Consider the following 72,089-nt stretch of genomic DNA (forward strand, 5'->3'; position numbering starts at 1 on the left):
GTGAAGTGATACCAAGTGAACTCCTGGTTAACCACATCCTGGTAAAGGTCCACAGTGTTTCTTCGAGGTAAAGGAAGCAAACAGCAAAGGAGGTGAAATAATTGGTAATCAATTCCTTTTAAAGATTAAGGGGAAGGTGGGTGGAGAACCACGTGGTGGTTCTGCCACCACATTTTTTAACAACAACCAGAAAGTTGATGGGTCAATAATGTGCCATCCTCTGATTCTGAAAGTTGGAATCTGGAAAGCACAAATTACGTAAGTCCGTATTACTAAATGCAGATGAGAGCTGTGACTATGCAATCTCCGATGAGGAGGTAAAAGTTGTCACATCAGAAGGGTGCATATAAAGCGAGTCACATTTGAGAGGATTGAACTCACAGCGGTACTTGTCACTGAAGTTAACCATGTGACGGAAAAGAGAGAATGTAAAGTGGGAGGGGTTGAAGAGTGTTTATTGGTTAAACATGAACCCAATACTTCTCTCAGCATTAACAATACTACAGTTTAGCTACAGGAGATCCTCGAAATTTGGTTGAACATTCATTGGACAAACAGGAAAGACTGATTGCATTACACGAGAAACAGTATCGATAGAGTTGGGAAAAACCAGGGGGCACTCTGTTAGCTAGTCATGGTGTGGTCATAAGACACTCTGAACCAAACAAAGCCATATCTGCCTCGACTGAAACCGCAGAGACTGACTCAGTTAGAGACTGAAATACAATGCATGTTGGACATGTTGTAGAAGCATGCAAACCTATTGTGGTCCACAGAACAGCAAGAAGAGTTTGGGAGATTGATGGTCCTGGTGGAGGATGAACCGGTGCTGGCCGCCCCAGACATTTCTCGAATATGATCTGCTTGTGTTTATAGAGAAGTTCAAAACCCAGAACACAAGATTATTTGGAGATTGTTGTTACAATTCAATTTTTAAATTGTGCACATTCACTGAAAGGTTAACATGATCGTGGATGCTCTTGCACTTGTTTAAAGACTGTAAAGATTGACTAGTTACCAATGTGGAGACTGGGAGGAGGACCTGTATGAGGGGAAGGTTTAGATAGGTATGTGAAATGTCCGTGCCATGAAGTTTAATTCTTTTTTTTGGGTGGGGGGGGGGGGGGGGGCGGGGGGGGTGGTATGTAAGAGCCCTTCCTGTTTGATCCAGGTTATTCTGTTTATTCCCTTATTTCGTCTTTTTTAAAATTTCTGCTGTTACATTTCTGATCGGTGGATGTTTAATGGAGCTGTGACTTTAAGGCAAAGCAGCCTGTAAGCAGCCTTTAATTCAAACAGGAAGATCAAGACGGCTGTGCTGTTGTAGACTCACATCAGTGATGACCTGGATTGATTGATGTGGCTGTTGTCAGGTAGTGATTGGATCTCATCCCTCGAGAATGTTTCTATAAGCCGCGAGGTTCCATTTCAGTTTCACTTTTGGTTCCTCAGTCGAGGATTCCAACAATTTCTCTCCCAAAAGATCCATCTAAACTCTCTCCATAAGGCTACTGTGAGGACTGTCCCCTTTTCCAGTAGGTCTGGGAACCATCCGCTGGCACTGCAAATACTTGAGGTCAAACCACGAGCTGAAGGCAAGGTTTGATATGAGATTAAGTGTCTCAAGAAATAAAGAGGCATAGGAATAAACCACAAACTAAAGGCAGAGTCTGATGTGAAGCCAGGGACCTCTCCTGAAAAGCAGTGAGTAAGATATTGCTAGCTGCAAGGAAGATCATTAAGGGCTGTAAACCAAAGACTTCAAAACATGCTCATGCTGTGATGAAAATGCACTGAAGAAGCAACAACTCTTATCTTTTGACTTTAATCCTTTTTTTTTTACCCCTTTTGACCCCTCAGTGTTTGTTTGCCTTGTGTGTGTGGGTAGAGGGAGGAGCAGTTAAAGTGGGAGTCAGATATTAGCTTGCCATTAAGCAGCTGTATTCACTACATATTTCATATTTGTTCTAGCTATCAATAAACAGTAATTGTGTTTAAGCTTACAGACCTGGTGACTACAACTATTGTACTGCCAAGGGCCAAAGATTTCAGGTATTTTTATAAGAATTATTGGTTAACCACTTGTATTGTAACTTTGGTATAAGTGGGGCCTGGTCTGCATGATTGTCTGGTGGGCACCCTGTTCCTTTCTGCCTAGAAACCCATAACATACTATCCACATAGTTCTCAGCCTCACAAATGCTCTGCACTAGTACTACTGCTGCTCAAGCTCTGAAGCCCGGAACTGGAAAGTAATGAAGGATTTGGGGCAGCATGGTAGCATAGTGGTTAGCACAATTGCTTCACAGCTTCAGGGTCCCAGGATCGATTCCCGGCTTGGGTCACTGTCTGTGTGAAGTCTGCACATCCTCCACGTGTGTGCGTGGGTTTTCTCCGGGTGCTCCAGTTTCCTCCCACAGTCCAAAGATGTGCAGGTTAGGTGGTTTGGCCAAGAAAAATTGCCCTTAGTGTCCAAAATTACCCTTAGTGTTGGGTGGGGTTACTGGGTTCTGGGGATAGGGTGGAGGTATGGGCTTGGGTAGGGTGCTCTTTCAAAGAGCCGGTGCAGACTCAATGGGTCGAATGGCCTCCTTCTCCACTGTAAATTCTATGAATAGAATTGTATTTGAAACTTAAGGCAAAAATACATAGATTTCTCTAAATTTCTCAAGTTATAAGGGTGTAGTTCTTAAAAATTGTCATGTACAATACAAGTAGGATATATTAATATTGTAAGCAGCTGAAAGCTATCTCTGGCATTTATAACTTAAACAAAAACGCTACAATTTTTTATGTGTCATCATAATTACCCACAGGAGCAATTCCTCCTGTGGACTTGCACGCACCAGCATTATGACCAGGCAGTGGCTACAACGGTTTGGCGACTGACACCAATGCTGAGAACAACAGCCCACAAAGACAATTGGCAGCTTCATGCATGGTACTTGTGGTAGAACCTGTCTCTCGAGGATTGGCCTTTTCAGCCATCAGCAAAGGTGTGCCACTTTGAAGACACCCCATCTGAAATAGATTAGTTTGTTGCATGTCAATTGTCTCTCATAGATGCAAGGATGCTGGCCAGCCGACAGTTACAATTGTATTGCTGTTAGTGTGTAAAAAGTCAATTAAAAATCTGAGCCCCATGTGGTGAGTGGCAAATGGAAAAAGATAAATCTGACACAGTGTCTTACATATGGTATGAATACTGGAAGTTGAACTGTTTCCTTTCTGCCAACTCTGACTGAACATTTTCCATTGATTTTTTTCTTCAGTACATATTGTTTTATTCAAATCTATTGGGTTTTAACCTTTCAAAGTCATTGGGCAGGATTCTCCAACCCTGGGGCTAAGTGTTGATGCCGTCGTTAACGACGTCATTTTTACGACGGCGTCATCTGGCCCCTAGGAGCAGCAATCCTGCACCGCACAGGGGGCCAGCATGTCACTGGAGCACTTCACGCAGCTCCAGCTGCTGATATGGCCACCAGCATGACCGGCGTCAGTTCGCACATGCGCGCCATGACCAGCGCGAGCTCGCGCATGACCGTGGTTTGCCTTCTCTGTACCGGCCCCTGGGCAACATGGCAGAGCCCTGCAGGGGCCCTGCACGGAGGAATATAGGCCCCCCCGGGATAAATCCGCCCGCCGATCGGTAGGCCCGGATTGCGGGCCTGGCTACCATGGAGGCCGCCCTCCCCCCACCCCGGAGTCGGATCCCCCCTCCCCCATACCAGGACGGTCCCCGCAGCATGAACGCCGAGGTCCCGCCGGGTAGGGCTACAGGTAACCCACACCGGCGGGACTCGACTGAACTCGGCCCGTCGAGGGCAGAGAATCGGGGGGGGGGGGGCGTGTTAAGCGGCCCCCGACCGGCAGAGCAGCGACTGCACCAGCACCATTGGAGCCGATTCTCCGGTCACTGGACCGGCGTCATGTGATTCGTGCCCCCACCCCCACCCCCCCCCCCCCCCCACCCCCCGCCGATTCTCCAACCCGGCGCGGGGTCAGAGAATCCCGCCTATTATGTCAGTTCTCGAAGTGGCCTCTTTGATATTGGTCCATAACTTCCTGGTTCCCCAACATGGCATTTAGGTGGTACCCCAATGATGTGTGGCGAATCCTTTTAGGAGGTTCCCATTTAAGGATTTACCCTGCAATTGTCCAGAAATGCTAACTTGCTCTGTACAATTCTGCTGGGCTGGGAGACATCCGAGAGAAGCAATTTAATTGCTAACTTCCTATGATTCTGCCTGTTTTACCCGGTTGGTTACCCTGAAAGAGTTAGAGAAAATCACTTTGAACTCCCACGTAATGATTTAAATAAATCTAGACCCAGAGATCCCACACCCCCTGCCCCTACTCTGATGCCCCAACCCCCAGACTGACACAGCCGCCCTCCTAACTGCTGGTACAACACCTCTCCACCCTCCCATCCTACATCCCTGCCTCCAATCGGACACCCCCATGTTCCTCTCTCCGGTCCGACACCACCACATCTGGTGCAACATCGCCCCTCACTGAAATCCAGTCCGATAGCCAACCACTGCTCCCCCCCCCCCCCCCCCCCCCCCCCCACCACCCCAAACCTACGGTCTGCCACCACCCAAACTCTCCGGCCTGACAGCGCCCCTTCCCTTGCAACCCGACACCCCCCTCTGGTCTGACATGCCGGTCTGACACACCCCTCTCTGGTTTGACACCCAGCCCCCCTTCCCCGAACTGACACCCCCCTCAAGTCCGACATCGCCCCTCCCCTCTCCAGTGTAATACCACCTGACTAATGCCGTAAAAAGGGGGTGTTTCTTACCTCTCTGCGCCCCAGTTAATTTGTGGTGATGCAGCCGGGGGCATGCTTCACTGCTCCTGTCTCACCTAGCCTGAGTGGAATTCACCCCATTTCTGACACTAAGCGTTGACACCGGCGCAGAATTTGTCGAGTTCTACAACAGTGAAACTGGCGGCGCACCTGGACCGATTTTGCTACTGCTAAGGGGCTAACACTGGCACCACATGGAACACAATCGATTCCAATGAGAAACGGTGCGGCATTTGCTCGTTTCACAAGTGACACTAAGGATGCTGACAAGCTGCAGCCACATATAAACACTGCATTCCCCAACACATCACCCCAGCCAACAAATGGCAGAAAACAGAGCAGCTCCACACTTCACCAACATCCAGCTGGAGACCCTCCTGGACACGGTTGAGGAGAGGTGGATGATCCTATACCCCGACCCAGGATGGATGCTGCCAGCTGCCGCCATTTGCCGTGCCTGGGCACAGGTGGCAGAGCTGTAGGGCACTGAGGGTAATACTGCACAACCTGCACAGGCTCCTCCGGGCAGCCGGGGTGAGCAGGCAACACTGTGCCCCTCACACCAGTCTTGTCCCACACACCTGTAACCCCACCCCCTCCGCAACCTGGAGGGTGACCAAACCTGCACCTGCATCATAGGCAGGTAATCCTACTGGCCGCCATGGATGGGTGTCCTGGCTACTGAGCCCATCAACTACCACCCCCTGGGCTGCCTGCATCGGACTGTCTAACACTGCTGTTTTCTGTTTGCTCCCTCCCTCCAAGGCGAAAGCAAGCCATAACATCCGGGAGCGGGGGAAGACTTGCGGCCCTTAACCATGGCAGGGCAGGGCACCCTGGAGGTGATTGGCAGCCCGGAGGACAGGGAAGTCCCGTGGTGGAGTTTGGCTGTGGAAGAGAAAGTGGGACACCGCTGAGTTGAAGTTCTCCATGACAAGTGTTTCAACCCCTCACCCAAAACCAACCCTACACCAACCTCACCCCCCCACCACCCTCACCCCCACACCACCCTCACCCCCACACCACCCTCACCCACACACCACCCTCACCCCCATGCCACTCTCAACCCCACACCACTCTCAGCCCCACCCGTAGCCTGCCCCACCCCCATTTCACTACCCCCTCACCCCACACACACACCCTCCACCCCCACTCCCCTCCAGCCCACAGTCCAATCATGTGTCTTGCCTTGTGTCTTGCACGACCTGCTGGTGATTGGGTGCGTCTATCTGGTGTCCCCTGCCCCCAGCCAGTGTCACAGTCAGAGCCCCCTCCATGAGCCAAGCAGCGATGAGGATAGCAGCTCGAATGGCAGCCCTCTTCCTGAGACTCAGGAGACCTTAGAGCTCGGGCTGGAGGATGACAGTGATTTTCCATCACTGCTGTTTCCAACACCCTCCACCACCCCAGAGACACTCACCTTGGTTGGGCACTTTAGTGCAGAGGCTCCTGGGACACACTCTAGTGCACACCACACACCTGAGGGTGTGAACGGTCGGAGAACAGGCCGACCCCAGGAACTGGCTGCCATCCAGATGGGTTTTGGGCTTCTGGAACGGATAGTGGCATCGATTATGGAGGTACAGTCACAGAGCCAGGGGCCACAAGAGGGATTGTCAGCAAGCATCCAGCACCTTCAAGTGCAGATGGAGGAGTCCAACCCTGTGCAGAAGCAGGAGTTGGTGGCAACCATGCCTGCCACCCAGACCATGGACACATGGGTGGCATCCGCAGTGGAAGCTTTGGAGGTGACGGTTTTGGCTAAGGATCAGCATGTCCAAGGACTAGCGCATTCTGTGCAGGCGCTAGCCGAGGCCCAGGACATGGTTGCCGCCTCACAGGCGCAACTAGGAAGTTGCACCTGGAAATTGCAGTGGTGCTCCTGAGCATGGCCCAGTCACAACAGGCCATGGCTGTGAATATCGGCGGCATTGCCCAGGCGCTGGTTCACGTGGCACAGACAAAGAATGAGGTGGCCCAGTTCCAGAGAGAGATGGCTGATGTCACTGGCTTATGTGACTGTGATGATCCACCACTGTGTAATTGTGTGTGTGCCTGTATTAGGGGATGTACAGCAGTACCTGTATTACAGGTTCGTCGGTAGCCCCTGCCGGCTAGCTCCGTCCACAGGGAGCCGTATAAATATGAATGAGTTCTCCTGAGCTGCCATTCTACCAGCTGCAGTCGGAGGATAAACATCTCACTGTAATAAAGCCTCTCTTGTACCGATTCGAGTCTTTAAGTGCAATTGATAGCGCATCAGTGACATAAACCCAGAAGCTGGTGGCACAGTCAATGTATGAAGTGGCGCAGTTCCAGACGGAGATGAATCACTCCCTGTGCTCCATGGCCGCCAGAATGCAGACTCTGATCGAGACCAGAGATGGCCTCCAGTTGGTGAGGGGGCCTCAGGGAAAAGCTCCGCTCACACCCCCTTCCCAGTAAGTAGCACAGAAGCCATTGGGCACCCTGAGGGAGGAAGAGGTGATGTGTCTGTGTCGGTGATTTCCACACAGAAGTCATTTGGACTTCCCCCTCCTGACCCTGTTGCATCTGGTGGGCAGTGGGCATCCGAGAAGCAGCCGGGCCCATCTAGGCGCGGTCTCCCCAGAACACGCTGAACAGTCCCGTCCCCCTGCCCAGTTAGTGAACCTGGAGGCGATCAGAGCTCCCAGTGCCCGTTGGCTCTGGTGCACATGTCATGCGCCTGATGCCTGGGCCCCATGTCCTGCCCATCCTCCCCCTCCCCCGCATCCTCCTTGTCAGAGGAGGCCTGGTGTTCATCCTCCTCCTCCAGCACGTCGCCCTCTGCTGCGCGATGTTGTGGAGGACGCAGCAGGCCACCACAATGCGGGCCACCCTCCCAGCATCATACTGGAGGGCACCTTCAGAGCGGTCCAGGCACCTGAACTGCATCTTCAGGATGTCGAAGCACTGCTCGATCACGCTCCTGGTCACTACGTCGGTGTCGTTGTGGCGGGTCTCTGCGATAGTCTGTGGCCTCTGGATAGGTGTCATCAACCACGACCGCAGTGGATAACCCCTGACACCCAGAAACCAAAGCCCCAGCATGTCAGGAATCGTCAAATGCGCCAAGATGAAGGCGTCATGCACACTGCCCGGGTATGCTGGTGGGCTCAGACTTGATGCTTGATGCGCATCTGACAATCACATATCAGCTTCATGTTCATCGAGTCGAACCCCTTTCGTTTTGTGTGGAGCAGCCTGTCACTTGCAGGTGCTCATAGGGGGACCTGCATCCTGTCGATCACCCCATGGACTCGGGACATGGCGGCAGCTGCCCGGGCATGCTGGTGGGCTCGGTCCACATTGAAGTAGATTTATTGAGCCACCTGGGCATATATATCGTCCGTGACAGTGTGGGTGCACCTGTGCACCGAGGTCTGTGAGATCCTTGACAGGGCCCCATTCAGCGCCTGGAAGGACCCCGTGGTGTAAAGGTTCAGGGCAACAGCTACTTGTTAGCCAGCGGGAGCAGGTGTCCTACCCCATACCTCCACGGTGCTAGGTGTGTCATGATCTGGCAGCTATGTTGCACTATCTCTCTGCTCACCTGGAGTCTTCAACGGCATGCCCGGTCCAGCAGGTCCTTGAATGACAGGCGCTTTCAGTACATACAAGGCCTCAATCGGCGCTTCCTTGGCACCTCCTTCTCCTCGGCCGATTGGGCAGCCAGATCTAATCCTGGGCGGCTGTCATCTGCTCCTCTGGGACAGACGTCGCTGCTGCAGCTTCCTCCTCCTCAATCAGCGCCAGCTCATATATCCGTAGGGAATTCTCCCAGGGCCACAGCGACCAGCAGGAAGGCTACTATTGCTGGTTGAATTCCAATATCCATTGTCTGCAGGGGGTGAAAGGCCAATATGTTAGTATGGTGCGTATCCCTGTGCCCAACCAGATCCAACAAACTGCTTGGTGGTCCTGGTTGGCACTGCAGACTCTGCACCCGCATGCCCCCCCCCCCCCCCCCCCCCCCCCCCCCGTACATCTCCACATTCCTGGCCCCGTCGGTGCCCAGCACCACGGGGGCCTCTGGCCTGGCACGTGTCCCTGCTGCCAGGGATACCATTGCTTGCGCTGCCCTTGCCAGCGGTATGATCCACCGCCCCCTCCTGGAGCCTCCATAGGGAGTTCAGTGGCCATTGCTCTTGGGTGAGCTGCCTGATACCCCACTTGCCAGTGGTGGCCGGTGGGGGGGGGGGGGGGGGGGTGTATGGCAGAGGGTCGGGTGTGTGGTACGGGGGTTGGGGGTGCCCATATGGCTGGTGTTAGACCAGGGGCCAAGGTGGGCAGTCAGTGGGGTGCGCAGCAAGATGGCTGCCTTGCAGGGCACAGTAATGGCCATTGCCCCAGTCACATGGGACTTCACCACGGCCATTTGGCCCTATCCCCTCCCTGGCATGGTCCACCTCATCCCAGCCAGCCCGGCCAGTGACAGACCCAACAGCCTACAATTGTGCTTCTCTGTGTCCTGCCTCCTTTCTCTCATCAGCCATGACACCGGTTTCACGGTTTTTAAATGCACAAGTGAACTGCGCCGTAGGGAATTCGGCCCATCGGAGGCTGAGAATCTGGGAGGCCCCAGAGAAATCCGGGTCAGGCCCGCTAAAGATATGCAAACGGTGTTTTCAGTACGAGCGTTCTAGACCGCATTGCCACCACGTTCGAGGTGATGGAGAATTGTGATTTGCCATCAAATCAGCGCCCGCGAGATTTTGGCATTTGAGCCGATTCTCTGCCCAATCGCATTTCACAATTTCTGCATCATCCAACGGAGAATCCCACCCAACACCATCCTCACCCCCGCCCCCACCTCCACCTCACCACCACCCAGACCCTCACCCCCACACCACCCTCACCTCCACCAACACCACCTGCACCCCCATCACCTCCAATCCCCCTCGGCCAGCAGTCTTGTCTTGTGTCTTGCTGGACCAGCTGAAGATAGGCAGTTGTATCCGGTTCCCCGTCCCCAGCCACTGCTACAGCCGGAGCCCCCCTGTGAGCTGAACACTGACAACGAGAGCAGCCCGGAAGGCAGCCTTTGATCCAAGACTCAGGGCACCCCAGAGATCAATTCTGAGGATGACACTGATTTCCCATCACAGTTGTCTCTAACACTCTCCACCACCCTAGAGACACTCACTTCAGTTGGCACTTTAGTGAAAGAGGTTCCTGGGACACTCTCTGGTGCGCACTACGCAGGAGATCCGGTACAGCAGGTGAAGGTAGGAACTCCCAATGGGTCAGCGGTCGGAGGGCAGGCCGAACACAGGGACTAGCTGCCGTTGAGACGGATTTCAGGCTTCTGGAATGGAGAGTCCCGTCAATTGTGGAGATGTAGTCGTCGAGACAGGGACTACATGAAGTAGTCTGGCCCTGGGTCACAGTCCATGTGGAGTTTGCACATTCTCCCCGTGACTGCGTGGGTCTCACCCCACAACCCAAAGATGTGCAAGGTAGGTGGATTAGCCTCACTAAATTGCCTCTTAATTGGAAAAAAAAAAATTGGGTACTCTAAATATCTAAACAAAAATGCGTGTGTGTTGACTGGGAGTGAGAGATGAGGGAGGGTTTAAAAGCAGTTTCCCCTTCTTAGCGGCGAGACGTTGAGGTGCAAGTCTAGTGAATCAGACGGCGAGACAGCCAGTAATGGCGAGAATCTCGTGGGGACTTGCCAACAGGGCTATTGAGAAACATCCCACTAATCACACCCAAAACGACACTTAGAAATTTTTATGTTAAACGGCTCCCAATATCAGTGATAGCAAGCTTGCTTTGAGTAATATTTGAACTTATGACCAGACAACATTATAACATCACCCAAAGTATTTATAATGAAGAATATTAGTAGGTTGGGGTAAAGTTATTGAAATCCTACTTTTTAAAAACTATAACTGAGACAATGAAATGTGCTCCAACATTTAGTCAAGCTTCATTCTAGAAATGCATTTTAATTAAATGATTCTTGAAATGGATATTTCACTGTTAAATCTGATCTGACATTTTCATTTATATTTCAATTTCCTCAAAATAAATGGTTGCACCTAGCGAAGGTTTTAACCAACTGAAACGAAAGGAGCCATTTGTACCTCTGAATTAATCCAAATGGGAAGATGGACTGTGCAAAATTAATTTTAAGACTTTTTTTTAACATTTTATATTGATTATCTATCTATTTTTTTTATTACAGCTGTAAATACCCTATAAAAATGCCAGCAGTAAGCAACGGTTCATTACCTGCAGAAAATGATCAGAGATGGAAGTGCTCCCTCGTCACTCACAGATAATGCGATTTTTCTGTTCTACATAACTGGATTATCAACAAAAAATGTCGAAAATTCCAAACTTTCTGACATAGAATCACAGAATCATAGGATTTACAGTGCAGAAGGAGGCCTTTCGGCCCATCGAGTTTACACCGGCCCCTAAAGAGCACCCTACCTAAGCCCATGCTCTACCCTATTCCCGTAAACCAGCAACCCAACCTAAACTTTTAAACACTACGGGGCAATTTTGGCGTGACCAATCCACCTAACCCACACATGTTGAAATGAAAATGAAAATCGCTTATTGTCACAAGTAGGCTTCAAATGAGGTTACTGTGAAAAGCCCCTAGTCGCCACATTCCAGCGCCTGTTCAGGGAGGAAATCCACTTATTTGGCGTGTGGGAGAAAACCAGAGCACCTGGAGGAAACCCACGCAGACATGGGGAGAATGTGCAGACTCCACACAGACAGTGACCCAAGCCGGGAATCGAACCCAGGTCCCTGGCGCTGTGAAGCAACAGTGCTAGCCACTGTGCGACCGTGCCACCCCATCTTTAAAAAATCTGGGTGAGAGGGCAAATTAATCAAGGTGTGTTTTGCTGATAGATCCAAGTACATCAAGTGAAAATTAAGTGCTCTTTTTCATATAAATATGTACTTACTTCTTTCACATGTACAAGAACATTTCACAGTATGCAGCTCATTTTGAGCAAGTTGTTGTTTCTCAATGCTTTTGACTTGCCATGGTATTTTAATATCTCCTTCATTGGCTTCCATCTCCAATTAAAGAAAAATACTGTAGATGCTGGAATAAAAATAGAAATTGCTTGAAGTGCTCAGCAGGTCAGGCAGCATATGTGGAGAGAGAAACCGAATTGATGCCTGTTCTTTAGGATTTTTCTTTACCTGATACTTATCCTTTAAATTCAAGGGGTGAAAATGGTCTGCCAGCGGCGTAAATTGGGGAGGAATTTCCCAGCCCCTCATGCCGGTGGAATATTCCGGTCCTGCCGAGGTGAACGGAGAGTTCAATGGCGCACCAAACTTCAGTCTGTCAAAATCAAGATCAGAGATGAGGAAACATTTCTCCAGAATTAATTTGAACTCAGTGTAAAATTGACCACCAATTTTCTATGATTTAACTTCACCCCCAAATCATACAACCTGTTGGATACTGTGAAAATGGTTGTTTCATTCTCGTTATATGGGTTTCTGTGTGTATGTCCATTCTTTTTACATCTGCAACTTGATTTTCTTTGTCTCTTGTATGCGCTTGGGGAAGAAACACAAAGCCCAGATTTTAAGATTCCTCAGAGTTGCCATTTTATTCTGGTCTCTGCTAACTGACGGGAAAGCCATTAGCACAACAGGACAAATTTGTTGCAATACCAAATTCCAAGATGGAAATTCTGCCCTCTTGGCTGTAAATCCAATAAGGAGTTCAGCAGAAATTTATTTACCAAGAGAATGGTTAGAATGTGGAGTGGTTGAAGCATGACGCAAACGCGTTTGAGTGGAGGCCAGAGAGAAACATGAGAGTGAAAGGGATAGAAGTGCACGCTAAGAGGCTAAACTACGGTAGGAAGAGGCTAATTTCGAGCATAATTTGAAGTGAATGCCATGTTTTTGAGCTGTAGCCTTTGATTCTCCTCCATTCCTTCATGCTGTTGGGATTCTCCGTTCCCGCTGTCGTGGATGGCGATTTGGCTGAGCACCAAATTCTCCGTCTTCGTTGGCAGCGGTAGTGAGGCAGACTCACAACGGAGGGTCCTGCCTGTAATCTCTATCTAATGAGGTATAAAACAGAACTAAAGTAGAATAATGTTAAAGCGGAATAACTTCATATTTAAGATGGTAATTCCAGATACCTGAATGGGTGCTTTTTACCATTGTGCAAGCGCAGTGATTTGACTGTTGCCAAATGAGCATAATAATGTACTCATCATTCAGAAGAATGGAAGCTGGTTTGAAAATGAAATGAAATGAAAATCGCTTATTGTCGTGAGTAGGCTTCAATGAAGTTACTGTGAAAAGCCCCTAGTCGCCACATTCCGGCGCCTGTTCGGGGATGTGATTTATTGTGTAGATCAAGAGTTCTCAACCCCTGAAGGCCTCTTCTGTATTCTGTAAAACTTGTAGCCTCCCAGAACACAAATATTTTTTTCTGCTACATTTAAGCTAAATTGAACACATATATATTTACGATTTTTTTAACTTACTGTGAAACTTGTTGATGGTGAGCTACAATTCTCACTCCCAATGCTGATAATATTCAGCAGGTCAGACGGTATCCGTGTGAGGAGAGAAACTGAGTTGACAGGCTTGATTTAATGGCCAACCACCAGTGGATTTTGGTTGTATGACAGGCGGCCAGACTACCACCTCTCTGCCTATACCTAATCTATCCCCGATAAATCGTTAGTCGGGCAGGTACTGAAATCAGCAGCCAGCCATTTTGTGAAAGTAATCAGTGGGTTTCTTAACAAGCCAAGTGACCCGAATATGATGCTGGCCAAGCTGTAATACAGTCGGGATGGGAAGGGGTGGCAGCGGTAGCGAGGCAGGGTTGAAAGGACATTTTATTTAACAACACCAGTTAAAAGGTTAGAATGGAGGAGGGTGCATCCCTACAGGATGGGTGGGGGTGCTGCACGCCCTGTGTGCATCGAAAGCACATCCCCAGAGGTGTTTCCATTCCTTTGTCACTTCCCACCTAACTGCCAAAACCATTTGCACCCTTTCCCGTCATCTCCCTCCCTTAAGATCCCTGATCTTTATTCCCTAATCCAAAACACATTTGCTTGTCTCTGGGATCCATGTCGTCTTCATCCCGGTGTGCAATCCCAGCTGCTGCCATCACCTAGTATTCCCAATGCGGGGCAGAATTCCCACTCTCAGGTACTTAAGGTACAGCCTGTGGATGACCTGCTGGGTGACCTTGTTTAAATTTGGTCCATTCAGTCTGACTTTCCTTGGCGACCTTGTTTAAAGTCGGTACACGTCCTGTAAAATTCTGCCCAACATCTTGGTTTAATAAGTTTTCACCAAAAGTGATTGTTTTCCTGAAAATTTAACACCATTTCTCGCTCCACTTGCTGAATATTTCAAAATTTTCATTTTGAAAATCACATTTCCAGCGTCCACAGCAATTTTTGTTAAGTGAACATACCTGCTTGCATGTGGGATTTTAAATGCACATTAGTTCCTCTCCTGAGCTGTGAAAGTACATTTTCATTATATCAGACTTGTTCTGCTCCATATTCATATCCATGCTTTAATCAAAAAAGTTTGAAAATCCACAAATTGCTACATGGTGAAAAATTGAAGCCCCGGCAAAATTAGTTATCATTTAATTGCTCATAAAGGAGTATGAGTTCCACGCTTCATTATCATTGATTTCCTTACTGATTATATGCCAGTAATCTGTCTCTGGTATTTAAATATGAAGGAAACTTTCTCAGAAATGATCTAATGTGCTTCTGTTCGAGGTGTTATTAATGACGATTGTTGGCATCTTCTAGATGGAGTTTAACATCAACTTTATTCAAAACATAACAAAGAATAACTGCATCTCGAATGAGGCTGCAAGAGAGAATGATTGTCATGTGGTTTTACATTATTTCTTCCAAATGATGTGAACAATCTCATTTACATATCCACATAAGATACAAAGTGCACGCCAGTTTAATGTTTGGACACTCAAATCTTTGTTTTCTTTCTACAAAGAAAGAACAAAGAACAAAGAAAATTACAGCACAGGAACAGGCCCTTCGGCCCTCCCAGCCTGTGCCGCCAGATCCTTTATCTAAACCTGTCGCCTATTTTCCAAGGATCTACTTCCCTCTGTTCCCCGCCCATTCATATATCTGTCTAGATGCATCTTAAATGATGCTATCATGCCCGTGTCTACCACCTCCACTGGCAAAGCGTTCCAGGCACCTACCACGCTCTGTGTAAAAAATCTTTCCACGCACATCTCCCTTAAACTTTCCCCCTCTCACCTTGAAATCGTGACCCCTTGTAATTCACACCCCCACTCTTGGAAAAAGCTTTTTGCTATCCATCCTGTCCATACCTCTCATAATTTTGTAGACCTCAATCAGGTCCCCCCTCAACCTCCGTCTTTCCAACGAAAACAATCCTAATCTACTCAACCTTTCTTCATAGCTAGCACCCTCCATACCAGGCAACATCCTGGTGAACCTCCTCTGCACCCTTTCTAAAGCATCCACATCCTTCTGGTAATGTGGCGACCAGAACTGCACGCAGTATTCCAAATGTGGCCTAACCAAAGTCCTATACAACTGTAACATGACCTGCCGACTCTTGTACACAATACCCCGTCCAATGAAGGCAAGCATGCTGTATGTCTTCTTGACCACTTTATCAACCTGCGTTGCCACCTTCAGCGTACAATGGACCTGAACTCCCAGATCTCTCTGTACATCAATTTTCCCCAGGACTCTTCCATTAACCGTATAGTCTGATCTTGAATTAGATCTTCCAAAGTGCATAACCTCGCATTTGCCTGCTTTGAACTCCATCTGCCATTTCTCTGCCCAACTCTCCAATCCATCTATATTTTGCTGTATTCTCTGACAGTCTTCCTCGCTATCTGCAACTCCACCAATCTTTGTATCATCTGCAAACTTGCTAATCAGACCACCTATACCTTCCTCCAGATCATTTATGTATATCTCAAACAACAGTGGTCCGAGCACGGATCCCTTTGGAACACCACTAGTCACCGTTCTCCATTTTGAGACACTCCCGTCCACCACTATTCTCTGTCTCCAGTTGCCCAGCCAGTTCTTTATCCATCTAGCTAGTACACCCTGAACCCCATACAACTTCACTTTTTCCATCAACCTGCCATGGGAAACTTTATCAAACGCCTTACTGAAGTCCATGTATATGACATCGACAGCCCTTCCCTCATCAATTAACTTTGTCACTTCCTCAAAGAATTGTATTAGGTTTGTAAGACATGACCTTCCCTGCACAAAACCATGCTGCCTATCACTGATAAGTCTATTTTCTTCCAAATGTGAATGGATCCTATCCCTCAGTATCTTCTCCAACAGTTTGCCTACCACTGACGTCAAGCTCACAGGTCTATAATTCCCTGGATTATCCCTGCTACCGTTCTTAAACAAAGGGACAACATTAGCAATTCTCCAGTCCTCCGGGACCTCACCCGTGCTCAAGGGTGCTGCAAAGATACCTGCTAAGGCCCCAGCTATTTCATCCCTCGCTTCCCTCAGTAACCTGGGATAGATCCCATCCGGACCTGGGGACTTTCCCACCTTAATGCCTTTTAGAATACCCAAAACTTCCCCCTTCCTAATGCCGACTTGACGTAGAGTATTTAAACATCCATCCCTAGCCTCAACATCCGTCATGTCCCACTCCTTGGTGAATACCGATGCAAAGTACTCATTAAGAATCTCACCCATTTCCTCTGACTCCACGCATAAATTCCCTCTTTTGTCTTTGAGTTGGCCAATCCTTTCTCTAGTTACCCTCTTGCTACTTATATATGAATAAAAGGCTTTAGGATTTTCCTTAACCCTGTTAGCCAAAGATATTTCATGACCCCGTTTAGCCCACTTTATTGCGCATTTGAGATTTGTCCTACTTTCCCGATATTCCTCCAAAGTTTCATCAGTTTTAAGTCGCCTAGATCTTATGTATGCTTCCTTTTTCATTTTAGCTAATCTCAGAATACAACCCGTCTTCTATGGTTCCCTAATCTTGCCATTTCTATCCCTCATTTTCACAGGGACATGTCTGTCCTGCACTCTAATCAACCTTTCCTTAAAAGACTCCCACATTTCAAATGTGGATTTACCCTTAAACAGCTGCTCCCAATCCACATTCCCCAGCTCCTGCCGAATTTTGGTATACTTGGCATTTCCCAAATTTAGCAGTCTTCCTTTAGGACCACTCTCGTCTTTGTCCATGAGTATTCTAAAACTTACGGAATTGTGATTGCTATTCCCAAAGTAATCACCGACTGAAACTTCAACCACCTGGCCGGGATCATTCCCCAATACCAGGTCCAGTATGGCCCCTTCCCGAGTTGGACTATTTACATACTGCTCTAAAAAACTCTCCTGGATGCTCCTAACAAAATCTACTCCATCTACGCCTCCAACATTACATGAGTCCCATTCAATGTTGGGGAAGTTAAAATTTCCCATCACGACCACCCTATTGCTCCTACATTGTTCTATAATCTGTCTACATATTTGTACCTCTACTTCACGCTCACTTTTGGGAGGCCTGTAGTAAAGTCCCAACAATGTTACTGCACCTTTCCTGTTTCTTAGTTCTACCCATATTGCCTCAGTGCTCAAATCCTCCATCGTGCCCTCCTTAATCACAGCTGTGATATCATCTCTGACCAGTAATGCAACTCCTCCACCCCTTTTACCTCCCTCTCTATCCCTCCTGAAGCATCTATACCCTGGGATATTTAGTTGCCTATCTTGCCCTTTCCTCAACCAAGTCTCAGTAATACCAATAACATCATATTCCCAGGTACTAATCCAAGCCCTAAATTCTACTGCCTTACCTGCTACACTTCTGGCATTAAAACAATGCACCTCAGACCATCTGTTCCTTTGCGTTCATCATCTCTTCCCTGTTTACTGTTCCCCTTAGTCACATTGAGTTTATTATCTAGTACCTTACTAGCTTTAGTTGCTGCCTCTTTACTGACCTCTAACTTCCTAATCTGGTTCCCATCCCCCTGCCACATTAGTTTAAAACCTCCCCAACAGTGTTAGCAAAAGCACCCCTGAGGACATTGGTTCCAGTCCTGCCCAGGTGTAGACCATCTGATTTGTAATTGCCCCACCGCCCCTAGAACTGGTTCCAATGTCCAAAAATCTGAACCCCTCCCTCCTGCACCATCTCTCAAGCCAAGTATTCATTCTAACTATTCTTGAATTTCTACTCTGACTGTCTCGTGGTACTGGTAGCAATTCTGAGATTACTACCTTTGAGGTCCTACTTTTAAACTTATCTCCTAACTCCCTATATTCTAATTGTAGGACCTCATCCCGTTTTTACCTATATCGTTGGTGTCTATATGCACCACGACAACTGGCTGTTCACCCTCCCCCTTCAGTATGTCCTGCAGCCGATCTGAGACATCCCTGATCCGTGCACCCGGGAGGCAACATACCATTCAGGAGTCTCGTTTTCTACCACAGAAACACCTGTCTACTCCCCTTACGATTGAATCCCCTATGACTATAGCCCTGCCAATCTTTTTCCCGCCCTTCTGTGCAGCAGAGCTAGCCACGGTGCCATGCTACTACTGCCTTCCCCTGGTGGGTCATCTCCCCCAACAGTATCCAAAATGGTATACCTGTTTTGGAGGGAGATGACAGCAGGGGACACCTGCACTGCCTTCCTGCTCTTTCTCTGCCTTTTGGTCACCCATTTCCTGTCTCCCTCACCAATCCTAATCTGTGGTGTGACCAACTCACTGAATGTGCTATCCACGACCTCCTCAACATCGCGGATGCTCCAAAGTGAGTCCATCCGCAGCTCCAGAGCCGTCATGCGGTCTAACAGGAGCTGCAGCTGGACACACATCCCGTACATGAAGGAATCAGTGGCATCGGCCGCGTCCCTGGACTCTCACATTGAGCTCGAGGAGCATAACACTGGTCTGGAATCTCCTGCCATTTTTACACTTTACCTTAACTGATTACAAATATAATATCAAATAATGAATAAGTGAAAGGAATAAAGATTTTACTTACCAATCACAATACTTACTGTGGTGAATTCATACTGCATTGTTATTCACACTGTATTGATTGCATAGTATTATGTCCTTGTGGGCTCTGCCTGTGAGCTGTTGCGCGGCTCTGCCCATAGGGGGAGATGATGAGCTTGTACAGGGCTCCACACTTGGCTCCACCCATGGCTCCTCCCATGGCCCCTCCCACTACCGGAAGTATAAAGTGCTGCAGCCGTGAGCCTGCCCTCAGTTCTTCTGGTCGCAGGCAGGCTCAGTTGTAAGACTATTAAAACCACAGTTTACTTCCAATCATGTTCCGAGTGAATTGATGGTCACATCAATTTAATAGTCTTAGAAAACTTGAAGACAACTACTATGGAATCAGCCCTCAAACCTGATCGACTAGAACTCGACCCGCAGGCTGCAGAGGCAAAGGAAATCTTCCTACACTGGCTTCGGTGTTTCAAGGCCTACCTGGCTGAATCAAGCACATCCGAGACTACACAGGAGCAGAAACTCAGCCTACTGCACGCACGGATGAGCCATCGCATCTCAACGCAACTCAATTGTCCCACCTCATATAAGGAGCCCCTTGCTATGCTCGACCGATTGTACGTGCGGCCGATAAACGAGGTCTACGAGCGGCACATTGTTACTACCCGCCACCAGCGCCCCGCAGAGTCGCTGGAAGACTTCCTACGCGATTTAAAAGCCCTTGCTCGGGACTGCAAATTTCAGGCTGTAACGGCAACCCAGCATATGGAACTCGCTGTCATTGATGTATACGTTGTGGGGCTCAGGTCTATCTATGTGCGCCAGCGACTGCTTGAAAAAGAGGACCAGAATTTTTCGGACACTGTAGAGCTAGCAACCACTATGGAGGTCGCGTTTCATGTCTAAACTCATTCCCCGCAGACCAAGCGACCCCTTCGTGGGCCCCCAACCAGCGACTGCCCCAGGCCTGCACCGCACGGCCACCCACTTACTACGGAGCGCCAGTGTGCCATTTTTGTGGCCAGCCCCAACACCCACGGCAGCACTGCCTGGCCCGTAACGCGACCTGCAGCAGCTCTGGTCGCAAAGGACATTATGCCAGAGTATGCGGGCGAAAGTGAAACTTTCTAACACCCCCGCAGTCCAGAGCACTCACCCCCCAACTCGCAGGCCCGCAGACCCCGGAATGCTACAGCGTGTCTGCCGACTCCGCCTCCACCCGACATGTGCAGCTCATGGGGGCCGCCATCTTGGCAAACCTACTCCACGCAGCCGGCAATGTGCGAGTCATGGGGGCCACCACCTTGGATGCCATCTTCCTCGCCGCCCCCCACGTGCGATCCACGGGGCGGCCATCTTGGATGCCATCTTCTTCATCACCCGTCACGTGCGCTCAACGGGGGCCGCCATCTTGGCCATCAACCGAAGTTCACCTCGGCAACTACGTCCTCAGCGGACAGTCATCACGGGGCCACTCCAGCACTGCAGATCGAGCCGCCGACAACCCGCAACTCAACACAGTCACATCACCCGCAGTCCACCTCAACGACTACGACCTCCGCGGGCAGTCATCACGGGGCCACTCCAGCACTGCTGATCGAGCCGCCGTCTACCCGCAAATCAACGCCGTCACGTTGGACCAGTCGCGTCCGAAGCACCTCCAGAGTTTGATGATGTCCGTTAAAATCAACGGGTACAAGACACCGTGCCTCTTCGACTCCGGGAGCACCGAGAGCTTCGTATATTCTGACCTGGTAAGCCGCTGTTTGCACCCTCGCTTCCCTGCACGGCAAACTATCTCTCGCCTCGGGCTCGCACTCGGTCCACATACAAGGGCGCACCGTTGCGACCCTAACGATTCAGGGCGCCAGCTACTCTAATTTCCCGCTGTACATACTCCCCGACCTCTGCGCCCCACTCTTACTCGGGCTCGATTTCCAATGCAACCTCAAGAGCCTCACACTCAGCTTCGGCGGACCCCTACCTCCACTCACCAGCTGCAGTTCAGCGACTCTAGAAATCGACCCCCCTCTACTCTTCGCTAATCTAACGGCTAACTGTAAACCAGTAGCCACTTGCAGCAGGCGGTACAGCCTGCAGGATAGAGTATTCATCAGAACCGAAGTCCAGCGGCTCCTACGTGAGGGATTCATAGAGGCCAGTAACAGCCCCTGGAGAGTTCAGGTGGTGGTTGTCAAGACCGGGGAAAAGTTCCAGATGGTGGTTGATTATAGCCAAACCATTAACCGGTTCACGCACCTCGATGCGTACCCCCTCCCCAGAATTGCAGACATGGTCAACCAGATCGCCTAGTACCGCATATTCTCCACGGTGGATCTGAAGTCTGCTTACCACCAGCTCCCAATCCGCCCGGAGGACAGCCACTACACGGCGTTTGAGGCAGATGGCCGCCACTGCCATTTCCTCCAGGTCCCCTTTGGCGTCACGAATGGGGTCTCGGTGCTCCAACGAACAATGGACCGAATGGTGGACCAGTACGGGCTGCAGGCCATGTTTCCGTACTTGGACAATGTCACCATCTGCGGCCATGATCAGCAGGACCACGATGCCAACCTCCACCGATATCTCCACACCGCCCAGAAACTCAACCTAACCTACAGTACGGAGAAATGCGTTTTCCGCACTACCAGACTAGCCATCCTCGGCTATGTCGTGGAAAACAGAGTCCTGGGCCCCGACCCGGACCATATGTGCCCCCCTTACAACTCCCTCTCCTTCATTGTCCCAGGGCCCTCAAGAGGCGCCTGGGATTCTTCTCTTATTATGCCCAGTGGGTCCCCCGGCATGCGAACAAAGCTCGCCCACTATTTAAGGCCACACTCTTCCCACTGTCAGCTGAGGCACGCCAGGCCTTCAGCTGCATCAAGGAGGACATCGCCAAAGCTGCCATGCGGGCGGTGGATGAATCTGCTCCCTTTCAGGTGGAGAGCGACGCCTCAGAGGTCCCTCTCGCCGCCACTCTGAATCAGGCAGGGAGACCAGTCGCCTTCTTCTCCCGAACCCTCTCCGCTTCGGAACTCCGACACTCCTCAGTCGAAAAGGAAGCTCAAGCCATTGTGGAAGCCGTACGTCACTGGAGGCACTACCTCGCAGGTAGGAGGTTTACCCTCATCACCGACCAAAGATCGGTTGCCTTCATGTTCAACAACTCGCAAAGGGGCAAAATAAAAAATGATAAAATCTTGCGGTGGAGGATCAAACTCTCCACCTATAATTACGATATCATATATCGACCGGGGAAGCTCAACGAGCCCCCAGATGCCCTGTCCCGTGGCACATGCGCCAGCGCGCAAGACGACCGCCTGAAGGCTATCCAAATGACCTCTGCCACCCGGGGGTCACCCAGCTCGCCCACTACGTCAAAGCCCGAAATCTGCCTTTCTCCACCGTTGGGGTAAAAGCCATCACCAGGGACTGCCCAATCTGCGCGGAGTGCAAACCGGAATTCTATAGACCAGACAAGGCCCACCTGGTAAAGGCTTCCAGGCCCTTTGAACACCTGAGCATCGATTTCAAAAGGCCACTCCCATCGACCAATTGAAATGTGTACTTTCTTAATGTCATCGACAAATTCTACCGCTTCCCCTTTGCAATCCCATGCCGCTATATGACCTCCCACACAGTCATTAGGGCCTTGCACAGTGTCTTCACCCTGTTTGGTTTCCCCAGCTATGTAACAGCGACAGGGGTTCGTCCTTCATGAGCGACGAGCTGCGTCAGTATCTGCTCGACAAGGGAATCGCTTCGAGCAGGACTACCAGCTATAACCCCAGGGGGAACGGGCAGGTGGAGAGGGAGAATGCGACGGTCTGGAAGACCATCCTACTGACCCTACGCTCCAGGAATCTCCCGATCTCCCACTGGCAGGAGGTCCTCCCCAAAACGCTCCATGCTATTAGGTCCATCCTATCCACCGCCACCAGCCAGACCCCTCAGGAACGATGATTTGTTTTCCCTCGGGGCACTACCACAGGGGCTTCGTTCCCATCCTGGTTGAGGACACCGGGCCTGGTTCTCCTCCGGAAGCACGTCCGGGCACACAAAATGGACCCGCTAGTAGAGAGAGTGCTACTGCTTCACTCGAACCCCCACTATGCCTTTATTGAATACCCCGACGGACGTCAGGACACCGTTTCCCTCCGGGACCTGGCACCAGCAGGATCCACCACCACCACCACCACCGGCGAGGTACCCCTCACACTACACCCCACCCAACCCCCCACGCACTGCGCCCCATGCCTATAGGTTCCCTGCCCACGCTCTGCGCCCCCACGCCTATAGGTTTCCTGCACTCCCCTTCGCCCGTTGCACCGGTCAGGAATGAAGTTCGGACCGAAACACCCCCGGGGTCCACCCTCATACCCGCCCCGACCGTCACCACCCAGCCACCCGAAGAGGCAGCAACCCCGGAGCTCCGCCGATCACAAAGGACGACTCGGCCACCGGACCGGCTCAACTTGTAGACCCATCACCCCCGCCGGACTTGATTTTTTTACAGGTGGTGAATGTGGTGAATTCATACTGCATTGTAATTCACACTGTATTGATTGCATAGTATTATGTCCTTGTGGGCTCTGCCTGTGAGCCGTTGCGTGGCTCTGCCCATAGGGGGAGATAAGGAGCTTATACAGGGCTCCACCCTTGGCTCCGCCCATGGCCCCTCCCACTACCGGAAGTATAAAGTGCTGCAGCCGTGAGCCTGCCCTCAGTTCTTCTGGTCGCAGGCAGGCTCAGTTGTAAGACTATTAAAACCACAGTTTACTTCCAATCGTGTTCCGAGTGAATTGATGGTCACACTTACCAACACACGAAGAGTTGAATTCCTCCCAGATATTGCTAATTGGAGCACTTTCCTTGCCAACCATATGGTCACTGCTTTGCTGTATTGTCAGTCTTCAAGGTAAGTTTTTAAAGTTTTTGAAGTGGTAAACTTACATTCCCGACAGACCCCTGGCCACTGCTCCCGCCGCTCTCCTCCCGCTCTTTCACTGTGTCCCCGCCGCTCTCCTCGCGCTCTCTCACTGTGACCCCGCCGCTCTCCTCGCGCTCTTTCACTGTGTCCCCGCCACTCTCCTCGCTCTCTTTCACTGTGTTCCCGCCGCTCTCCTTGCGTTCTTTCACTGTGTCTCCACTGATCTCCTCGCGCTCTTTCACTGTGTCCCCGCCGCTCTCCTCGTGCTCATTCACTGCGTCCCCACTGCTCTCCTCGCGCTCTTTCACTGTGTCCCCGCCGCTCTCCTCGCGCTCTTTCACTGTGTCACCGCCGCTCTCCTCATGCTCTTTCACTTTGTACCCTCCGCTCTCCTCGCGCTGTTTCACTGTGTCTCCGCCGCTCTCCTCACGCTCTTTCACTATGTCTCCGCCGCTCTCCTCACGCTCTTTTATCCTGTGTCCCTGCTGCTCTCCTCACGCTCTTTTATCCTGTGTCCCTGCTGCTCTCCTCGTGCTCTTTCACTGTGTCCCCGCCGCTCTCCTCGCGCTCTTTCACTGAGTCCCTGCTGCTCTCCTCGCGCTCTTTCACTGTGTCCCCGCCGCTCTCCCCGCGCTCTTTCACTGTGTCCCCGCCGCTCTCCTCGCGCTCTTTCACTGCGTCCCCGCTGCTCTCCTCGCACTCTTTCACTGTGTCCCCGCCGCTCTCCTCGCGCTCTTTCACTGTGTCCAGGCCGCTCTCCTCGCGCTCTTTCACTGTGTCCCCGCCGCTCTCCTTGTGCTCTATTATCCTGTGTCCCTGCCACTCTCCCCGCTCTCACTGTGACCCCGCCGCTCTCCTCGCGCTCTCTCACTGTGTCCCCGCCGCTCTCCTCGCGCTCTTTTATCCTGTGTCCCTGCTGCTCTCCTCGCGCTCTTTCACTGTGTCCCCGCTACTCTCCTCGCGCTCTTTCACTGTGTCCCCGCCACTCTCCTCGCGCTCTCTCACTGTGTCCCCGCCGCTCTCCTCACGCTCTTTTATCCTGTGTCCCTGCTGCTCTCCTCGCGCTCTTTCCCTGTGTCTCCGTCGCTCTCCTCGCGCTCTTTCCCTGTGTCTCCGTCGCTCTCCTCGCGCTCTCTCACTGTGTCCCCGCCGCTCTCCTCACGCTCTTTTATCCTGTGTCCCTGCTGCTCTCCTTGCGCTCTTTCACTGTGTCCCTGCTGCCCTCCTCGAGCTCTTTCACTGTGTCCCCGCCGCTCTCCTCGCGCTCTCTCACTGTGTCCAGGCCGCTCTCCTCGCACTCTTTCACTATGTCCCCGCCTCTCTCCTCGCGCTCTCTCACTGTGTCCAGGCCGCTCTCCTTGCGCTCTCCCACTGTGTCCCTGCTGCTCTCCTCGCACTCTCTCACTGTGTCCCCGCCGCTCTCCTTGTGCTCTTTTATCCTGCGTCCCCGCCACTCTCCTCGCGCTCTTTCACTGTGTCCCCGCCGCTCTCCTCGCGCTCTTTCACTGTGTCCCCGCCGCTCTCCTCGCGCTCTCTCACTGTGTCTCCGCCGCTCTCCTCGCGCTCTTTCACTGTGTCCCTGCCGCTCTCCTCACGCTCTTTCACTGTGTCCCCGCCGCTCTCCTCGCGCTCTTTCCCTGTGTCTCCGTCGCTCTCCTCGCGCTCTTTCACTGTGTTTCCACCGCTCTCCTCGCACTCTTTTATCCTGTGTCCCTGCTGCTCTCCTCGCGCTCTTTCACTGTGTCCCCGCCGCTCTCCTCGCGCTCTCTCAATGTGTCCAGGCCACTCTCCTCGCGCTCTTTCACTGTGTCCCTGCTGCTCTCCTCGCGCTCTCTCACTGTGACCCCGCCGCTCTCCTCGCGCTCTCTCACTGTATCCCCGCTGCTCTCCTCGCGCTCTCTCAGTGTGTCCCCACCGCTCTCCTCGCCCTCTTTCACTGTGTCCCCACCGCTCTCCTCGCGCTCTCTCACTGTGGCCCCGCCACTCTCCTCGCGCTCTTTCACTGAGTCCCTGCCGCTCTCCTCGCGCTCTTTCCCTGTGTCCCCGCCGCTCTCCTCGCGCTCTTTCACTGTGTCCCTGCCGCTCTCCTCGCGCTCTTTCACTGTGTCCCCGCCACTCTCCTCGCGCTCTCTCACTGTGACCCCGCCGCTCTCCTCGCGCTCTTTCCCTGTGTCCCCGCCGCTCTCCTCGCGCTCTTTCACTGTGTCCCTGCCGCTCTCCTCGCGCTCTTTCACTGTGTCCCCGCCACTCTCCTCGCGTTCTTTCACTGTGTCCCCGCCACTCTCCTCGCGTTCTCTGACTGTGACCCCGCCACTCTCCTCGTGCTCTTTCACTGTGTCCCCACCGCTCTCCTCGCGCTCTTTCACTGTGTCCCTGCCGCTCTCCTCGTGCTCTTTCACTGTGCCCCCGCCGCTCTCCCCGCTCTCACAGTGACCCCGCCGCTCTCCTCGCTCTCTTTCACTGTGTCCCCACCGCTCTCCTCGCGCTCTCTCACTGTGTCCAGGCCGCTCTCCTCGCGCTCTTTCACTGTGTCCCTGCCGCTCTCCTCGCGCTCTCTCACTGTGTCCAGGCCGCTCTCCTCGCGCTCTCTCACTGTATCCCCGCTGCTCTCCTCGCGCTCTCTCAGTGTGTCCCCACCGCTCTCCTCGCGCTCTTTCACTGTGTCCCCGCCGCTCTCCTCGCACTCTTTCACTGTGTCCCCGCCGCTCTCCTCGCGCTCTCTCACTGTGTCCCCGCCGCTCTCCTCGCGCTCTCTCAGTGTGTCCCCGCCGCTCTCCTCACGCTCTTTTATCCTGCGTCCCCGCTGCTCTCCTCGCGCTCTTTCACTGTGTCCCCGCCGCTCCCCTCGTGCTCTTTCACTGTGTCCCCGCCACTCTCCTCGCGCTCTATCACTGTGTCCCCGCCGCTCTCCTCACGCTCTTTCACTGTATCCCTGCCGCTCTCCTCGCGCTCTTTCACTGTGTCCACACCACTCTCCTCGCGCTCTTTCACTGTGTCCCCGCCGCTCTCCTCACGCTCTTTTATCCTGCGTCCCCGCTGCTCTCCTCGCGCTCTTTCACTGTGTCCCCGCCGCTCTCCTCGCGCTCTTTTATCCTGCGTCCCCGCTGCTCTCCTCGCGCTCTTTTATCCTTTGTCCCCGCCGCTCTCCTCGCGCTCTTTCACTGTGTCCCCGCCGCTCTCCTCACGCTCTTTCACTGTGTCCCCGCCGCTCTCCTCGCGCTCTTTCACTGTGTCCCTGCCGCTCTCCTCGCGCTCTCTCACTGTGTCTCTGCCACTCTCCTCGCGCTCTTTCACTGTGTCCACACCACTCTCCTCGCGCTCTTTCACTGTGTCCCCGCCGCTCTCCTCGCGCTCTTTTATCCTGCGTCCCCGCTGCTCTCCTCGCGCTCTTTTATCCTTTGTCCCCGCCGCTCTCCTCGCGCTCTTTCACTGTGTCCCCGCCGCTCTCCTCCTGCTCTCTCACTGTGTCTCTGCCACTCTCCTCGCGCTCTTTAACTGTGTCCCCACCGCTCTCCTCGCGCTCTTTCACTGTGTCCTCGCCTCTCTCCTCGCGCCCTTTCACTGTCACTATTCCACTATTCTGCAGCATATTTTACTATCTGAACAAGAGTTATATTTCCCTGTCTGCTCCCTCTCTGTTTGGGAGGTGTAAAGTTTGTTCAATAATGGCTGCCTGATGTTGCTCATGTCTTATTCAGTGCAATACACAAGAAAAAGATAGAAGTCTTACAACACCAGGTTAAAGTCCAACAGGTTTGTTTCAAACACGAGCTTTCGGAGCACCGCTCCTTCTTCACCTTCACCTCACCTGAAGAAGGAGCCGTGCTCCGAAAGCTCGTGTTTGAAACAAACCTGTTGGACTTTAACCTGGTGTTGTAAGACTTCTTACTGTGCTCACCCCAGTCCAACGCCGGCATCTCCACATCAAGAAAAAGATGGCATGAGGGTGGGGTAGCTTAGTTTTTTACATTTCATTTGAGAAATTAAGGACTGAAGAACATTGTGCCACATTTTTAGAACTCTAAAAGTTGTTTTTGAGGAGGTCTGAACCATCTGATTTGTTTTCTCTGTATACCAATCATTTTCAGCTATACAGTGAGCCAGCATGGCACGTGATTGAAAAGAATGACACTTGTGCTAACCCTCACAAAGACCATGAGGAATGACTCATTGATCACCCTGCGGAGCTCATTGAGTACGAATTCCCATGGTAACGGGCTGAGGCCACCTAGCTGGGATTCATTATTGAGCCTTTTAAATACTCCCACTCCCCAACTGGGAGTTCCTGTTAGTCCCAGGCTGAGACAATATTGTTGTATGCCATGGGTGTGCCTTTACTGTTGAGTTAAAATAAATTTGATTAACCTTTATCTTTGTGTCTCCTGGGTTACTAATGTTTCTGGAACCTACCTCTTCATTCCCCTGAGGAAGGAGCAGTCTTCCGAAAGCTAGTGATTTGAAACAAACCTGTTGTACTTTAACCTGGTGTTGTAAGACTTCTTACTGGGTTACTGCAACACTGAAGTCAAATTTGGGGATAACTGGGCAGTATGTTACATATGTTTTGATTGTAATTACAGTAAATAAATGAATGAACAAAGCTTTTTAAATTTGTAGGTATTGTTGATGTTGATTCAGTCATATTGTATTCTGGGAAATTATATACGTGCACCATTTTTCATGTTAACATAAACTGGGGAGAGAGTGCAGAATCTGAAAAAAGTTGAACATTTTGCAAAATTGCCCGCTCTTCTGCCCTCTCTGTTGGGGAGGTGTACAGAACGTTAGCTCAGTATTGGCTGCCTGCATTTGAGCATATGTTAGTCTTACTCAGTGTAATTCACACTTTCATTACTTGGCAATAGACTTCAGCAAAATCATTGAAGCTTTATTTCATAACAAATGTTGTGGAAAAACTAACATTGCGCACTTGAGTAAAATACTGCACATTAATGTTTACAACTTGAGAAGTTTTCTGACACTCACTCCCAAAGGAAAGCCAAATCCTAACATGTTAACCACACAGGGAATACTTGAGCTCAGTGTGCTTGCTGTGAAGTCTAAAGTTAATTTTAATACTCTTTTGAAGTTTAATTAAGGGAGCATTTCAGACATCAATCAACCCTTGATGCTGTATTTAGTGCTAGCAGTGAGTCCCAGCGACATACCCAAAAATAAATGAGGGTGCAATAACTTTGCCCAGGCCAGTTTTCTAATGAAAAATCCCTTTGTTCAAGTAATAAAAAGAGGCTGCAGCTGTGGCGTGCAACATTTGCATCCCAGCCCGGGGACCTATGGAGATGCCGGTCCAGGTTGGAACTGTGGATTTGAAACTCCCACCATGTGTCTCTTATTGAGCAAGCCTCTGCCCACTCAGTAGGGGAATCCATATGCCATGAAGCACATTGGGAGATCTATTGATGATCCCCTGCATCCTTCGTGGCCATCATAATAGAGGGTTGATGTGGAAACCCAGCTTCAGCAGCCAGTAAGATCCGTGACCAGCAGGGCAGCCTTTCCTATTGTGGAGATGTAAGCAGTTGCTGCTGCTGTGGTTGCAATAGAGAAGGAGAGCACAGCAATAGATGTGTGCCCTTGCAACAAGGTAACTGGGACCTGGAAGAGTTGGTGCCTGTTAGGTAGACCCTGGAAAGGGATGGCGTGTTGCCAAGGATAGATGCCCTTGCTACTGCATGGCGCCTGAAAAAGATTCACCTGGTCATCTCCCCACGTGGCAAAGGTCACCCTCCTACCCACCCAACATCTGATAAAATGCCAATGGACGTGCTAAGAGACCCATATTTAGCCAGTTAAGAGACTCAGTCAGTCCCTGGGTGGGTGATCCATCAAGGTGGATTGGAGCCAATTCAGGTTTTGTTTAAAAAAATGTCTTTACAAATTGTTATATTTCTTTGATGCCACAAAAATAAAGTGTATGCCCACACTCTGGATTCTTGTAAAACATGATGAGAGGTTTATTAAAGGTTTTGCTCGTACATGAAGATGATGTTCTGCTCAAGGCGCAAGCAATCACTTTGCTGGCATCACTGCACATCACGTGATACATAACCAACTGGAATGTATTCCCAGATACATAGCAGCCCACCCTCTTTACTTCATTAGTGGGACAACAAAAATTAACATTTAGATAATAGGCCCCCTTATGTATTATTTATATAGATATATACAATTCATAAGGCCATCTCTGTGGTGGACGTGTATTCCATTTTGGTAGAATTTGATATCCTTGAACTTGGCTCCTTGTGTCCTCAGAAATGCCTTCATTCGTATCTGTAGATGGTACTTTTTGGGTAATTATTTTGGTATCTATGAGCACAGGTATTGAAAAGTCCTCAGAAACAATCTAAACTCGTCATTGTCTCTGATCTCTGTTCCAAAGTATTGCTCTATAGATTTTCCAAGGGAAGAACCATTTGAAGTGTTTCTGGGAACTCACTCCATGAAGCAAGTAACTGATCAGCGTGATGCCATCAAACTCTTCCATCATCCATCTGCATGGTGTATGGCATTGGATCTGTCTTTGCTAGGACCATAGCTAGTTCCCATTTCCACTAGTTTTAAGAGATTTTCTCCCTCCTCGCAATTTATACTTGCTGTCATTTGACAATCTCTGAAGAATCAAGAGAAGGCAACAAATCAAACTGTGTTCTTAGTTTCCTATTGTGCAACAACACTACCAGTGAACTACACATGGTGGTGTGTATAGTGTTCTGGTAAGACATTAGGAGTTGTTTTACTCTTCTTGATAATGTACCTCAGTGCTTTGATAGAATGCTTTAATGATTGCACAAAACGTTCGGCCAATCTATCCGTTGCTGGATGATATGGTGTACACTGTTCCCTTTCAAGTAGTCCTCAAACTCCTTCAAAGTAGATTGCATCCCATTATCACTAATTTGCTCCGGTATTCCAAATACCGAAGAAAACTCCGGTAGGGCAGCACGGTAGCATGGTGGTTAGCATAAATGCTTTACCGCTCCAGGGTCCCAGGTTCAGTTCCCGGCTGGGTCACTGTCTGTGCGGAGTCTGCACGTCCTCCCCGTGTGTGCGTGGGTTTCCTCCGGGTGCTCCGGTTTCCTCCCACAGTCCAAAGATGTGCGGGTTAGGTGGATTGGCCATGCTAAATTGCCCGTAGTGTCCTAAAAAGTAAGGTTAAGGAGGGGGTTGTTGGGTTACGGGTATAGGGTGCATACGTGGGTTTGAGTAGGGTGATCATTGCTCGGCACAACATCGAGGGCCGAAGGGCCTGTTCTGTGCTGTACTGTTCTATGTTCTATAAACCTTGTGAATATTTCGCAATAGTCAGCGTTGACTTCACTACCATGACTTCTGGCCATTTCAGGTGCATGTCCAGAGTCACTAAGAACATGTGACCCTCCACTAGACCAGCATGATCTATGTGTATTCTCTGCCACAGCTGAGTCAGCCATTCCCACATATGGTTATAGTGGAGTATTCCTAAGTTAGCTCAAGGTTGGCATTGCCCAACTTTCTCTTCAATTTTAATGCTGGCCACCAAAAATAACTGCATGCCAATCCTTTCATCCTTACCATTCTAGAATATCCCTCATGCAGTTGGTCAAGGACTCTACTATGCAAGCACAGAGGTAAAATCACACGGATTCCCCATAATAAAACTCCATTTGTACTTTCAACTCAAGTCGTGATGTGACGTAGGGCCTGAGGACTGGAATTTTCCTATGAATGACTGACAGCTTTCCTTTTTGAACCAAGTGTGTCATCTTCCCCATCGCTGCTACAATTTTTGAATATCTTTGAACTTGAGTTGTAGTCACAGGTATACTATCCATGAGTGAGAAACACAAGTTGTGGGATTCTCCTTCGGCGGGATCTTCCACTTCGCCGGCAGCGCACCGATGCCCATGGGTTTCCCGGTGACATGGTGTGGCCACAATGGAAAACTCCATTGGCCGGCCGTGGGAATGGAGAATCCCGCTGCTGGCCGGGGTGCGCTGTGCCGGAAAACGGGTCTGGCGAGATGGAGAATCCCGCACAAAATATTTATGAAATGTTCTTCAGGGTCATGCTTGACTTGTAACGGCATTCATGATAAATCATCAGCATTTTCATGCTGCTCTGACTAGGGTTTTGGATATCCTAAGTGTGTACCGGCAATATTAATGACCATCTTTGCAATTTACTAGCTGCCAAAGAAGGCACATCTGTATACTGTCGAAGATTTTAATCAATGGTCAATGATCCGTCAAAAGTGTAAAATTATGCCCATAAAGGTTATGGTGGAACATCTTACACAGAAAATGATTCTCAAAGCTTCTCTTTCAAGCTGAGCATAATTTATCTCTGTGCTAAGAAAAGTGCGTGAAGCAAATGCTATCAGTCATTCCTCTCCTGAAGGTATGATGTGAGACATGACTGCACCAACCCCATAGGATGAGGCATCGCAAGCGAGTTGCAACTTCATAGAATCATAGAATTTACAGTGCGGAAGGAGGCCATTCGGCCCATCGAGTCTGCATCGGCTTTTGGAAAGAGCACCCTACCCAAGCCCACATCTCCACCCTATCCCCATAACCCAGTTACCCCATCCAACACTCAGGGCAATTATGGACACTAAGGACAATTTAGCATGGCCAATCCATCTAACCTACACATCTTTGGGATGTGGAAGGAAACTGGAGCACCCGGAGAAAACCCATGCAGACACGGGGAGAATGTGCAGACTCCGCACAGACAGTGACCCAAGCCAGGTATTGAACCTGGGACCCTGGAGCTGTGAAGCAATTGTGCTAACCACTATGCGACCGTGCTGCCCATAAAGATTATGGTTATATTATTAACTTCATCTTGGCATTAAAATAAACCAATAGCTGTGACTTCTGTAAAGTTTCTTTCACTTCACTGAAGGTGGTGAAATTTTAATTCAATAAAAATCTGGAATGAAAAGCCTCTTGTTGGTAATAATAATGCCCACCTGGTTCACTAATGCCCTTTAGAGAAGGAAATCTGCCATCCCTACCTGGTCTGTATGTGACTCCAGATCCACAACAATGTGGTTGACTCTTAAATGTTCTCTGAAATGGCCCTCACTCAGTTCAAGTGAAGTTAGGGATGGGCAACAAATGCTGGTCTAGTCAGTAATGTCCAGACCCCATGAATGAATAAAAAAAATCCGAGTCTAGAAAGCCTCAATGACTCCCTTACATAGCCATCTAGGACTTAATTTTCAACTTTAGATGGCAGATTAATGCCTAAAAATGGACACTACTGAGCCCAGTTTCTTGCTCTCTATGTTCCCCCCCACAGCAAGCTTGAGTTATTTTTATAATGCAGTCATGAATCATAGAGCTTGCTAATTGTTTTCAAATAAGAGTCCTACTACAATGGTTTTTTCGCATGAGCCTAATAAGGTTATTGAAAGCTAGTATGTCAGCCCCAAACTGATGAGGACTGATCCCTGAGTTAATACGTGGCCCTTCAAGAAATCTTTCCGAGGAAGCATTAAGAACATGTGGCGGGATTCCCTGTTGCAGAAATAAATGTTGACACCGGGACTCAATCAGTGGTCTTCTACGACAACTAAATTGGTGCCGGTCCTAGAGCAATTCATGATCTGGAGTGTATTTTTATGCTCAACTTTTTTAAGACGAAAGATATTAATCCTTTCTGGATTACTATATCCGCTACCTTCTTAACTAGTTGGCACTCTAAGGCCTTCTATCCCTTAGACTCCCTTGCTGATACAAGATGGGAAATTATTTATTTCAAACTATGTTTCAAGTTATTATAGGATCCCAAAACTACGAGGAAGAATTTTAACTCACTTACCTCTCAATGACCTTTAAGGGTCTGGAACTGTTGAGGATGTATAGGTGAATTTGTTTGGGTAAACTATTATTTCTGCTTTAGATTTTGAATAAACCACAATTTCAGGTTTAGATTTAAACATAAAACTTATTTTTATTTGCTTTTACAAAATCTTAACCAACTACTTCGTATTTGACAAATCTCTTTTCATTAATCAGACTTCAAGAGTTTTCTTTAACGATTCTTCTTCTGTCTTGATAGCTTGTGGTTTTCTTATTCTTCGGTCTCCAGCGTCTTCCGATTCCCATGGACCGATGAGCTGATGAGACGGCGGGCTCGCCTCGACTCAAATCGAATCGAATAACCGAATCGGTTTAAAGCGACTGGCGATTCAAGGATTTATACTTTTTAATTCGCCCCCCCAGCGCATGCTAATTATAAATCATTGTCTCATTTTTACTTTAATAGCTGTGTTACATTTCAAAACCCGTGATGTCGCACCTTGCTCCCGACTGCCATACATTTCAAAAACACTTCTTGCATCTTGCTCAAGGCAGAATTTTAAAAAAAATTGCCATGCCTTCAAAACCACTTGGTGCATTTTGCTCAAAGCTGTTATACATTTCAAAAACCGTTAAGTTTCTTAAAGCATTACTCATAATTGACAGCTATCTCCATCTTACTTTAAACATTCGCAGTTTTTCTTTTTAAACATCCTCTTCTATGCGTGCTAGTTTCAACTTTTAAAAGCTCTCTGACATTTCCTTTTGTATGTTCCTTTACCTATTTTTTTATAAGTTTCCCTTACTCTGTTTATTTTGTTCCAAACTACATTCTCCTTTCCCATTATCATTTAGAGGAGAGAGGGCAGTCGCCGAGGTGGAAGTCAGCATCGGGGAACAAAGTGAGACACAGCTGTGCCGCGGTTTCCCATGGCAAGCGAGGCATGGCCCCCACCTCGCCACCCGCCATCACCCCCATGCCAAACCCATACCACTCCTCCATCACCCCCATCCCACACCTCATCCCCACCTCATCCCCCCACACCACCCCTCACTAACACCCACCATCCCAACCCACGATCCAATCATACGTCTTGTCTTGTGCCTTGCAGGATCACCCCAACCCCAAGGAGATTCCAGCGACAAGAGATGACGGATAGTGAAGAGAGCCCCCAAACTCCAGCCCAAGACACCCTGGAGCACCAGTCCGGGGATGGCACTGACTTCCCGTCACAGCTGTCTCCAACACCCTCCACCATCCCAAGTCAGAGGGCCCCAGGGACTAGTTGCCATACAGACAGGTCTTGGGCTTCTGGAAAGGGAGTTCCCATCAATAATGGAGTTGCAGACACAGAGCTAGGGACTACATGAGGGGTTGTCAGCAGCTATCCAGCGCCTGCAAGTGCAGTTGGAGGTGCGAAACTGCCTGCAGGGTCAGGAGGTGATGCCAACAATGCGTGCCACACAGGCCAACTCTGAATGGGTGGTGTCTGTGGTGGAGGCCTTGGGGGGTGAAGGTATCAGCCATGGGTCAGGATGTACAAGGCCTGGGGCACGATGTGCAGGCGGTGACTGAGGCATAAGACTGGGCTGCCATGTCACAGGCAGCTCGTCACCAGGGCAACCTGAACATTGCAAACGCACTCCAGAGCTTGGCATAGTCACAACGGGTCATGGCTGAGGGCATCGTCGACATTGCCAAGGTGCTAGCTAACCTGAAACAGTCCCGGAGGGAGGTGGCCCAGTCCCTGTGCTTCATGACCGCAAGTGTCGAGACCCATGTTGAGACGGGAGGGGGCCTCCAGGACTGGCAGTGCCAGATGGTGGGGGAGCTCCGAATATTCACTCCAGTCACACTCCCATCCCACAGACTAGCCTGGGGGCTATCGGGCACCCCAAGGGAGGACGAGATGATGAGGCCTGTGCCGGTGAGTTCCACAGGGACGGTGTTGGAACAGTACAGTACCTCAGAATCCCTTCCACCCCTTGTCCCTGGCTCATCCGTTGGGCAGTGGGCAGAACAGGGGGGCACCATGCAACTTGGAGACTCAGGTGACAGCAGGACCCATCCAGGCCTGGTCGCTCCAGAGGATGACCGTCAAAGGGGACCCATGTCACAGAGCCGGAGTCGCAGCAGTCCACCTCCACTCCTGCTGTACCACCTGGAGATCCACCAAGACAAAACGTTAGGGTCCGTAAGGCCAAAAAGTTAGACACCAGTTAAGATGGCACGGGTGCAGCACATAAGATAGCGTTAGGGGCTAGGGAATATACCGTTGTAGTGATGTTCACATGTTCTTTGTAAAATAAACACTCATGCACAAAAGTTCAAACCTGCCTTCATGCTCTGTCAGCAGCGTGGCATGGTAGCACAGTGGTTAGCACTGTTGCTTCACAGCGCCAAGCTACTGGGTTAGATTGCCGCTTGGGTCACTGTCTGTGTGGAGTCTGCACGTTCTCCCTGTGTCTGCATGGGTTTCCTCCGGGTGCTCACGTTTCCTCCTACAAGTCCCGCTGTTAGGTGAATTGGACATTCTGAATTATCCCTCTGTGTACCCGAACAGGTGTCAGAGTGTGACGACTAGGGGCTTTTCACAGTAACGTCATTGCAGTGTTAATGTAAGCCCACTTGTGACAATAATAAAATTATTATTATGAGGAAGGACTGGGCTGGGCTGGGCAACGCTGGCGGGGCACTAGCGGGGGAGGGGGGGTTGCAGGTGGATATGGGTGGACCGTGGAGGCGGACACGGCCCTGGGCCCCAGGTCAGACCCCGCACATCACCCTGGTATCCCACCCCTCCCTCTTCCTCTCGCCTAACCTCCACATTGTCCCCACCTCCGCCATCCCATGGGTTCAGTGGGACTGAGTGATGGAATGTCCAGCTCGTATGCAGGGATCACTGAGGTGGATGGTGGCAAGAGGTACAGGAGTCAGACGTTATCAAACAAAGTGGAGCACAGAGTGGTACGTCATCATCCTCCATCCCATGGACCAGGCCCACTTTTACTGACAAGCCAGGGGCTGCACCCGCAGATGAGTATCACAGACGGGGTTGGGTGGGGTGGGTGGGGGGGGGGGGGGCATGATTGTGGGGATGTGATGGGATGACCGTGCCCCCCAGTCGGTGAACCTGGAATCGATTAGTGCGTCCCCTGCCCACCGGCACGTTGTGCAGGCTCTAATGCCTGACCGGACCCCATGCCTTGCCCATCCCAGCACTCCTCCGCATTCTCCTCGTGGGACAAGGCTTGGAGTTAATCCTGCTCCACCAGCGTGTTACCCCTCTGCTGCGCATGTTGTGGTGGACATAGCAGACCACCACAATTTGGAATACCCTTCTAGCACTATACTGGAGGGCATGTGTGCAGCTCATGGTCACATATCAGTTGCATGTTCATCGAGTGGAACCCCTTTTGGTTTGTGAGGACCTGCCTGTCATGGGCCATTGCTCATAGGAGAACATGAATACTGTCGATCACTCCTGGGGCATCCAATGATGGCGAGGAATCCCACTGCCCGGGCACCCTGCTGGGCTCGATCCACATTGAATTTGATATATTGTGCTGAGCGGCCATTCAGGGCCTCCGTGCTGGCATGGATGCACATGTGGAACCGAAGTCTGTGAGATTTTAGACTGTTCCCCACTTGGTACCTGGAAGGACCCCGTTGCATAAGCATTCAGGTCAACCGTCATCTTGACTTCCACTGGGAGCAGGTGTCCTCCACCATATCCATGGTTGCAGGTACACCATGATTTGACAGATATGCTACATAGTCCCCCTGCTCAGCCGACATGCTCGGTCCAGCAGGTCCTCGAATGACAGGCGCTGCTCATGTACATGAGGCATCATGCAGTGCCGCCTTGCCACCTCCTCCTCAGCCTGGTGTTACCGTGGACATTGCCCTTGTGTGGGCGGTGGGATGCCCTGCCGGTGGGTGGCGTCTGGTTGTGGAATGGGGAGGGTTGATGAGGTGGAGGTGGGGTGGAGGGAGGGTTGGGGCATGGGTATGGAGGGGGGGGGGGGCACCCATAAGGCTGGTGTCACTCTGTGCAATCACGGGTCATGGTGGGCGGTCAATGGTGTACAAAGGGAAAATATTAAAGTAGAAGACACGTATCAACATGTCCCATCACATTTTTCAGTGGTAAAATGCAAAGTAAAATGGATTGTATTAACTGTTATAAATTCTGTAATTAAATTTTATTGCAATGCTATCATCAGCTCCTGCAAAGCGCCACTTTTATTTAGCCTCTATGGAATCTTGGGAATGATGCAGCCTTACTTTTGGAACTATTTAAGCAGATTCTTTCACAAACGTAAAATGATGCATAAACACTGGGTGGAGTTCTCCGTTTGGAGGGCAGCACAGTGGTGCAGTTGTTAGCACTGCTGCCTCACAGCGCCGAGGACCCATGTTCGATCCCAGCCCACTATGGTGGGATTCTCCTCCTCACTGGGAGCTCCGCTATCGCCGATGCGAGGTGGAGAATTTTGCCCACTGTCTTAATGCATTCCCTCAAAATGGATCTCTTAACGGTGAATGTTGAGCAGTATGTAAATAAAAATTTGCAAGTTCAAATTATTTGCAATAAGTCAATCAAATCTTTGACTGCACCATTCATTACTTCATGGATATTCCATGAAATTACTAAATCAGTTGTATCATTCTACTTTTCGTTGAATCTATTTTGAATGTACCAAGACATATATGATACCAGCAGAGCTGAAAAGTAATAAATTCAGTCGGAAAATTTACTTGATTACAATTGCATAACATATTTTGCTGGAAAGAGTTAGGGGATTACCTGTCAATCATTTGGCCGAATTTCTCTTTTCTGAGATAAAAATGTAATGATTCAATATTGGAATATGCAATACACCTTGCATGTGCCCATTCTAAATAAACTGATCTGTTTGACAATCTAAAGTTTTTGAATTAATGGTACTAGTGCTAACCAAAGAACAATCTTCAAGCAGTTGTGATTGCTTAGCTCTGTTAACAACGTGTTGGTTCTGTCATTGAATGCACATTGCAACTGTGGGGCGGAATGCATGTTTATTTTTATGAGATAGCTATTAAATTCTGTGAATATATCCATTAGTATTCAGTGATTTGTGAAGATAACACTAACTGTAAATATATGATGGAGAGATAATACAGCAGCTTGTCTTTTAACTTCAGCAAGTTTATTCTACATCCACTCGGTAGAGATACAAACTCCATTATTCCACAGCAACTGTCCAGCTATGTCTATTTATACTTTTTTGGAGGTTGTGTCAATAACCATTACCTGTCTTTAATAAGGCTTAATAAGGTAATTGTCACATCATGCACTGCTGATACATTGACACATTGACATGTGATACAGAGCTCCAAAGTGGTGTCAGAACTCTTCACAAAATTTTGAAGCAGGAATATAATTCAATCACTGCATTAAGAGTTATCTCTGCCAGTGCGGCACGGTGGCACAGTAGTTAACACTATTGCCTCACGATGCCGAAGACCAGGATTTGATCCCGGCCCCAGGTCACTGTCCATGTGGAGTTTGCACATTCTCCCTATGTCTGCATGGTTCTCACTCCCACAACCCAAAGATGTCCAGGGTAGGTGGATTGGCCACGCTAAATTGCCCTTTATTTGGAAAAATAAAGAAAAAGTTAGCCCAGCCATCTCACCAAAACATATATCTATCACTTTTATCATGCAAGTGATGATCCACTTAAATCTGCTCGACTGGATTTGCATGGTTGTCTCAAATATTGTGGGAACTGTCACAAGTTATTTCACTGGAGGCTCAATAGCTATAATTAGGGAGAAGATATCTTGATGTACTGTGACTGTGGTGGACTGACTCCCCCAAATCCTGGGCCTGAAAGGATACTACCCTCTGACAATCTACTTTTTAGATCTGACAAAATCCTTTCTGCTACTTCCACTAACTTTCATTTTATTTATTCATATCCTGTTGAAAGAATGTTTATTTTCTTTTTAAAAATGGGGTTCTTCCTAAAGAAATTGGTTGCAGATATCAGATAATGAAGAGATTCAGCATTTTACATTTCATGAGTTTTGAAATTATTTTAGTTTCTGTGTAATGAAGCTCAAGTTATGATTCAAACATATTAGTCACTAATATTTGCTTATTGTTCACTGTATAGCTTCCAGGTATTAAGCTTGCAAACCAACAAGCTATTGCCTTGCTCTTCACTATATCCTGCTGACTTATTAGATCTAGGCCACTTGGTAATGCCATCATTATTTCCTGGTGGATCTTGCATAAGAAATAAAAAGAGACACAGGCTTTCATTCATATAGTGCCTTTCAGACAATGTAAAAGCAATCTTCCTTTTACTTAATGGGATTACCAGTACAGATTGTCCATTCCTTTCTATAATAAAAGTCTCCTTAAGATCAAGTAATAAAGTATAGTGAATGATCTAATTTTTCTTTCTGTTTTGAAATGATGGATCCAGCATATTTGTTGATAAGCTTTGAACTCAATAATGTGGGGGTCTGTCTTCTGTACAATTCTTACTTTAGTAAATTTGACTTTAGTTGCTATTAGTCTTGCCTTTAAGCCTGAAGTTTGTGAGTTCAGGTTCCGCTCAAAATCCTGAATACAAAATCAAGGCTGACACTCCAGTGTCAGGGTGTGTTGCATTGGCGGAGGTGCCATCTTTGGGACAAAACATCAAAACCAGGCCGCTCCTGCCCTCTCAGGTGAATGTAAAAGATCCCATGTTACTATTTCAAAGAAGGGCAGATGTGTTACCCCAGTGTCCTAGACAGTATTCATCCTTCAATCTCAATCACTAAAGTAGATATCTGGTCATTATCACATTGCTGGTAGTGGGATCTTGCTGGATGAAAATTAGCTGCTGCATTTCCTTTATCTAAAAGTATTTTATTGAGATTTTAGTGTTTTTTTGCAGTTTACAGAAAGAGATCATCATGTATTTTCATAGGGCTAACCCCCTCCCCCCCTCCGTTGGATGACCCCATGCTCACTCTCCTCCCCCTCCACTGTTTAGGTGGTCCCCTGGCATCTTGGTTTGTCTTGTATCTTTATAGCGTTTTTCTTGTTTACTTGTGTCAACCCCAGCAGAACCCTAGGTCATGCATCTGGCTCTGCTTGTTTGTCAGTTAGAATGGATTTTTCTGCCCAAGAGTTGGGAGGGGGGTGTTTTTTTTTGGGGGCGGAACATGGGGTTTGTGCCACTCCCCTTAACGGGGGCCCTTTATCCCTGCCATAGGGCCCTAACTTTGTGACCTTATTCTTGGCCCCCCATTGTCTATTCCAGCTGTTTCTGTCCCCCCTCCCTCTTCCTACTCTCCCCGCCTTTTCTTTTCCTCCCTCTTCCGAGTCTGTAGTGCCCTCGAGTCCCCAATGCGCCCTGCCCCCTTCCCCCTCCCGTCGCTCTATTGGCTTCAAACAGGTCTTGGCTGCATTTCCTACATTGCAATAGGGACTAAACTTTGAAAATGCTTCAAGAGCTGTAAAGCACTTTGAGACCTCCCGTGGCTATGGAAGACAATACATTAATGCATGCCTTTCTTACTTTATACTCATTAAGAATGGTCTAAGAATGGTAGGCAAAGTGAAACTTTCGCAATTGTCCCCAGAAAATCTCAAATGTTGTCCTCTTTGAAAATTGTAAGGTCCTTGTGAGCATGGAAGTAAACAGATGGCGCAAGACAATGGGAAATGGGAAAATTGGAACCAACTTGGTCTTTTGTTGTGACTCAGTAAATTGATATCTATACAGGTCCCAGTTTAAAGTGACCAGCCAGCCACTTCATTATCGATCCTGGAACAAGTAACACTCATATTGGAACCTGGAACTGTTCCCATTGGTGTCAAATAACTCTAAAAACTCATGGCGCAATGGTTGGATGGTCATAACTGGATAAGCGAGGGGAGATTACCAGTGCTGTTGGTTAATAGCATACACAATTTTAGCCCGTTGGCTGGATTTTTCATTAGTTTGATCTGGAAATTGTTAAGCACTATGATGTAGTTTTGCAATTGTCAGACACCCAGAGTTCCTTCTGCTGTTACCTGTTCGATGGTAAGATGGTTGGCAGTGACAGGCTATTTGCCTGGAGTTACTGTTCACTTTGGTGGTCAAACAGAAACAGAAGATCCAACACCTCATAAATTAAAGGAATTCAGACAACTCAAGTCTCAGTCATATGATAGTGTGGTATTGGCTTGACTAACGAGGACCCTGGTTGAAACCCATTGTGTTTTGCTGGGGCCACAATCAAAGCCATGAACACCACATTGGACTTTAGGTGTCAAAAACAACTGCCTTTGGCTATAGCTGGCTGGGGCAGACACCACATCTACTAAGTCATTAAGTTGGCTTGGCTGGAATGTTTATTGCGATGCAGGGGGTACTACATTCCAGGAGGAGTAAAGCATTTATTTGCTCTCAAGTTACTCAGAAGCTTCCAGAAGGCAGCTTGTGATCAGCTGGATTCATTTTATCAGCCTAGCAAACATCCATTTTGAAAAACTGAGGAAAGGTTATTATATAAAGTAGCTAGATTGACAGAGATGTATATTTATTTATTATGTATATTTATTTATTTTTCTTCCAATACCATTAGAGACATGTCTTGGTAGTAAAATTGGTCTGAATTGTACATGGAGATGGTGGCCTTGTTCCCCAGAAGAAATGTTATGGTGAACCTGCCTCAGCTTGGTCGGGTCATCCTGTGGTGATTTAACAGCCATTAGCATTTTAATTGGCTTGGGGTGAAACTCCTTCCAAATGGGAGAAAGTGTCACCTCCATGATCTGTCAGCCAATATGTTGGCTGCAATCCCAAGTTTCAGCCGTGTCATTGGGAGCAGTAGCCATGGATTGGACTACTGGAAATGTTCAACTTCAAGGAGCTGTGCAGCTGGATACCAACATAAGTCCAGAATATCACTGTTTATAGAATCTTCACAGTGCAGAAGGAGGCCATTCAGCCCATCAAGTCTGCACCTACCCTCCGAAAGAACACCCCACTTATCCCCTGCCCCATCCCTGGAAACCTATAACCCCTCCTAACCTTTGGACACCAAGGGAAAATTTAGCACAGCCAATCCACCTAACCTACACATCTTTGGACTGTGGGAGGAAACAGAGCTCCAGGAGGAAACCCAAGCACACATGGGTGAATGTGCAAACCCGATGCAGATTGTCACCCAAGGTCAGAATTGAACCCATGTCCCTGGCACTGTGAGGCAGCAGTGCTAACCACTTGCCTTAGTGCCGTCCTTGGGAGGCCTCCATGAGGGAGTAGAGGACTGGCTTTAGGAGATGAATGGGGGCGGAGCATTGATGTTGAGCCTCACATTAGATAACAATGCCCAAGCAGAAAGGATTTCACTCTACCCTGGCCCCGACTGCAACCAAGGCATGAAAGTCTGGCAACCTTGTGTTGTCAGCTCCTGTTGCTGATAAAGTACCATTGACCGCAGGTTAAAACTCTTAAGTGGCCATTAATTGACCAGTTAAGGGAATCAAATTGATCCAAGGATCGGCGAGTCACGCAACACCTCCCCTGCCACTGGTAAAATACCAGTGGAGATGGGTGGCTGATGGTATGCCACCACCACTAAGCCACCCACCAACCCACCCCCGGTGGGGGGCTTATAATTCCACCAATGGTGTGATCTATCTTTCAAATAAACAGTGAATTAAAAATGTACAGCTTTATACTCACCCTTTTAAATATCAATGTTTTAATTTTACATTGTCTTGTTAACAATCACTTCACTGACTAAACATAGCCACCTACAATGTTGATCCTTGTTGTGACTAATGACCTGCACATGACTTCCCTAAATGACCAGCAGAAATAAAGCATGGAAAAGATTTCACTTTTTAGATGAAATGTATATTAACAGGTAACTCATAGACCAAACAAAAGGAAAAGATAAGTTTCAAGTTCCCGAACTAACATAACCAAAACTGTTTTATGCAATGCTTCTGGCCAATGGCTCTGACCAAAATGTAGCATTATAGGAACAGGTTGTGTTTCTCTAAGCTCACAGACGATGGTTCACCTTTCCCCACATGTCAGGTTGAAATTTCCAGTGTCTTTAAAAATTGTTCCACTCAACTCAAGTTTTCCTGAATTACCACCAGCATGACACATCTTGGTGACTCTCTGTTCTTTAATTCTTCAAAAGTCCAATGTACTCTTTTTTGTTAAGCTTTTGTTTTGAACATAAATTGAACTCTTACAAGCACTCTGCTTAGCTATTATCACAAAATCATTCTTCCTGCTTTCCCAAAGCAGTAGCTCTTTTGTTCTGCTTCTCGACCAGCAGCTCTCATTTGTTTTCTGTGGACTGCAAGGTATTAAACCTGCAACCTCACTTAATTAAATTTATGTTTGAGTTCTTTTATCTATAGTACCCAGATCACATGGCCATGTCTCCAGCTGAGCTGTTTATTTGGAATTCTCTTTTACACTTTGAGTTAAAGATACATTTATTTTGAGATTGTTTGTATATGTACATTTTTAATGCGGTCTGACAACCACTGAAGTTAATGTGATGGGTTAAAAAGAGTTGGAAGTTCAGTATTTCTGAAAACAAAACATGAAGTAAAAAAAACTTTACTGTTGTCTTGCAATGGTGATCCAGGAAGACAGTCACAGAATAGACAGGAGTTGAGAAAGGGGAGTTCAGAGTATGTGTCAGAGAGCAAAGACAAGGATTTATTTTGGTTTCTGAAATGAGAAACTGCAAGGTTTATACAATAGCAGTTAACTGAATAATCCATAATGGGACTCATTAAAATGATCAGATTAGCAGAAATGATATTTGGAGACTGAGTTTAGGGAACATATTTTTTTGCTCTGCAGTTGAAGAACCGGTGAGTTTAGAGAGTGGTTTTGGGACATGGAGGAAATAAATATGAATTAGGTGAGAGGCATCAAGTGAATATGCAATAATTCATGGAAGAAAATTGATTGAAAATGTTCCAGCCCAAAGCAGTAAGCTTTTGTGTCAAGATAGTGGTAAATCTTCACTGGTTTATGTATCTATAATTGTATTGTTGGGGTAAAGGAATAGTGGGAATCGGATAGTGTGTTTGTATCAAGATCTTTCAAACCTTTTTGTCTGGTGTAATATTGTTCACTTTTCCTGTTGTAGTAACTACTTTATTCTTTGTACTGAAAATTAATCAGCTATCTACTAGGAATGTGTTTAGTAATTTTCCTCCACGATGTCTAGACAAAAGGTTGGTATCCATCAAGCCAGACTTCACTCTAGCATCTGACTTGTCCAGTATTAACAGTAGCTGGCATTACAACAATCTTGATGCATATGTGCACCTGCTTTCTATGTACCCTACTATTAATCCTAGCAGGGGAAAACAAAGGCAAATTTAAAAAGTAATTATTTTGTTTATTTTATATCTGTGAAGTCATAACGTTCTTGTGAACTATGTTGGCGTGCAATTTCAGGATTAGAAATTTAGGGTAGCATGACGGTGCAGTGGTTAGCACTACTGCCCCACGGCGCCAAGGACCTGGGTTCAATCCCGGCCCCGGGTCACTGTCCATGTGGAGTTTGCACATTCTCTTTGTGTCTGCGTGGGTCTCACCCCACAACCCAAAGATGTGCAGGATAGGCGGATTGGCCACACTAAATTGCCCCTTAATTGAAAAAAAAAGAATTGGGTACTCTAAATTTTAAAACAAAGGAATAGAAATTTAGCTTTTGGCATCAATAGTTAGCTTCACTTCTATGTTTATGTGTTACTCTCCCTAAAGAGCACAAGCAAACTCATTTCTAATAATAAGTTTAATTTGAGTGCTCAGCTTTACACTGAAATTTTGACACTTTTCTGGCTGCAATATTGCACTATTTTGCAATTTTCAATACTTTTCATGAAAATCCTTGCTATGTCAGAGTGCTTCTACCTTTAGAAAATTACCTTTCTGTTGATCTCAACCCGATTAATTGGACAAAGATATTCATATGGCGTCTAACTCATTTTTTAATCCAAGCGTGAGTTTCAATAGATCCAAACACATCACAATTTTAATGTGTGGCTCAAAGCTGAAACAATTATTTCAATTTGTGTAAATCATGTCCATGCATGGCCGTGTGCTTAATTTATTTTAGATGTAATTCCTTTTCAATTAGTTAGTACTGGCTATGCGCACATAGAGTCTCAAATCTATTCTGTTCAATTATATTTATCAAAATACTATTTTCTGTCACTTCTTCTGTAATCCAGTCATTTGAAATACAAATTGTATTCCACAGAATTTTACATTTTATTTTAGAAATTTAGAGTACCCAATTATTTCTTTCTAATTAAGGGGCAATTTTGCGTAGCCAATCCACCTAGGCTGCACATCTTTGGGATGTGGGGGTGAAACCCACGCAGACATGGGGAGAATGTGTAAACTCCACACAGGCAGTGACTCAGGGCCGTAGGTAGCAGTGCTAACCACTGTGCCACCGTGCCACCCTAGAATTTTACATTTTAACTATTTAGATTGCATCAGCAAAATTATTTTCTCTTAAATATTAGTTAATTTAAATAACTCTGATGTCAATGTTGGCGTCCACCAAGGTGATGAGGAAGGCAATGATGGGTGCAGATTTCAGCATCCTGTAACAACAGCACCAATTGGCAGACCTGGGATATTGCAGATATCGACTTGCCGCACATGCTTTAAGATATGACCACCAGTCTTGAGAGCAGCAATGTAAAGGTTTGTCGAAGCACCAGCTGCCAGAAGACCATCATGATGACAAATGGACGGCAAAAAGGCCTTCCCATTACCTTCGGGCAAGAGAACATCAAAGCCGTTGACAACGTCTTGAACGTAGAAAGCAATATTTACAAGCAGGGTAATGTAGATGTCGATGTCCAACAAAAATCAGCAAAGCAACATTGATCTTTTACCAGTTCCACAAAGTCTGGGCATTCAACATGGCCACGAAGCTGTGACTCTACATGTCCATGGTGTTACCAACTGCAATCCATGGCGGTGCAACATGGAAGAGAACAGCAAAGGCATCGAGTAAGTTGGGTGCTACCTATGTAATTTCCTAGACATCACATGGAAAGACAGCATTGTTAACAAAATAATTACTGCAGGGGACTGGTCAGGGGTATCTGTGGGACATCATGATGGAGCAACAACTAACACTGATAGGACATATTGCCAGAATGGCAGTGGAATGGACACCACCAGACAAAAGAATACAGGGCCGGCCAAAGAAGACCTGGCAAACTCATTTTATGGAGGACCTTCTAGAACAGGATACCACCTGGATCAGAGCGAAATAGATTGTGATGGACCGGGGCCAGTGGTGGAGTCTTGCTGCTCATTGTCCTGCAATGGACTGAAGGAACTAATTCTCTGGTCCAATATTTAAAATGATGATGTGAGTCTTCAACTCTTAAATTAGTGGCATGCAAATTCTTCGTCAGAGGATATCTGTCAAAGCCACCTGCTCTCTTTATTTGCACATATTTTCAGTTATTTAGGGCAATTGACATAAGCCTAAAGTACATGAAGGGAAAGAAAATTTAAAAAGATTAGTAAATCAAAGTAAATTTGAAATTGAGGAATTTGAAATGGGAAATAGGCTGCAGACGTTTAAATAACATAAGCTAAATCAGGATAGTGAGCATTATTTAGAGTTACGCATGATGAACTGACAGGTAATTGTAGAAATTATGAATAGTTGCTTTCTCTCTGTTTTTACCAGGAAGACTGACATGGTGGACATGAGATTAGAAAAGTACCAAAAGCCATTTAATCTAGCAAGGTATGAGATGATTAATAAACAATGTAATCTAGAGAGGATTCTCCGCTTGCCGACGCCAATTTTGTAATCGGCGATCGGGCAGAGAATCCCTTTTTATGACCGAATTGGGGTGGTGCCTGTTTTCAACTGCTCCGTCCCCTCCAAAACGCCGTCATCGAGGAGTACGGCGCACGCCATTGGGATGGCCTCAGGACATCACCTGAAGCTCTTCCCGATGCTCCGCCCCTGACGGGCCGAGTTCCCGAGCACACATTTGACTCATGGTCTCAGCGGTCATCGGGGGCTTTGGTGTGGGCTGGGGGTCTGGTGGGGGGCGGCTGCAGGTCGTCACCATGCGCATGCGCGGTTACGGACCTGGCAATTCTCCAGGCGTTTATATCGGGAATGCTGTGCGGTTTACGTGGCACAGCTGCTAGCCCCTCACCGGTCGGAGGATCAGTGCTGGGGCCTTGCCAATTTTCCCCACGTAAAACGCCACGGTTCCTCCTGACATAGCCCCAAAATTGGAGAATTCAGCCCCTGGTCTGAATGGATAACAGAATAGAACAGAGAATATGTTGTTACGTTTAGATGGAGAGGGGCAGTAGGAGGCTGTTTTGGTGCATAATCGCTAGGGTTAAACCTTATGACATGAATATTGACAGAGGTGGGCAACGCAATTCAACGTCAATTGGTCCACTTAACAACGCCGCACGGGCTTCTTGCCGCAAATAACGCCTCGCCAGCTGATTCACCGGGACTGCACTCACCAGCCCCCCACTAACAAGGTCGAGTAGCACTTAAACTGCACTTGCTCTGCCAGCTCGCAATAATGGAGCCCAGGAGACCAGCCCCAAAATTCGAGAATGCTGACCTGGGGAGGGTCCTAGATGTGGTGAAGACCAGAAGCGATGTCCTGTTCCTCGTGTGTCCTGGAGAGTGAGCCACAAGGCCACCAATGCTGCCTGGGATGAGGTGGCGGCAGCTGTTAGTTCCAACAATATGACCAAGAGGACTGTCCAGCAGTGCAGGAAGAAGGTCTACGATGTTCAGTCCATTTTCATCCTATTAATGGATTGAACATTGGATTTTCAATGCATCCATTTTGTTCCTGCCCTCTCAGCCAATATTCACATGGGCGTGGATTGGTGCAAGCATTTGCCAGCGTGGCCCTGATGTGGTGGACCTCGCAGTGGGCAAAGGGAGTAAGTATTTAATGTAGGTGCACCCAAGGTCCATTGGAGAGCCCCCACAACACAAATTGTGCCCACCCACCCCCAGAACCCCCATCAAACCCCTATCAGAGCGACACCCTCCATCAGAGACCCCATCACACTCCTGCTATCAGATCCCCCATCAGACCCCCCCATCAGAGACCCCAATCAGACCCCCCCATCAGGCCCCCATATCTGACTCCATATCAGTGACACGCCCCATCAGAGACCTCAGCACCATATCAGAGATGCCCCCATCAGATACTTCCCCTGTTCAGAGAAACCTCCCCTCCCCCATCAGTATCATCTGCCTGGAAGCGAAAGAAAAGTCCAGGCAAAAATAATGAAAAATAATTTCTGTTTCACTTACCTGCCCCTTACACCTGCTGCCTCGGACAGAGGTGTAGAAAGCAACAGCAGTTACTTAATCGAAGGACAAAACACATCACCAGGCTTTAAACCCCCTCAGATCCTTTGATTTGCAAGGATTCTATTCACTTTCAAAGAGAAATAGCCTTTAGTAGGCTGCAACCGACAGGGTAATAGAACATAGAACATTACAGCGCAGTACAGGCCCTTCGGCCCACGATGTTGCACCGTCCTGTGAAACCCTTCTCAAGTCCCTCTACACTATTCCCTTATCGTCCATATGCCTATCCAATGACCATTTGAATGGCCTTAGTGTTGGCGAGTCCACTACTGTTGCAGGCAGGGTAATAGCTTCCAGACAGCCATGTAGCTGGAGTTTAATTTCCTTTCATGCTTGAACGCATCTCAAGTACACTGTTTCGAACCTAAGAAAAATATTTTTTTAAACATCCACGAGTTAAGTGATTTCATTTTTTCTCCGCAGAAAGCACGTAACTGCTCTGATGTGGTCAGGAGCAGTCAATCATATCTAGATGTTTATAAACATTGTGGTTAGATTCAAACAACCGATTAGCATCCTCCCGTTGCTGCCAGCAGGGAACCAGAGCATTGTAAACATTTTTTTCCCTGACACGAGATTCCCCATTGCATCAGGAACTATGTTACAGGTGATGGGCAGCGGAGAGCACCCCCCCTCCCCCTCCCCCGCCTCCCACCATTATCCCATTATTTTGAATTTATTCCTGTAACTGGACATTCATGTTGGTCAATGTTGCTGAGTCAAGTTATTGTCTCCAGCAAGATAATAAAACTTGGGGCCTAGTGTTTCATTTATCTGTTTTGCGGTTTCCTTATTGGGGCGAGTATTTTAGGTCATGTGCTAGTGTGTTTGCTAAGAGCATAGCATACCTTTTTTTAAGGTGTGTGTATTTCTTATTAGTAGCTTCATGTCAGTGTGAATGGCATTGATCATGCTGTGTTTACAGACTGGTTTTGACCCCAATTAAAATAAGTTTCATTTTGTGGTTACACAAGTTTTGAAACTAATTTTCCTGTATTGATGCCATATTATTTGAGCTTTCTCCTTCACAACAAACACACAAACTCCGACAGATGTGTTTTTTATGATAAAGGTGAAAGTAAATATAAATTATTGATGCAAGGTTGCTTTTTACTCTGGGCTAGAACAAATGCTCGGTCTGAATTCTGATCCTGAAGGAGAAAGAGCTATATTTGTGTGAAGGCCATTCATTGATAAATGCACTGATGTCAATGAGATTGCAGTAATATTAAAGTGTATACTGGTTCAGGAAATGAATGCTCCTGTAAGATGCTTCAGCAAAATATTGCAAATTGGGTATTTCACAATATTTATGATGCTAAGTCTTTCTGGTGACGTTGGTGCATCACTCCTACAGTAAAAATGTTTTTTTCGAATGACAGGACTAGTGCAAAATGTTGAACATTGGAATTGGGAGTATTCAAAGGTCTTTACTGGGCTAAAAAAAGGATTTGGTGTAAGAGTTACTCTTAACAACAGATGGACAAACTCTGACACAAATTATTATTCTTACCATAATTTAACTCGTTTTACAAGGAAGCACTCAGTTAAAGAGAATAATTATTCTTACTCCAAAAAGATCTCATTGGAAAAATATATTTAACAGAAATTATTCCATTTGAGAAGTGATAAAAGTTAGAAATGATCACGATTGCATCTCCAACAATTACTCCACAAATTGCAATAGCTTATTTAAATTGTAAATATTTCAGATTTTTCTACTCTTTGGCAAAGGGATGGAAAATCGTTCAGAAACTATTCAGATTCAATGCTGGTTAGGCAGGGAATATAAAGCTGATGACAGGCTACAAATAAGTAATTATATTCTCAAAGTATTTATATTGTGATCCCCATTTCAAATAAAGGATATTGTCTGTAGAGGAGTGTGGTGAATGTATTATGGCAACCATTCACCACTGTATTGCATTGGACTATGTTGCTGCCCTTGTAGGCTCCACCTATGGGCTATTGTATTGTATTACACCGCATTGTATCATGTTGGTGCCCTTGTGGGCTCCGCCCCTGGCTCCGCCCCATTGGGGGAGGTATATCGAGATACTGCCCTGCAGGCGGCTCTCAGTGCAGAGCAGTCACAGGCAGGCACAGTTCTAGCTGATTAAAACACTATTCACTTCAACGTTCCTTCTCGTGTGAATTGATAGTCGCATCAATTTATTCAGCTACAACATCAGGATGGAAGCAATCCTCAAACCTGATCGACTGGAAGTCCACCCACAGTCCGCTGAAGCCAAAGGGATTTTTTTGCACTGGCTCCACTGTTTTGATGCCTATCTCGCCGTCTCCTCCTTGCCCTCCGTCAACGACGAACAGAAGCTGAGCCTCCTCCACGCCCGGGTGAGCCACAGAATCTCCGTGCAAACCGAGGAAGCGACCACGTACGCAGACACGGTTGTGATCCTGAAGAGGCAATCCGTGAGGCCGGTGAACGAAGTGTTCACGCGGCATTTCCCCACCACTCGCCGCCAACGCCCCGGGGAATCGCTGGAGGAGTACCTACGTGACCTGAAAGTACTCGCACGAAACTGCAACTACAAGGCCGTCACGGCCTCACAACACATGGAACTCGCCATCCAGGACACCTATGCGGCTGGAGTTCAGTCCAACTACATCAGACAGCGCCTGCTGGAGAAAGGCGCCCTCGAACTAGGTAAAACTAGCCACCTCCCTAGAAGCAACATTTCAGAGCCTCAACGCTTTCCCCTCCGACCACGCGACCCCCTCATGGACACCCGACAAAATGGTGCCCCAGGCCTGTGCTGCACGGCTGCCCGCCCAACCCAGGGGCTACCCTGCTATTTCTGCAGCCAGCACCCCAGGCAGCTGCCTGGCTCAGAACGCGACCTGTAGCGATTGCGGCAAGAAAGGACACTTTGCCAAAGTTTGCCTGGCCAGGTCCAAGACCTCCAAATCACAGGCCCGACTCTCAGACTCACAGGCCCGCAGACCCCGCAACGTGGCTGCGTGCCTGCCGGCTCCGCCCCTTCAGACGTGTCATCTGCCTCGTGTTGTCCGTGGGGGCAGCCATCTTCGACTCTACCCAACACGTGCACACGGGGCCGCCATCCTGGCCGCCGTCTACCACGAGGACCGCCATGTGTGACTCATGGGGGCCACCATCTTGGCCGCCATCTTCATTGCCGCCCGACACGTGCGCGACGGGGGCTGCCATCTTGGCAGGCATCTTCGACGCTGCCCGACACGTGCGACCAACGGGGGCAGCCATCTTGGGACCACCCCATCACCTCTGACTACGCCGGCTACCTGCAACTTGGCGCGGTCATCCTCGACCAGTCACACCCAAAGCACCTCCGGAACTCCATGATGACGGTCCGGCTCAAGGGGCACGAAACACTCTGCCTATTTGACTCCGGGAGCACGGAGAGCTTCGTACACCCAGACAAGGTAAGGTGCTGTTCTCTCCAGATCTCCCCCACATTTCAAACAATCTCCCACACTTCCGGATCGCATTCAGTGCAGATCCGGGGCTACTGTGTGGTGAACCTCGCGATACAGGGCATTGAGTACGCCAATTTTAAACTATATGTCCTCCCCGATCTCTGCGCTCTTCTCCTTTTGGGACTGGACTTCCAGTGCAACCTCAATGGCCTGACCCTGAAGTTCGGCGGACCCCTACCCCCTCTCACCGTATGCAGCCTCGCGACCCTGAAGGCCGACCTTCCCCCGCTCTTCGCGAACCTCACTGCCGACTGTAAACCCATTGCCACCAGGAGCAGGCGGTACAGTATCCAGGACAGGACTTTTATCAAGTCCGAGGTCCAGCGGCTCCTGAGGGAGAGGATCAGCGAGGCCACTAACAGCCCCTGGAAAGCCCAGGTGGTGGTTGGCAGGACCGGGGAAAAGAACCGGATGGTTGTAGACTCCAGCCAAACCATAAATCGGTACACGCACCTCGATGCGTACACCATCCCCCGGATAGCGGACATGGTGAATCAGATTGCACACACTACCAGGTGTTCTCCACGGCAGATCTGAAGTCCGCCTACCACCAGCTCCCAATCCGCCCGGAGGATCGCCACTGCCTTTGAGGCAGACGGCTGCCTCTTCCACTTCCTCCGGGTCCCCTTCGGCGTCACCAATGGGGTCTCGGTCTTCCAAAGAACGATGGACCGAATGGTGGACCAGTATGGGCTGCGGGCCACATTTCGGTACTTGGACAACGTCACCATCTGCGGCCACAACCAACAGGACCACGATGTCAATCTTCAGAGGTTTCTCCAAACCGCCAAAGCCCTCAACCTCACTTTTCACAAGGAGAAATTTGTTTTCCGCACAACCTGACTGGCCATCCTCGGCGACGTCATGGAAAACGGAGTCCAGGGGCCCGACCCCGCCTGCATGCACCCCGTCCTGCAACTCCCCCTCCCCCACTGCCCCAAGGCCCTGAAAGGATGCCTCGGGTTCTTTTCCTATTATGCCCATTGGGTCCCAAATATGTGGACAAAGCCCGCCCACTGATCAAAGCCACCAACTTCCCACTGACGGCTGAGGCCCACCAGGTCTTCAGCCGCATCAAGGCAGATATTGCCAAAGCCGCGATGCGCACGGTGGATGAGTCCATCCGCTTCCAAGTGGAGAGCGATGCGTCAGAGGTCACCCTCGCCGCTACCCTTAATCAGGCAGGCAGGCTCGCAGCCTTTTTCTCCCCTCAGGGGAGGTATATAGATCTGTTGCCCTGCAGATGGCTCTCAGTGCAGAGCAGTCGCAGGCAGGTACAGTTCTAGCTGATTAAAACCACTGTTCACTTCAACTCTCCGTCTCGTATGAATTGATGGTCATCAAGGAGATAACTTGTCAGTTTCAGATACCATAGGAATTGCTCCTTCATGGCCCTGATGTTATATGAAGCTTACTGGTAGAATACTGTGGGAGTATCTTCACCACACAGACCTCAGGGATTCAAGAAAGCAGCTCACCACCACCTTCTCAATGCCAATCAGTGATGGTAATAAATACTGGCCAAACTAGTGATATTCATATCCCAGAAACAAATAAAAATGATATTCAAACCAATACCCCAGAACAACATGCACTATTCCATGAATGACTTTTGTGAATTTCGGAGAATTGTCTCTTAACTATTTAATTTTAACAGCCCAGTTCTACTTCCAAAACAGTAAAGAAGAGATATCACCATTGCCCGTTGGAACCAAAGATTCTTCCAAAAGTCCTATCAGCTTAATAGGCGTCACCTTTAGAGTACAAATCAGGCATTAATGCTGCACAAAGTAAAAAAACAACATTGTTCCAGGGTGCACAGAAACTGGAAAGTAATACATTATGAAAGTTGAAAAGAAAGATGAATTTGCACTGCCATTTCTCAAACAGGCAAATTCCCCCTGAACAGGCGCCGGAATGTGGGGACTCGGGGCTTTTCACAGTAACTTCATTTGAAGTCCACTTGTGACAATAAGCGATATTCATTCATTATTCAAGATTGTTTTATCTACCTTTTTTTGAGGATTGTGTGGATGTTTTAGTTGTGGTGAATAATGTTGCAGTAGTAAGAAAACGTAAAGGGGTAACTAAATATTGATTGAAAATAGCACGACAATTAGTCTATGAAATTTCAAATTAGACCCAAACTAAAATTCAATCTTCATTGCATTGTTTTCACTTGTAAATAAAACAATTTATTCCATAATTATGTTCCATCCTTCTCCCTCCTCATGGTTCTTACCACTAGAAAGTTTGGTTGAATCTTTATTTGGTGCCCCTGTGTGGGCATCACAGTCAAAGTCAACTTTGATTTTCCATCCCTGATTGCTCTTGAGAAGATGTTGGTGAGCTGCATTCTTGAATCACTGCTGTTCATATGGTGTAGGGGCTTGTGGGGTGGGATTCTCCTGTCCCCTAGCCACGTGTTTCTTGGGACAGCGTTATTTGCTGATGGCGGGTTACTCGGTTCCCCCGCTGAGAAACCCATGGGCGGGAGTGTGAGATGGCTTCAATGGAAAATCCCAATGGGCAAAGATTTCCAAGTTGGCTGGTATGCCTGCTGCACTTGTCCGTCGAGGTTGTAGACGTCATGGGCTTGGCAGACGCGATTGAAGAAAACTTGGTGAGTTCCTGCAGTGCATCTTGTGGATGGTACGAACTGTAGCTAATTTGCACGGGTGGTGCAGGGGAGGAATGTTGAAGAAGGTGTATGGGCTGTCAATCAAGTGGGCTTTTTTGTCCTGGATGGTGTAGAGCTTCTTGAATGTTTTGAACTACGTACTGAAGAGTACCGCGGTAAGCTCAGCTTTTCACTTCTCTCTCTTTCCTTCCTGATAATTGAAGCAGTGAGTACGTGGCTGAACTGCTGATGTCATCAATAATTTTTCTGATCATTTTTTGTGGAACAATTTTACAATCTTGATTCAATGTAAGTGAAGTTCTGTATTTATGTTTAAATTAGCTGTTTTAAAAAAGTGGAAACACGTTTATAAGTTCTGCAGCAGCATATAATGCTGTGAAATAATATTGCAGAACAAACAGCTAAAATTATGAACTCTAGATCCTAAATCATTAACTCTGCTGACAGCTTTCAGTTTTAAAGAAAAATGCTTTTTAAGAGGTGCCGAAAATCATATTTTTCAACAGAATTTGAGATTTTACAGGAGAATCTACAATTAAGAAAACCAGGTTAAAAATGTTACTTTGAACTAAAATCTTAACATTGAAATTATACAACAATACACTTAAAATATATCTACTTGCAGCTTCATATCAATGGGGCTAACTACAAGATCGCAAGTCTGTATCTGATCTGCAACTTATTAAAAAAAATTTCAAAGCTTCTATTTAAATAGCTATGAAACTGTATTTAGTAGTACAGTGTATGTAAAAGAAAACTTTACTGGGTTAAAGGGAACCTTATCATTTAATCTTGAATTAAAATAGGAAATTCCTGTTGGTTTTCCAATCCACGCACGACACTCAACATAATTGTCAAGCTCCTGTCCTATGTCAGTTTGCATTGACTGGGAGGTTATTTAAATGAAGTGCGGATGCAGCCCTTGTGCTGTTCTTCAGATGTAACAAGGTGGTCCATTAATCTATCTTTCTGCTTCTGTCTCAACTGCTTTTAAATTTCATCAACTCACAGACATAACCTGAAGATCTTGCCATAAATAAGCATGGGTTCAATGTGCAGCCCACTATTTTCATCCATAAAGAATAGAACTGAGAAATTCTGTAGAATTCTAGAATGGTACAGCACTGAAGGAAGCCACTTGGCCCAATGTGCTTTTGCTAGCTCTTTAATAGCTGTTCCACTATAATCTTTATTATTGTCATAAGTAGGGTTACATTAACACTGCAATGAAGTTATTGTGAATAGCCCCTAGTCGCCACATTCCGGCGCCTGTTCAGGGAGGCTGATATGGGATTTGAACCGTGCTGCTGGCCTGCCTTGGTCTGCTTTAAAAGCCAGCTATTTAGCCCTGAGCTGAACCAGCCTGCTTTCTCAACTTTGCCCCTCATCTGAGGTGTGGTGATCCTCAGGTTAAATCACCACCAAACAGCTCTCCCCCTCAAAGGGGGCCGCAGCTTATGGTCATCTGTGAGTGTGGCGATTTTACCTTACCATTGTTGATTACGGATGAGATTCTTCGGCCTTCCTGCGGCAAGTTTCTTAGTCATGGGAAGAGGTCCATCATTGTGCTGTCAATGGGATTCCCAACTGAATCCACCCATGCCATTGGGAAAGATCCCATTGTCGTGAACAGTGGGAAGATCTCGTCCACAATGTGAGAACTTTACACAAAGCAGGTGGTTCCACTGCCTGGAAGGGTAGTGGAGGAAGGATCAATCGAGACATTCAAGCAGACATTAAATAATTATTTGAATAGAAACAATGTGCAAGTGTGTGAGGAAAAGGCAAGGGGATGGCACGAATGCTCTTTCGCAGAGCTGGTGCTCATTTGACACGATGGGCCGAATGGCCACCTTCTGCACCATAACTGTTCTGTGATTGTCGTTCTCCACTGTATTGTTAACCTCACGATTGTCATAAGTTTCTTTTTCCTGTCTCTCTTTAAACTCTATCTTTCGTCATCCATGGAGCTCTGACTTTGGATGCACTTCCTTACCCACCTCCCTCCCTCACGGGAATGTGCCCAAGATGTACCCAGACTATCTCCCCTTTTGAAGGCCTCCCAGTCTTCATTTATTGTTTTACCTACCAAATTATGTTTGTGAAGTGCACATTAATTTCCAGTCTTGGTTTTACGCCTCAAGCTATATTATCTGCATATTTGGTCTTATATTCAGTGTACCCAGCCAACATAAATCACTCAGGCATTTGATAGATAAATAAGAACCTGGAAGCCCATTCCAACCATAATGGGTTATTGAATTGCTGTGCATACATTCCAGAATAAGTGGTAGCTGCCCAATTGTACAATTAAATGAATAACTCCATCTGCATGCACTAGAGTGCTAACCAAAAATTAGGATCAAGTGATTTGAACTAAAATAGCACAATTAGAAGGTTAAACCCCCCCTCACTGCATGACAGTGAACCTAACTCCAAGGATGATTGCAACATGGAATTGAGGATGTCATATGAATTAACAGTTGCAGATTATTAAGTATTATATAATGTCCATTACATACATCTAATTGGTTTCATTTGGTACAAGAGTTGCAAATGTTTAATTGCAGGCTCAGTTGTCAAATATTTATCATAGAATTATAAAGTCTTATGGCACAGAAGGAGGCCATTCAGTCCACCATGCCTGTGCCAACTCTTTATACGAGCTGCCCCACTTCGCCCGAGAGCCCAGCGTTTCCCCATAAGCTTGCAGATAAATCCTCTAAAAGCGCACATCCAATTGTCTTTTAAAATTTTATCTGGAATCTGTTATCTCAACCCTTTCAGGTAGCGCGTTCCAAATATTAAAATATTCTGCAATGTGAAGGCATTTCTTCTTGCTTCCCTTCTAAATCAGTTGCCAATTACTTTAAATTTATGACCTTTGGTTATCAAGCCACTTGCCAGAGGAAATAGTTTCTCCCTATTTGTTCCATAAAATCAGCCCATCATTTTTTATTACAGAAGAGCACAATGTTCCAGTTGACACATAACCAGAGATTAATACATATTTCGGATGACTTCTGGAATTTGTTTTTGTGCTCAGTGCTGCTATTTGCAACCAAATATCCCATATGCTTGCTCAACCATCTTATCAACTAGCTCCACTGCCTTCACAATTTGTGAATAGTCACTTCCTGATTCTTGTCTCTGTCCTTGTAACTGCCTCAAATGGCCACCTTCTCTTCTACATACACAAAATAGTACCTTTAGGTTACATTGCCTCCACATCTGGGTGACACGGTAGCACAGTGGTTAGTGCTGTTGCTTCACAGAGCCAGGGACCTGGGTTCGATTCCCGGCTTGAGTCAGTCTGTGCGGAGTCTGCACGTTCTCCCCATGTCTGCGTGTGTTTCCTTCGGCTGCTCTGGTTTCCTCCACAAGTCTCGAAAGACGTGCTTTTTAGGTGAATTGGACATTCTGAATTCTCCCTCGATGTACCCGAACAGGCGCTGGAGTGTGGTGACTAGGGGATTTTCACAGTAACTTTATTGCAGAGTTACTGTAAGCCTACTTGTGACAGTAATAAAGATTGTTATTACTGTATTACATTGGTATTGCCTCTCCATCCGCTGAATTGTATGGATTCCTCGCATTAGCGTCCTGCTCCAGCAAAAATATCAGGGGGGTCGCGGGGGAGCCCGCTGATGAGAACACTGTTGCCTCACAGCCATTTAAGGCTGGGGGCGGAATGTCTCAGAAGACTCCAATCAACAACTGGCAACAGAAGCGTGTGGCATTGGATCAATATTTGGGCAAGTGTTTGCGAGTTTCTGACGCGTGCCAGACCCTAGCGAGGTGGGGGTGCTGGGCGGGGGTTTGGAGCCTGGAGTTTGAGGGACCATGTGGAGGAGAGGGAAACATAGTGGGGCGGGGAGCAAAAACCTTGGGGACCTCCAATGGACCCAAGGGATCCATTATGGAGAGACCCAACTCACACGCCAGCAGCCCTTGTAGGGAAAACTGCGGGCTTGGCATGGGAATCTCCCGCTGCTGGTTACATCCTGGTGATGGTGGGTTGAGGCTTTTGAGTGGGTGCTAATTACCCATGTAAGGGTCTCAATTGGCCTACTGACCGCCACCTCTGCTACCGATATCATTGTGCTGTGGATAGGGGACCATAACTGGCAGGCAGGCAACCTGCTAGATTTAACGAGCCCCAACAGACTTCAAACCCATTGACAAGTGATCATTAAATCTAGGTTCCTGGTTTTCTTTATCTCCCAAAGTTCCTCACTTCAAACTTATTGACACTTAATTTCATAGACCATTGTCTACCCAGTCTATGTCCTCCTATAAACTGAACTATTGTTCAGTGTTTACTGTGTTTTCAAGTTTCATTTGCCAACTTCAAAACTGAACTCACAATACTGAACTTATATATAATGTATATTTATATAATATATATATAAACAAGAAAAACAATCATCTTAATATTGAAATATTGGCCCTGTGGTTAATGTCGATATATACTATTTATATTTGCCATGCATTTATAGCAATGATTTAGACCTATAAAATCATAATTAAAGATGCTTCCTGATTTTGTCAGATGCAATTAACACTGTTATTTTAATATAGTGGTACTTTCATTATATTTCTGAAAGAATAATGATCCTGTTGTGCGGGAGCTTTTTTATTCATTAAAGTGGCAAACATTTGTTTTGCAGAAATTAGAGAATCGGTTGCTAAACCGAGAAAATGTGCATGATCAAAGAGGTTGGGCCGACTAATAGGCTTCTTGCTCAGCGATTGCTACAATTAATCAAGTCCTTCTTTGCCTGCATAAGAATTGTGACGGCAATAAGAATTTTTTGTCCACTTTGTTAACGTTATTCCAATAAATATTAGCTTCTGTAATTGACAATTTTCAGACATATGTATCTGATTAGAATGCTTGGCAGGCATAAGGTAGGGGTCAGTACTACTTAACAAAATGGAGAGAGCAACAGGCATAAAGCACCAGCTGATGGTATTAATGCCTTCATTAAACAAATAGTGAAGAATTTGATCTGAACATGTTAAGTATTCATATCATAACATTGCCAACAGGAATGTCTGCCCTCTAACATTTGCAAAACATTTGCATTAGCAAGAGAAGTTTTGGTAGAAAAATGCCAGTGCCCTTGATTGTCATGTTCTAGCACTAAGGCAAGGTAGAGGATAAAACGATTCCTCTGTTACATTTTATGATAAGGCAATGCTCTGAGTGATTGCATAGCCCTGGATTGACATAGACGGTTTACTGTCCCCTCTGATGACTTTTCAGTACTGAACACACAAGCTTAACATTCAGTGTTCTGATGACACCAGTGGAGGGTGTGTCTGCGTGTGTGTGTGTGTCTACGTATGTGTGTGTGTGTGTATATTTTACATGTGTCCACCACATATGGCTGAGTGCATCCAGCACTAATTGCCTCTTCTCCTGAGAGAAGTAGGGGTAGAGATGCACAGGTGTAGAGTGGTACCCAAGTAAACTTTTAGGTCTCTATGCCTCAGATCTACTGAAAAACTAGTGGCATGAGGCTGAAAATCTAGCCCAAGAATTTTAACACTAACCATGGGCTGGATTTTACATGCCTCCACTGTCGTATTTTCAGCTGGGATTAGTGAGAGGGGGCAGGTAAAATTATGGCTAGCCCATCACCTCCTTGCCCTCTTGAGTTCACCCCCATAATACGCGAGGTGAGCAGGCGCCAGAATAATTAAGGGCCATTTAGGAATGATAACAAGCCTATTGATCAGAATTAATACTCTGCCAATGCGATAACATGGTTGGCATGACAGTCAGGCAGGAATGGGCAGGCTGTTTTTAAAGGGCTACATCAACAATGGTGGGGAGCAGGGGGAGGTCCGAATTTGTGGAGGGTCCTTGCATAAAATGGGGGCACCCCATCAAGATGACACAACCCCTTCCTTCACACCACCTGCCCAACCGAACCCGATCCCCAAAGCTCTCCATTTCCCCTCCCGTCCCTGGACTTTGGGATCCCTCCCCATATATAAACTCCAGGATTCACATTCTCTGGGCAGCCGTATTCCTCTTTGGCCTTCTTTCTGTAATGGCTGTGGCCACCTCTGAGCTCTGACACTGCAGGGAGTGATGAGCACGGAAGTCCCATTGTTCACCAATTTAGCCTGCCCTCAGAGTGTTATAGCTGCGGAGGGGGGCGGCACAGAATGAGTTGGCTTCTGGCTGACTTTATCTCAGGTGGTCAAGAGGTCTGAGCCCCACACCCCCTGTAAAATGTAGATCTTGCTGGCTGTGGGATAGAGCCAATATGTGTTAGAGGCTAGAAACAGGTGAACTGAAAGATGTATTTGGTATAATGGACAAGATTATGCTGCAACATGTGGTGTGTCTGCACAGGTCGACTTTTCAGCTGAAAATTGTTTTCACTCCAAGCACTCCAAGAAGTGCAAGTTGATAATGGTGCAACAAGGGCAACATTTAATGTCAAATCGGATAGGGAGGGAAAGAGAAATAGGAGCCAGAGAGAGGAAAAAGGAGACAGACAGAAATAAAAATCAAATTGGCATTTTTACAATCTCCAATGATACTTCATTTCACTGAAGCAATGGGATTCCAGACTGTTAATTGTTCACTTTCTGATCCAAAGAGGTTACTTGGCAGTCACCAATAACTATCATGTTGTTAAAGTAGTATATGCACTAATAAATGTAACTTTGCTGCAGAATTTAATGGCCAATTAATGTGTAAATGCAATGACTTCATGATACTCAGGGAGGTTAAGGTTATCTCTTCCTCAGCGCAGGTTACTGGCCAATTTTCATTTTAGTAATGGTGGGAATGAATCTCTGCTCCTGCCTACTGGAATTGGAAATCCTGATCGGGTGGAGTATCCCATGTCGGCCCAGATGGAGAACCCCATGTCGGCCCGGATGGCAGACTCATTGCGGGTCTCTGGTCACCCTCGTGGCCAATACAGGATTCCCCTACAATAATGTAAATCCCCTCTTTTCAATATCATTAGTGGGCTTGCACCCTAATACTCAGACCTGCTGCAATGCTCCACCCCCTCAGTGGTAATTCCACCAGGTGGGCTTTGGTGCAAGCACCAAAGGGGGTGCCAAGAAGTTAAGTCCATTGCTTATTTGCCCCTCTGATGTTGCCAGGGTGCAGATGCATGTCCCCAAAGGTCCTGGATGTTGGGTGGGCTCAGGTAAGGGGTTAAGGTTGGGACTCTCCCACAGAATAGGGGTCCCATGTTTGGACTGCCTCTTCGAGCCCTGGAGCAACTTGAAGATTACTCTTGGCGTGGTGATTTACGGCAGCTCTCTGTTCAAAATCATCATTTATCTCTGTGACCAGTGAAAACTTTGGTGTTCTCATTTTGAATTGTTCTACCTAACAGATGATGAGCAGGTTAGACGGTTTATTGAAAATACAAGCCAGGAAGCTTGAAGCACTTTCCCTTTCTTTACATCTGCCCACTCAGCCCCATTCTTTTAACACTGCAGCTGTTTGAAGTCTCTGAGCCTTCCCAGAAATCTCACAACACTTGAAAAGCTTTGAAATCCCCTGAGATCCTTCAAAATTCTTTGAATTCATTCAACCTCACAGTGCAGTACCTTGACTAACATTTGACTGACAGCCTAATGGTTTATACACAGCAGGCAGGAGGTTTGTTTAATTATCATCCCCATCATGCTTGAATGCATCTGAAATTACGCTCATTGATTCTGATCACAATGTTTATAAATATCCTTGTTCTGATTGACAGCTGCTGGCAACTTCAAAATGCTAAGTGCCTTAAATTCCTCTTTTCTAACTGCGAGGGTGCGGGGGAGGCAGTGTACCATCAGCAATGCTAATGGTCGGAGTCTGAATGGGGGGCCTGAAGAGGGGCCTGGAGGTGAGGGCTGAGGTGGGGTTGGCTGAGGGGGGATGGCTAAGGGGGGGTTGGGCCATCCTCATGCATGCGTGATATGGGGGGTGACCCATTATTTCCGTGGTGAGGAGGAGGATGCATATCTTTGCTAAAGGGTTGGAGGTATTCTCCTTGTCAGTGGGAGGTCACTATTTCTGCTATGGATGTGAGGGGGGGGCTGGCTCTGGACACTGGGATCGGGGTGACTGAGATTGGTAAATGCAGGTTTCCCAGTGTGCTAGTCATTATGCATACTTTAGCATGTGAAAGGTGAGGGAACCCTACCTCAGCAATGCTTCTTGGGCCAGTGGGAACCACTCCAGTTTTCCCACTGGTGAGAAGCACTTCATCTTGAAATGTGAGTTTCGGAGCTGATGTATGTCATGAGATTTAATTTACCTTACCATTGAGCAGAGAGGGAGAACGGGAACTACAAGTCCTTGTGTGCCCAGGGAACTTCCGGCAGGTGTGGACTGGGACCTTGCACTTGACCCCTCCCTGTGCAGCTGGATCCTTGACTTCCTCACCAACAGACCGCAATTTGTCAGGATCGGCGATAGCACCTCCTCCACAATAGTCCTCAACAGCAGGGCCCCGCAAAGATGTGTTCTCAGTCCCCTCCTGTACTCTCTACAAAAACACGACTGTGTGCGAGATTCAACTCAAATTCAATCTATAAGTTTGCAGATGATACGACTGTGGTGGGTCGTACCTCAAACAATGACAAATCAGACTACAGAAGGGAGATTAATCACTTGGTTGCATGGTGTACTTCTCTCTAAATGCTGGAAAGAACAAGGATCTGATCATTGACTTCAGGAAGCGTAGCACAACACACATCCCTGTCTGCATCATGACAGCAATGTCAGAGATCCCTCCCACCAGGCTCTGCCATCTTCCAGACCCTTACATCAGGCAGAAGATACAGAAGTCTGAAGACCCGCACATCCAGACATAGAACAGCTTCTTCCCCACAGCTATTGGACTCCTCAACAACTCTCCCTTGGACTGATCTGTTCCCTGTAAGAACACTATTCACGACACTCTATGCTGCTCGTTTGGCCTTGTTCTGCACTGTAACCAATAACTATTTGTTGATGCACCACTGTCAATGTACTCTGTCGATTATCCTTTTGTCTACTATGTACATACTGTGTACGTTACCTTGGCCGCAGAAAAATACTTTTCACTGTACTTCGGTACATGTGACAATAAATATTAATCAAATATCAATCAATCAATGTGAAATCCAGCGATTTGCAGTTCTTCAGGCTGAGGAGCAGGGAACCATATACAAGAAGTGTTTCAGAAAGAGACCAGGAAGAGGGGACAGAGAGAGGAGCAAAGAAATAATTAAAGGGCTGCAGTTCACAGACTTTAGGGACCAAAGGTTCGGGAGAAACCTTGGAAATTGAAGAAGGTTGGTAATTCCACCCCATGGCCCTTTGGAGCTAAGATACCCCTTTGAAGAAAAGTCTTCTGCTTGGCATGGCTGAAGAGCGGAAATTGTGCTTGTGAGTTGGTGCTGGAGCACAGACTAGGAAACCAGTGGAATGGAATCTCATGAGATGGGATTGAAACCTGTTGTTGAGGCAGTCTGAGTTGGAATGACCTTTGGAGAGAATTCCAATGCTAGGCCTTCGAAAGGGAAGAGTGGAGGCTTACAATTTTCTAAGGGAGTCAGAGTTTTAACAGTTTGTGTAACTCAGTAAACACTGATGTCCGGATGGGTTTCTGCGGAATCTGTGGTATCTGTCTAGGTTGCATGCACATTTATTGTGCAGTGTGGTGTGTTAGACCACAGTTTGCCTGTTAATTCATATATGTTCTACATTTAGGATTAGTACAAGATAGACATTGTAAATTCTTTTATCTTTCTGACCTTGTATATTAGAGTTTATTTTGTCTGTTTGTTGAGGCTCAAGGAAATGCCAGGTGGACAGTAGTAAGAAGGAATGAAGTGTTTATTGGCAACTAACAAGAATAACTTATAAACAGGCACAGACTCTCTATATAGATGTTAACAAGGCTTTGGCTCCCAGGTTCACTCTGACTAGAACCCCGCTCCCCAGGCCTCAACATGTTTTCCTCATTGCTCGGGGTTCGTATACTCCTGCATGATAGACCCTGAGCCAGACACATGGGGCGCGATTCTCCCAAAACGGGAGAAATCGTAAGGCTGGCGTCAAACCCGGGCGGGTTTGACGCCAGCGCGCCCCTTCCCGACCGGGAACCGATTCTGGTCCCCGGTCGGGGCTAGCAGCCCGACGCCGCAAGCTCCGGCATCACGGGCTTAACGAATTTCGTTAAGCCCGCTTGCCGGAGTTAGCGCCGGCTGACGCGTCATATGACGTCAGCCGCGCATGCGCGGATTGGAAGACTCCAACCCGCGCATGCGCGGATGACGTCATCGCTATTTGCGCAAAACCGGCGCATGCGCGGGCCAGGATGCCCCTCAGCCGCCCCGCGAATGGATACTGCGGGGCGGCGGAAGGAGAAATAGTGCGCGGGCATCGGGCCCGCTGCCCGCGATCGGTGCCCACCGATCGCGGGCCCATGGCACCCTTGGCACGGCCGTGGTACTGCCGTGCCAGTCGGTGCCATGGTTATAAAAAGCGAGTTGTTCCCGCCGTTTTTACGAACGGCCAGACCAGGTGTGTTTGCCGTTCGTAAAAACAGCGTAAAGGGCTGGGACTTCGGCCCATCTAGCAGCTGTGAATCGCTGCCGGCCGTAAAAAAACGGCAGCAGCGATTCGTGTCGGGAGTTGGGCGGGGGGGGAGAGAATAGCGGGAGGGCGGGAAAAATGTCGGGAAGGCCCTCCCGCTATTCTCCGACCCGTCGTGGGGGGCGGAGAATCAGGCCCATGGGATTTGAGGACACGCCCCTTAATGGGGCTTTGCTACGACACTCTCCCCCCCTTAACTCCCTGAATAGCTTATGTAAAGCAAGCAACATACAATAACTATATACAAGATAAGGCTGAGTAACACAAAGGAAGAGAGTCCAAACAGTCCATCGCAGCATTAATCTATCAAGAGATTTCCTTTGTCTCATGGACTGCCTTAAATAACCAAGCTGGGTCCTCAACTCCGAGGTAACGTCTTCAACCTTCGCAGAATGTCGCTGAGGGCAAACCAACACCAGAAAGGCCATTCCCTTCTGCAGCTTGCTCCTGGATCATCGATGGTGGCCCTCAAGCTTATCCCCTTCGTTCCGGCTCCACCACAGGAGCACTGGTGTTGTTTGTCAGCTCCAACTGTTTAGAGATTGGGGTTCTGGCCCCCCGGCTTCTAATGTGGTTAACGTGCTTCCATACTGTTCCACCAACAATCCACCACTTATGAAACTGGGCTTGACTTGGCCACAATTCAGCCTGGTAACCATAGTGGGCCTAAGGCAAAGTTTCTGACAAGGACCAGGTTGTCCACTTGGAATGATTTGTCCCCTATTCATGAAGTGGGATGTTTCCTCTGGGAGGCCTCCGGTGCCTCAATCCTCCCCACCAAATTAGGGAAAATAAAGTCCTTAAATGACGGCCTGTCAGCAGTTCTGCTGGCGTGCCTCCTGTGGTGGCATGGGAGGTTGGATTGTAAGACTGAAGAAAATTGGCCATCCTAAGATGCAGTGGTCTGCTTGATTTCTTCTTCATAGCTTCCTTAAGTGTTGGTACAGCTCTCTCAGCTAACCTGCTTGAGGCAGGGCGATAGGGGACAGTCCTGGTATGGTGAGTGTCATTCGTTTTGACAAAGTGCTGAAAGTTCTCACCAGTGAAGGGAGGGCCGTTGTCAAACGAAATTGCTTCAGGGAGGCCTGTGTAGCAAAAACCGCCACAAGATCTCTGTTGTAGCCGCCAAGGTCGTCTTCCCATCTCTTGAACATCCAACCACTTTGAATGGGCATCAACCAAAATGAGTTTGGTTTCCACTTTTTGGTGTAGGGCGTAAGCCTTGCTCTGAAAACCTTTGGTGTTGAGTCTGGATTGTCATAAATCTTGGCCTTTACTCCCTTTATTTGAGGCTGTATATGCAAAGCTGCAAAAGGCCTCCATGACATCACTATGAGCGTCATTATAAGTGGAAATTTCACACCTCTGGTGTTTTCTTTTGAAGCGTGTAACCATTGATACAAAAACCTCTCAAAGGAAGTCAGCTGCCTTTATAATGGGAATAAAGCACAAATAATTTAAAATATTCTGATTGACAGGAAAGGGGTTATGAGGGAAATCTTAGATAATATAAAGACCCAGGAGGCCGAGTAATCAAGTAAATGCTAGTTTATTCACAGTCAAAGGAAACGACAGCTATGGCAACATATATACACAGTATAAGTTCAGTTGGGGTTACCAACACGCTGGTCCCTCTCTGGGCCGGCTTTAATACAAGTTAATTATGAGCCCCAGCTGAGCGTGCCTCCGTCCACTAGCAGGGGAACTGGTATTCCACAAGTCCCATGGGGATATCAATTAGGGTATCCCTGTGGGCCTCGTGAGGATTATTATGGTTAGTCACTATAATTTACAGAATGAACACCTTTGTGGTTAGGTTAGTGCCAGGTTCTGGAGAAAGTAATAAACATGACTGTTTATGATTTTGACCAAGGCTATGTTTATGGTGATTATGACTGCAATATGTTAGTTGTTTTTGGCCGTCTAAAGCTCTTTACTGCATTTGACCTTTTATCCCCTCTCTTCCATTGTGTAGATGTTGCATGCTTCCACCGATTGTTTGCCTGCACAATTGCTGTTAAGTTTAAGATTAAAATGTTTGAAAGCATGTGGAAGGGAAGAAGGGGACAGCGCTGGACAGGGCCCAAGATCTCCACTGAAAATACATTTTCTGCTTCCAGTATTCATAGTCTCTCACATTTCACGTGCACACACATCTCCTGAAACTCTATCTTTATTATTTTGCTTGACACTTTGGCATATGGGGCCTCACTGTAACTCCATGCACTTAGCTTTACAGCTTTTAGATATTTTTGCTTTTTCCAGCAACCACCCCCACTCCCTCCCTCCTTCCACCTGCATTTTGACTTTCTTTTCCTTTCTTATTTCCACTTGGGTTACTTCAGTCATCCACTTTCACAGTTCTGAAAGATAAACAATGTGGAAATTCATTTCAATTCACAAGCTCAACACTAAAATAAACCATTTCACACCCCAGCAAAGATGAATTAAACAATGTGATAGAGCCTTTACAACTGACAGCATATCCTACTCAACACATAACCACTGGCTGTTAAAATATGCATGTGTTTGAAAATTGAAAGTGTTCATTTAAATATGAAGTTTTTTTAAATATTTGTTTAATCCTTAGCTTCACACAGTGAGACGGAGTGCGTCAATTTGTTTTGAGGCTCTATCCGACTAGGCAACATATTGGAACACTTCCTTTCCTTTCCCGATCAGGGAAAACAATCTTCCAATACAAATTTGTTGAATTACCAACTCACTTCCAAATGATTTCCCCTTGCTAATTCCCTCAGTGACAGCTTTTCCCAGGTTTCAAAGTATCCTTCACTTGGTGGATACTTCACGTTTCTGACAATGAAAGCATCACTGCGGGATCTACTCGGCTCGCAACGCGTCATGAGATCTTACGCGGTCTTGCGAGACAATACGATGTAAATTAATTGGGTGCCAGCCTGGCACTGTCAAGGTGCCCAGGTGGCACTATCTACTGGAAGGGGCATTCCCAAGGCACCAGATTGGCACTGCCAAGGTGCCGAGCTGGCATTGTCTGCGTGGCGGTGACTAGGCCAGGGGTGATCTACACAGGGTGTTAGGGAGGATGGGGGAGGGGAGCGGGGAAGCTGGAACCCTCCCATAGTGTGTTGGGGCTGAGGGAGGCTCTAGAGATGAAGACGCCATTTTAACTTTTAAAACTGGCATTGTGGTCTCTTGCTACACTGAGGAGCTCTGCTCGCCGGTGCATAAAATGGGGCCATATGCAGCCCCGGCCGTGCATTCCCCGCTGAGGCCCCCTATCTAACCTGGGTGCCATTTCATAGCATTGTGTTTATTGGAGCTGCAAGCTAAATGAGATCGCTCAGAGACTTTGTTCCCATTTAGTTAAATCCCGCCCATGTTGTCTAGTCATTTTGACCGCGAGCAGGATAAATATTCCGGTTCCGTCTGCCGCGGGAATCTTGCTGGCAGGATGGATCATTTGAAGGTCCGTTGACCTCTGGTGGAAATTTCCAGTCTCAGGTGGCTGCAATTGGAAAGTGCTGCCTATCATTTCATTGCTTTTGTGCGACCTTGCTAATCACAGGTTGGCTGCCATAAAGCGGGTCTGAACTGCTCTTCTGTACTTTAAAATGGAACACCAGTACAAAGTGGGAAATATGAATACTGTTTTCTTCCTATTGGGCATTTTCCTGCATTGTAACAGTGGTAACACTTTTGGAGTACTTTAATTGTGAAAGGCTGTGGGATACCTTGAAATTGTGGAAATGCACATTCTTTCTTCCTTTCGACAATTAATCTACTTTGCAGTAACAGCTGTTCTTAGAACGGTGTGGGATTTCCAATTTGTTCCTTTTCTTTAGATAGATAGAAGATATCACATTCAGGATCAAACTGGAACTCTATTATCCACATAAGAACTGAAGGTCCATTATCCACATAGGCAAGCCCAAAAACAAAATCTGTGATGGGTATTATATTATATTATATTGGGTATAATTGGGTTTTGAACTTTGGAAAACAAGGATTGGTAATAATTTACCTCTATCGTCTGTTGTCATTTTCCCAGCAGGGTGACATGGGAAGTGAGAACTCAGACAACAAAACTGGATGTGCCAACATGCCCATTTCATCAAACTCGTTTCCAATCAATAATGTGACCTAAAATCAAATAATGGGCTGTTTAAACAATTTTTTCAATGCTGCTCCAAAACGCTTTACAGCAAAACAAAAATATTGAAGAGGATTGTTGGGCCAAATGGCCTATGGTCCATTGTTTTGATGGTTTGTAATATGGACCAAGTTTGAATCCAATGCTAGATAATATTTTGAATTGAGATATAATGCAGTCTGTTTCTCTTGCGAATAAAGAATATTAGTGTGTAACAGTGGCATTCATGAGTAATGGAGCCTTCATTTGCAGCTGTTACACCTGTTTCTAATGTTAATATATTTTTCCAAACAATAAGCTGTGGTCTGATAACAGATGTCATGCATCACATTAGATTTATGAATATTACGATTATTCATTTAGCATTTCCAGATACCTGCAGAAAAATGGATGGCAAAGTGTGAGTTATGAGGCTTTAATCTAATTGAGGGACTTCACAACATAAATCATGACAATACACTTAAGATAGTTTATGATGCACTTCATAAAACCTTGAACTCAGACTGCAGCCTTAAGCTCCTTCCTCGCCAAAGTCTTCTCCATCCACGGTAAAAAAAATAAAGCTTTTAATAAAGCACATAAAATTGCTATGTTTATAGGTTTACCAACTGGGTTTTAAGTTCTTCTTAGCTGAGATGAAGCTTTTCTGTGGCACAATCAAACAGCCTCATCACGCTCGACCCGGTGGCGTGACAAGGTTTGCAATGCTTCGAACACCTCGTGAGATCGAACGAGATATTGTGAGACAGCACAATCTGAACCTCACGCTCGCTGGGTACCCGGGTGGCACTGCCAGGCTGGCAGGGCCACTGCTAGGGTGCTAAGCTGGCAGCACCAAGGTTGCCCATGCAAGGGAGTGCCCTGCTGTTAAGAGGTGGGGTGAGAGGGGTCTCGAGAACCCCCTAAGAGATAGGTTGGAGGGATCCTGACGCACGGTGGGGAGTCCAAGAGAGGCTGTGAGATAGGGGCGGAATTTAGAAATGGCACACTGCTCGCTTCCTGCACTGGTGAGTGGAGCTAAGTGAGAACATTGCTCACCGAAGCCCAAATAATAGTGGGGTCATTCTCGGCGCTGTAGGCACTGAGAAACACCCTGGGTGGGATTCTCCCACACCCGATGGGGAGGGTGGTCCCGACGGGACGGAGTGGCGTGAACCATTCCGGCGTCGGGCTGCACCTTCCCACCTTCAGGGACTAGGCCGGTGCCAGAGTGGTTGGCACCCTGCCAGCCAGTGTTAAAGGCCTTTGGCGCCGCACCAGCCGGGGCCGAAGGGACATCACTGGATGGTGCGGGGTCCGCACATGCGTGGGAGCGTCAGCGGCTGCTGATGTCATCCCCGCGCATGCGCAGAGGGGGGGTTCACCTACACGTCGGCCATTGCGGAAGCTGACACGGCCGGCGCGTAGGAAAAGAATGCCCCCACGGCACAGGCCCGCTCGCGGATCGGTGGGCCCCAATCGCGGGCCTGGCTACCGTGGGGGCACCCCCCCGGGGCCAGATCACCCCGTGCACCCCTGAGGACCCCAGAGCCCGCCCGTGCTGCCAGATCCCGCCGGTAAGGGACCTAGTCCAATTTATGCCGGCGGGACCTGCATATTACGAGCGGGACTTTGGCCCATCGTGGGTCGGAGAATCACCGGGGGGGGGGGGCTGCAAGTGGCCGCCGAACAGCGCGGCGCGATTTCCTGCCCCCGCCATGAGCTGAACTAAGGGTGGAAAGCAGTGTGAGATTAACACAGGATTAGGAATCTAGGGCTGAATTCTCCGCCGTCGGGATGCTCCGTTTTGCCGGCAAAATGGGGGGTTTCCCGATGGCATGGGGCTGCCCCACAATTAATCAGCTGGCGAAATGGAGAATCCCGATGGTGTGCTGAACCAGAAATCTGGTGCGGCAGGACGGAGAAACCCACCCCTTATGTCTTTGGCTGTAGTTGTGATGTCGCTTTAATATGTCAACGCAGACATGTCATAATATACAACAGTATATCATGGTGCACACACACACTCACTGATTGACACACAGCAAGACCAATCAACACACACAACACCACAGCCAATCACCAGTTAGAGCACACTCACTATAAAGACAGAGGGCATCAGCTTTCCCGCTCATTCGGGATGCAGCCTCTCAGAAGGACAGAGCTCACAGCTTGCAGCACAGATCTTCACCATGTGCTGAGTGCAT

Source organism: Scyliorhinus canicula, chromosome 4 (assembly GCF_902713615.1).
Source record: "Scyliorhinus canicula chromosome 4, sScyCan1.1, whole genome shotgun sequence".
Taxonomy (NCBI): Eukaryota; Metazoa; Chordata; class Chondrichthyes; order Carcharhiniformes; family Scyliorhinidae; genus Scyliorhinus; species Scyliorhinus canicula.